This window comes from Lepidochelys kempii, chromosome 1 (genome assembly GCF_965140285.1).
Source record: "Lepidochelys kempii isolate rLepKem1 chromosome 1, rLepKem1.hap1, whole genome shotgun sequence".
Taxonomy (NCBI): domain Eukaryota; kingdom Metazoa; phylum Chordata; order Testudines; family Cheloniidae; genus Lepidochelys; species Lepidochelys kempii.
The window spans coordinates 159,384,897-159,445,844 of NC_136380.1; the positions used below are offsets into that span (position 1 = coordinate 159,384,897).

At 42.5% G+C, this 60,948-nt stretch overlaps 2 protein-coding genes across 6 annotated transcripts in view; both read left to right on the top strand.

Annotated features, from left to right (window-relative positions):
* LOC140917383 (histone H4 transcription factor) overlaps positions 1-4,393 on the top strand; it is a 21,487-nt gene extending 17,094 nt beyond the window's left edge. For 4 of the 5 annotated variants that reach the window (XM_078854495.1, XM_078854494.1, XM_073360114.2 and 1 more), the window contains 2 exons: positions 2,828-2,973; positions 3,333-4,393. In XM_078854495.1, the coding sequence (XP_078710621.1) occupies positions 2,828-2,973; positions 3,333-3,732 (546 nt within the window). In that variant the 3' untranslated portion in view covers positions 3,733-4,393. The remainder of the gene's footprint in view (positions 1-2,827; positions 2,974-3,332) is intronic. The other variant, XM_073360109.2, reaches the window with a different exon arrangement.
* A 17,851-nt stretch (positions 4,394-22,244) lies between these two features.
* On the top strand, positions 22,245-58,326 carry RIPK4 (receptor interacting serine/threonine kinase 4). The gene is made up of 8 exons (XM_073360057.2): positions 22,245-22,527; positions 39,343-39,634; positions 48,528-48,676; positions 50,064-50,113; positions 52,437-52,595; positions 53,864-53,970; positions 54,886-55,144; positions 55,924-58,326. Exons 1-8 carry the CDS (start codon positions 22,346-22,348, stop codon positions 57,099-57,101), a joined length of 2,376 nt encoding a protein of 791 aa, XP_073216158.1. The 5' UTR covers positions 22,245-22,345; the 3' UTR covers positions 57,102-58,326.
* The last annotated feature ends 2,622 nt before the right edge of the window (positions 58,327-60,948 follow it).

The following is a 60,948-nucleotide window of genomic DNA, read 5'->3' on the forward strand; positions in this document are numbered from 1 at the left end:
GGCTGGGCAAGGGCCAAGAGGAGCGAAACTTCCACATGAGTGAGGGGAGGGCGGTGGGGAGGATCTGGGCTGAGCTGGAGGGGAGGGGAGACTTAAAGTGACTGTACTCACTGGTTTCAGAGTGGTAGCCATGTTAGACTATCGGCAAAAAACAGGAGTACTTGTGGCACCTTAGAGACTAACAAATTTATTTGAGCATAAGCTTTCGTGGGCTAAAGCCCACTTCATCGGATGCTCACTCTCTCAAACTTCCCTAACGTGCACACACACAGAGACTGGCTCTCACATACACTCTGTCTCTCTCACACATACAGTTTCACACTCCCCAACACACACTCTGTCTCTCACACTATCCCCCAACACACAGTCACAGGGCCATCCTTAGGCATATGCAGAATACGTAGCTGCGCAGGGTACCACATAATTTAGGGCACCAAATTTTGTGGTGGCCTAGGTAGCCGTATGCGGCGCTGGCTCCAGTGGCCAGCCCCATCTCCCGGCCAGCCCCCCTGCTCCTCCCCTGCCCTGCCCCCATTTGACCCCTTCCCCCAAGCCTCCACCCCACCCCTTCGCCTAAGCCCCCACATCGAGTGATGCGGCCTGCAGGATTAGTGGGGGTACTGGAGCCGGCAGAAGGGGTCGGGTCCACTCCCGCACACACCAGCGGCAGCGTCGGCGGGAAGCAGAGTGACCCGGTCCCAGCCTGCTCCACTCTGCCAGCTCCCAGCTGCGTTGCTCTGTTTCCTGCTGCCGCTGCTGGTGAGTGCAAGGTGGGCCTGACCCCTTCCTCCGAGCCCCCTCACCCAAGCAACAGAGCTGGGAGCTGGGAGAGCGGAGTGGGCTGGGGCTGGCCTGCTCTGCTTCCTGCTGCCACCACGGGGGCGGGCGCAAGTCCTGCTGCCGGCGCCAGGCCCCCCACAAATCCCCCACGCTGCCCTGCTGCTGCCCCCCACAGCTCCTGCCCTCACGGCCCTGCAGCCCTTGAGCGTAACGGGCCCCCCCGCCATGTGGAGGGGGCTGGCCCCCCAGCAGGGTGGCTGCTTCCCCCGCAAGGGGGGTGCAGGTGCTCGGGCTGCGTAGGTCACCACCATAGGTAGGCACGACCCTGCACAGTCTCACACACACTCACTCTCTCTCTCTCTCACACAGACTAGCTCTCACACCCACATATACTCTGCCTCTCACAGTCCCCCAACACAGATTGTCTCACACACACAGAGTCTCACACTCCCCAACACACACTTGAACACGATCCCCCAATACACAGTCACACACACACACTGGCGCACTCTCTGTCTCTGTCACACACTGGCTCTCTCTCTCACACACACACACACACTTGTATTATTATTGTTGTTATTACTGCGTGGTACTTCTGTCAAAATGTTCGTGGTGAGCCAGGTGTGGCGAGGGGCTGCAGGAGGGCCGTGGGCTGTGGCAAGATGCAGCCCCTATGTGACAGCACGAAGCCTGGCTTGAGCCGCAGGCCAAGCGCCAGGCACCACAGGCCACTGCAGCAGAAAAGAAGTAAGTGTGGCAATACACCATATACCATGACACCTGCGCTTCTGCTGACAGTGGCCTAGAAATTTGCTAGTTGTAGCAGTTACTCATTGTGACGTTATCGGATTAAAACATGATTTATTTGAGCATAAGCTTTCGTGGGTAAAAACCCCACTTCTTCAGATGCATGGAGTGAAAATTATATATGCCATCATGTGCCAGCAATGCCCCTCTGTCATGTACATTGGTCAAACTAGATAGTCTCTACGTAAAAGAATAAATGGACACAAATAAGACGTCAAGAATTATAACATTCAAAAACCAGTTGGAGAACACTTCGATCTCTTTGGTCACTCAATTACAGACCTAAAATTTGCAATTCTTCAACAAAAAAACTTCAAAAACAGACTCCAAGGAGAGACTGCTGAATTGGAATTAATTTGCAAACTGGACACAATTAACTTAGGCTTGAATAGAGACTGGGAGTGGATGGGTCATTACACAAAGTAAAACTATGTTTATTCCCCCCCTCCACCCCCACTGTTCCTCAGACGTTCTTGTCAACTGCTGGAAATGGCCCACCTTGATTCTCACTACAGAAGGTCCCTCCCCCCCTTCCTGCTGGTAATAGCTCACCTTAAGTGATCACTCTCTTGTTACAGTGTGTATGGTAACGCCCATTGTTTCATGTTCTCTATGTATATAAATCTCCCCACTGTATTTTCCACTGAATGCATCCGATGAAGTGAGCTGTAGCCCACGAAAGCTTATGCTCAAATAAATTTGTTAGTCTCTAAGGTGCCACAAGTCCTCCTTTTCTTTTAGTCAAAGTAAGTGGCTCATCAAGGGACACTTAACTCACAATGGACCATGGGAGACGCCCATCTACATTGAATGGACTTTCCTGTGGACATTCCATATGAAGTATAGGTAATGGCTGGGGGGGGCGAGGGAGCCCATAGGAGCCAGGGGTGATGTGTGGAGAGTAGGTGCCAAAATACAAATACAAAATCCCCCAGGGCACCATTTTCACTAAGGCTGACCCTGGTTTATAATGGCTGATGTCTTGCAATCCAGTGCTGTCCAGCTGATGTTTGTTTAAGCTGCAGTTGCTTAAGGGGAAGCCATAGATCCTGCTACCAGTAAAGACTGAGGTATCTGCAGTATAGTTTTAGATCAGAGAACTGCAATATTCAGTGGAGGTTATCTATCAAAAATGTGTACTTAGAAAATAATGTAAAATGTATTACAGGAGTATAACATATAGTTAATATTAAATTTTTCTTACTTTAATTTTACTCTTTGTATTTATCATCAACCTCAGTTACTGATTTCCACACCATCTTTTCCTCAGAATAATGGCAATCTAAAATATAAATGTCACATCTGTCAGAAATGTTTTTCCTGGTGTTATACATTGACTCTGCATCTTCGCAAGGCGCACAAACTCAGCTGTCATTCTCGCTTCAGGTATGTTATCAGTTCTTACCCAAAGCAAAAAATGAAATCTTTTTTTCTTGGCGGGGGGGGGGTTATTACCATCTAATTCTCAGTTTTAGAGAATGAGGAGATCTTCTAATAAAACATATTATGAATAGCTATCTCTTCCATGTATGTTCACATTCACAAAGTAGTTAATGCCATTGTGTTTGTTTCTTTGCATAAATTTCATTTCCTTTAACTACCATTTTATAAGTTGCAATTAATGACCTGGGTTTTAAATGCTAGCCGTTTTGGTTTAGTATGCATTTTTGTAGCTTTTTATTTGTATGCATGTATATAAAGCTACATTAATTTTTATTTTCATTACTTCAATTTTATTCTATTAGATACAAAGAAGATGATGATGGGTACTTGAGGCTGAATGTAGCAGTTTATAATGCTGTCATGGGTTTAGATCAGGGTCTGGAAAACAAGATGGCACCAAAGAAGTCTTCAGTAGTTCAAAACAGTACTGGAAAAGAGAGCTATGCCTCTTGTGAAAGAAGCCATTCATTAGTGGAACTACATTCCACAAGATGTCAGAGATGGTCACAAACTACTTCAGAAAAGGTTATGGTAGAATCAGAGACCTCCATTAAGGAGCCAGTGTATTTTGAACTTCAAACTACACCACAGTCATTTGAAAGCTCTGCTGCTCCCTCTGAACTTGATGAAACAATGACATTGAATACAAAGGAAAAAATAATAGAAATTGCAATGGGCTTGGGAATTCAGATTGCTGTTTAAGAAAAATGCATTTTCTTGGATTTTACCTTGGTCCCTATTTAGTACTCCTGGAAGAGTTCATTATTTTAACTAAATATGACATTTACAAAGAGTCTGCATTGTTTTCACTTGTCACATTTTGTATGTAACATTGTGTATGTATTTGTTAAATATGCTAAATAAACTAAATTTATTTTATCTGAATATATGATAGTATACCAGAAAGGTTTTGCTGTATGTTCAATATGCAATACTAACTCATCAAACAAGAAGGTATTGGATTTCATTAATCTGTGTGCTCTTGTAGCCTGTATATACAAAGGAAATAAAGCTATCCCTCAGAGGCAAAATTGTGAGCCAGTACCTAGACCAGAGGTGGGCAAACTACGGCCCATGGGCCACATCCAGCCTGTGGGACCCTCCTGCCCAGCCCCTGAGCTCCTAACCCAGGAGGCTAGCCCCCGGCCCCTCCCCTGCTGTTCCCCCGCAGCCTCAGCTCACTGTGCCGCTGGCGCAATGCTCCGGGCAGCGGGGCAGCAAGCTCCTGGGGCAGCGCAGCTGCAGAGCCCGGCCTGATGGTGCTCTGTGCTGCGCAGTGGCGTGGCTGGCTCCAGCTGGGCAGCGCGGCTGTAGAACCGGCAGCCACCGGTGCTCCAGGCAGCGCGGTAAGGAGGCAGGGAAGTTCGGGGTGGTGGTCAGGGGGTGGGGGTGTGGAGAGGGGTCGAGGTGGTCAGAGGGCAGAGAATGGGGGGGTTGAATGGGGGCAGGAGTCCCGGGGGGGGCAGTCAGGAAGGAGAGTGGGGGTTGGATGGGGTTCCGGGGATGGTCAGGGAGAAGGGGTGCTTGGATGGGGCAGGGGTCCTGGGGGAGCAGTCAGGAATGAGAAGAGGGGGTTGGATGGGGTGGTGGGGGGCAGTCGGGTGGGGGTTCCAGGGTCGGTCAGGGGACAGGGACTGGGGTGTGTGTGGATGGGGCAGGGGTCCCGGGAGGGGGGCCATCAGGGAACAGGGGGTTGGATGGGGCAGGAGTCTGGGAGGGTGGCATCAGGGGGCAAGAAGCGGGGCGGGGGGGGAATAGGGGGCGGGGGCCAGGCCATGCCTGGCTGTTTGGGGAAGCACAGCCTCCCCTAACCGGCCCTCCATACAATTTCTGAAACCCAATGCGGCCGTCAGGAAAGTTTCCCTGCCCCTGACCTAGACAAAGGGTTTGATTTGGTAGATTGTGCATTGCTATTTTTTGATTAGATGAACATTTATTTTTCATAATGCATCTGGTCTACAATATTTCTAACAAGTGTCTTTGCCTTTAGTTAGTGATGTTAAGTATATATTAAATATATGCAAGAGTAATTTTAAAAGTATCTTTCAAGTAGTTTACTTTGGCTTTAAGCTATGATGTGTTTTGTAAATGAATATAATTTTAAAACCTTTTTCATTGTTTAAAGGTGATTACAATTCAAGAATTGTTTGCATTCATAGAATAGTGAAAAAGATGTTCAGAGAACCGATCTTGGTTTCAGCTAGCCCTAATTATAATTGAGAGATTACAAAGTATTTCAGAACAATCGTTTGGGCACTAGAAGTGCTGACTGTAGTTTTCAGAAATAATTCTCTGCAGCCATGGTTATTAGAACCTGTTAAATAAAAAATATTGGTCGTGGCTCCAGTATTATTTAGTTTTTTAATTCACTTATAAAAGTGCCAATAATGAGACAGCTACTGCCATGCAATAAAAAACAATACAAACCCTTTTTTAAACCTAAAAAAGAATAAGCTCTCCAACTAAAATGTACAGGGATATACAGTTTCAGAAAAACTGGGACAGGGTCATACCCATTACAACCTAGAACAAACCTAGTATCCATCAAATCACCCAACCTGCAGAGCGATCAGTTCCTGACCAATAAGAAGAGTGGAGAAACAAGAATAGCAGATATAAAAGCAAGGGGAGGGAGCCCAGACAGCCAAAAATAGGCCAGCTGAAATAAATGAAAACTTGATGTATTTAAAGGCTGCTAAGGAGGGGTTCTGGCAGACTTTTTTTGGGAGGGAATTCCACAATAAAGAACCCTCCTTGAGAAAAAGTTGTCCCCATTCTAGTCCTACCAAGGAATTAGCTACCAAGTTCAGACCTGCCCCTTATCACCTAATTGTTTCAGAAATTGTTATAGGATCTTTTACTTCTAACTAGATGCCTACCAGAGAAGAAACCTTTGAGGTATTTAACTAAACAAAAGCCAAAAAAGTTTTTCATTTTTTTGGTCAAAATAATGCACTTTTTGACCAGGTTCCAATCTATACATCTGAACCTCCACCATTGCAGCACAGACTTCTACCACTTGAGCTACAGTGCCTATGCATTATGGTTGGAGTCCAGCTTGGCTTGCTCTCTCCTGTCCTAAAAATTGGGGAACTACCTGCCCCATGTAGTGCCCCCAGAGGAGGTTTGATTTGATAGGGCCATATGCTGGATCAAAAGGGGATTTTTGTGGGAATCCCAGCTTGTCTCTCTCACACCCCACCCTCCAGGAGTTGGGGGAGCTTGTGATGCATAATGTGCCCCCTGAAGTGGGGTGAGTAGGAAATGGGATGCTGAGGTGAGATTGGAGGGATTGCTGGGGGGAAGCCCAGCCTGGCTCTCCCCCCTGCAGTTGCTCCGGCAGCCCCCAAATGTTCTCAGCATAGTGTTGGCTGCTGCAGCTGCTTTGGTGGCAGCAGGGACCAGGGTGTCTAGAATAGTGGTTGATTTTGGCAGGCTGCCAGTAGTTGTCTGTGGAATGCCAGTAAGAAAAAGAAAATTGGGATTGTAACACTTCACAACTAACCTAAATCTGAATGGAATTTCACTCGGCAAAAAAAAGGCACTTCTGTCGCCTGAGGGATTTCTCCCAGCTGACTATCAAAGGCCTGCTGCAAACAACAGAGCTATTAATGCTTCTGAAAGAAAAGAATCTTTTAAAATGGAAAGTGTTGGGCAACCTAAATCAACAGGTCATTACCAGTTCCCCTGCAAGAGCCACTAGAAAAATCTTAGGCCTCAACCCTGCCACTGATTCCCGCAGCAGACCCCCATACCTGCACTGAGCTCCACTGACATCACTGGGGACTCCATGCAGGTGCAGGCGTCCACTTGCATAAAGTCAGTTGCAGGATCAAAGACTTAACATCAGATCAAAAGTTCCTGTAGTGAATATCAATACATGAGAGGAGGATTTAGTCCCTACCCCACCCCCCGTTCAATGGTTGCATTATACTAAAATTCCAGTCTAATCTGTGGAGTTGCTGCCCTCCCTGTGGAGCAAGGGGGTCACAGCCCTCCCCATGGGGATGGGGGGCTCTGCCCTGTATGTGGCTGGGAGCCACTTTCAGCCCAGCTTTTTCCTGAGCTCCAGCAGTGCTGTTGGTGGGAGTGGTGTCCCAAACCCCACTCCTACCTCTGGGCTATTGGCTCAGTGGATTGCCTTGACCCGGTGTGGTGATGCCAGCAGCAACAACAATGGGATCAGGGCCCAGCTGGGACAGGCAAGTCACTCCCCACATTATCATGATGGAAAGGCAGCCAGACCAAACCTGAGACGGGTCCTGTGTAAGTGCACTGGTAGTGCACACTGGATAATCTGGGCCTGATTTCCGTGGGTGCAACTGAAACCATGCTACAGCTGGCTCTGCATGAGACAAATAATAGGAAGAATGCGTGTAGTGGAGTAGTCTACAAATTCACTGTATATTATAAGCCTGCAGGAATTGCTAATAGTTAATGTGATCCTATTAAATGTACTGTTGTAAGGTAAAACAATTCTGTTAAGAGTAGCAACAATGCAATGACAAGTTTTTTCAAAGGGAAATCATCCCTTTGAAAATCATACTTTTATTTCCTCCCTTAGTTACTTTATTAATCACACCATACTCCCCGCATCCTGCAAACAGTTATACATGTGTTTAGCTTTACTGTTATTCACGGTAGTAAAATTAATCATGTGCATGTTTGCGGGACTGGGGCTTCAGAAAGCTGACAGTGAAATTTGTTTTCAAATCAGATTTGTAATTCTCTCGGTTTATAATGTGTTCATATACGAATTCCTGTGCAGATCAAGAGGCTTTGTTTACACTGCTTATTCTTACTGCTCATGTTCACCAGTCCTCAGATCCAGTTGATAGGAAAGATGGATTTCAGGGTTTATTGTTTTTGTTTTCAGCTGTGTGTGTGCTTGTTTGCACTATGCAAAACAAAATACAATATAAAATGTGTATCTGGTATTTTTTTAAAAAGCTCTTTGGTGGAAAAAAAAGCTTTTATTTCAATTTCACTACGATGTTGTGATTCCAAACCGAAAAACCCCCTTTGTGTTAGTCATTCAGTCCGAAAACCCTGACAAGTAAAGTCACCAGGAATGCTCTGGTGTTTGTAATTAGTTTCTGTTTAGCCTTTACTTTCAAGTTGTTTTCTCCTCAGGTTGCGCAGCTGTGTTAGGTATAATTGGAGGATATAAAAGGCTGCCATTTCCTGGAGGGGCCTGTAGAGGGTGCAGGTGTACTGAATGCTCATGATTATAACCCAAATCTTGCCATTAGTTTGGTGTTATGCATTGTTCTGTACAGTGCGCATATCTATCTATCTATCTAAACAAGATAATTTAATAAATGTTTGAAGCAGCTATTTCTTAGTGAGAAAAAGCTTTGTAAGAAATGTAAAATCATGTGTTGTGCTGTGTGAGATCCCAGCTGAAAAACTACTGCTTTACTCCCACATATCAGTATGAGATGGCCATGATTCACTTAGGGCCCAATCCTGTTCTCCTGGAGCCAGATCATCAGTTAGTGTAAACTGGCATAGCACGATTGAAGTCGATGCATCTATGGAAATTTATACTACCTGAGGATCTGGCCTTTTAGCTTTAACGGACGTCAGTGCCACAGGACTGTGCCCTTGGCTTTGAGGAGATAAAGGGAAAGACAGCTGCAGTACTGACTGACAAACAGTACAAACCAAACTCATTAGATGCCCTCCTGCTCACCTTGCAGCAGGAGGAAATTGCACCATGAGACTGGTTACCCCTGCCAGAAAGCAGCAAGACTGAGTTAGTGGAGATGGTAGAAGAGCAGCAATCTGTGTTCAAGGGCTTGAGGAGCCCCACAGCTTTTCTTAATACGAGAGAAGCAACTTTCCTTTTCAGTTATTTATTTTAATAATAATAATTTGTTTTATTCATATTTTGCACTTGTATAGGCCCCCCCCTTCCTCCGAGGATCATGGTTATTGTAGGCGCAGCCGGTAGTGACACTCAGTTAAGGTTTCCTTACACTTTCCATTGTAAGGGTCCTGATTTGAGTTGTTCATATGTTTGCCAAATGTTAATAGTTCTGACTGAAATTTCGCATGCTGGAGATCTACCTTTGCCTGATTTTTTGGGAAAATATCAGCAAAAATAGTCCAGCTCTTTCTAAGAATGCAGTTAGGGAAAATACAATGCTTTCTTCATAGTTGTATTATTACAACTGTTTAATTGAAAAGCCTGGATTTGAAAATTGGCAGAGGGGTCTGCCTGGTGTCAGGGATGTGCGTTTTGCCATCCCCATGGAAATCTGCCCATTTGGCCAAATGATAAGCCTCTAAAAAAAATCACAATTCACACATGCTCAGTAGAGGCTTGTTAGAGTTTTGTAGCTAAATTCTCAGAAGATTCCGTCTGTACTGAGTATGCTCCATTCCCACAGAGTGATGGAACATGCTCCTTCCCAAGGCTGCAGGGCTGAGTAGAACTTTCCCTGAAATTGCTATTTCTGGCTGCAGATGCTATTGTGATGACTGGCACAAGTGTCTCTCCTGTGCTCTTGATACCTGGCTTTTTGGTGCCCGGGAGAAAGGAGCCTAAGTGGAATGCAGAGGGGTGAAGAAAGGTTTTTTGTGGGGGTGGGGGGAAAGAGTGGAGTGAGGCAGGAAAGGGAAAACCAAGACAGGAGCCTTGGGTGATGGTTGTGGGAAAAGGCAGAAAGGGGCTGGTTGGAGAGTGCTGGGACAGGGACAGGCTGGAGGGGAGAGAGAAAGAAAGGGTCGGTCTTGATGGAGGGGGTGGAGAAATGGGCGTAAGAAGGGTCTGTACCACTAGAGCATACTCACCTCCAAAACCAGAATTCTCCAGTCTTCTGTTGTCAACAAATGGTTATGAAACCGACTGATAAAATGTGCATCTCAGCCCTTCTCTAGTGATTGGTCCATGTAGAAAATGACAACACACTACTACACTACTATTAGTTGCTCCTTTAGCTCAAGTGGTAGAATCTGTGGTGTGGATCTAAAGGTTCCATATTCTGCTGATGACACATGCAGAGGTCAATATGTTTTCACATGATGGATTTTTGTTGTTGCTTTTAAAAAAAAATTAGGAAATAACATTTGAAGTTAAAAGAATGTAAGGTGGCAAAGTCAAGCACTCGAAAGTTAGGAAATGCCAGAATTAGGGTTGCTTGTGCAACCTTAATTTAGCCCCCTTGTGTGTATTCATTATGATAGTCATTAATTATGTGATCACCTATAATTTTGGTACAGAAGCTCTGCCTCATTCAGTGCACTATTTCTGGCATTCCTTAACTTTTGAGTGCTTGACTTTGCAACATTACTGTTCTTTTAACGTGGGATACTTAATATAATTACATAAAATTGAGGTGTATTAAATAAACTTCAAAGCATTCTTTGTATGCTAAAGCATAGAAACATTTACCCTCTGACTACAAAACATCAGTTGTTGCTAGGTCATCAATTATGTGATGACAATAGATTTTGGGGGGGGACCCAAGTGTGGTTGTTCATTCCCTTTTTTTATTCTGATCTTTCTCAGCGCTCTAGGTCACACTCCTTCTTCACATTGTCTTTATAGTGGTATAACTATGCCTTTTGCAGTCATTACTATGTTTTAACTAGCTTTCCCTTTTTTTGGTTCATTTTTGTTAGTGTTGTAACAGTCGTTTTAGTAGAAAACCAAACTATTGGGCGAGTCCATCTTTTCTGTGCTGGATTAAGTTAAGCAAATGAAGAGGAAGAATGGCCCACTGAGTCAGGCCTAGGAATGGAAACCTGGAGCGTTCTGTTCTAGCTCTGACCTAGGCTGCCTCTGTGATCTGGAGCAAATCATTCTGGGTGGGATCCATGAAGGGACGCAGGCATTGCAGTGCTGAGCATTGCAGACCCTAACTTTTAGTTGCCTAGAAAATCACAAAAACACCACAGCGATCCACAAAGCCTGAATGAGGCGCCTAGGCTCCCTATACAATGAATGGGGATAGGGGCCTCACACTCCGATGCACAAAGCCAGCACAATAAGTGGGGAGCTGCTTAAGGTAGCTGATGGGAGATGCTGATGAGAGGGGTGTGCACCAAGCTCTGCCCCTCTCAGAGGTGCATAAGTCCAGGCTGCCGGGAACTGGGGGAAGATAGGCCTTCAGCAGCTTATGTTCCATATGGGGCCTGAAACAAAATGGCTGGGAGAGAGGCAGACCTCCCTTATAGCCCTAGGGGATGGAATATTGACCCAAGATGTGGGAGCGTCCTCCCACAGTTCAAGTTCCCCCTCCTCCTGAGGGGGAGAAGGGATTTGAACAGTGCTCAGCTCTCTCTCAGGTGAACTTGCTGTTGTGTAAACTCACCTGAGACAGTCTATCTGGATGACCCACCCACATGACCTAGAGTGAAGCTGCAGTGAACATTTACAAAGGGAAAAACACAGACACCAAGTGAATTTAGTTGCCTACAGGGATAGGTGGCAACCAAGCAGGAGTTTTGTGGATTTCAGTGGTGTCTAAAAACAGGACTTAGGCACCTAAGTACCTTCGTGGATTGCCCCAATTGTGCCTCAGTTTCCCCACCTCTAACATATTTCCCTACTTTCAGGTTTTTTATTTGTTCAAATATTACAGTGAAAAGCACAATCAAAATGCCTATAAAGGTCCTCACATTTTCAAAACCAATTACTAATATCTTATGCCTCAGTTTTTGGGTGCTCAAGCTGAAACATATAGGACATGGTTTCAGGATGCTGAGCACAGACAGCTTCCATTAACTTACTCCCTGAACCTGCAAAGATAGATGCACTTGCTTTTCTTTACACAGGGTGAGCAGTCCAATTAAAATATTTAATTGACTTTAACTTAATGGGATTGTTAAGTATGCGGAAAGCTGAGCATGTGCATACATGTTTTCAGGCCTGGGGCCTTAACTTGGAGATGTGAGTACTCTGCATGTATGGGTGCCCAAGGTGTCACAAGTTGGGCACCCAAAATCTGTAGCTACTTTTGACCAAATTGTCTATAACAATATATTGGTTTGGACTATAAGGTCACATAGTTCCATACCTGCTATTCTGTTTTACAGTACAATATAGCAGTACAACATCACAGATCTTCGATGCATAGGACAGAGCTGAAATCATAGAAACTTCAGATTGTTTTATTCCATGAATATTGAGTAATATTTAAAGGAGAATCATCCTGAAAGAAAAGGTTGAAGTGTAGTACAAATCTTGTTCTCTGGCATGATTTGGAAATGTTGTCAGTTACAATGGAACACAAGTAAAGGAGTGAGATTTCCTTACAATAGCCACAGCAAATATTGGGTGAGGGGGAAGGTGGAGAAACCAGAGGGTGGAGAAACACACTGGAGAAACTTTTCAAAATCCATTTTTCCATCTGACAATAAATGAGTCCTGTCCGAGTTAGGGAAAGCTAACATACTGTGCTGAATAAGTACTGTTTGTGCAAGTTAAATGTACATCAAGTTCTAGCTGCCAGTCTGGCAAACTCATGCTCATGTATCATCCCCAGGAATAAAGTTTCTTTAATTGACACCTACAGTTATTACAGGGACATCAGCTTAAAAAAAAACACTTGTGTGAAAATACTGTATAGTTACGAGTAATCTTTGAGATGACTAGAGCTGAAAGAAATTAGGCTCCAGTCCTGCAAACACATAGACATGTGCTTAACTTAAATCACACTAGTAAAATTAAGCCCATTTAAAATTGCTTGCAAGATCAGGGACCTGTTGTAGTTGCTTTCTCTCTTTCTTTTTTCAATTTGTTTATTTTGGGTACTTAGCATTTTGTACACAGTCCTTTGCACTATTTCTCCATTGTAGTCAGACAATCAGTCAACTTATTTCTATACACTTCTGTATAGAAAAAGAACAATTAAAATAAATCAGGACACATTATCTAAGGGGTCTTGTGAGAGAGCTGCCTGTAGGAGACCTGGAGCAGGCTTGCTAAATGAGCCAATTTGAAACACCTGGCATGGGTAGGGCACCTCAAGCAGTTTATAAGAGAGCTGAAGACGGTTTTGTGGGGAGCTGACTCTGAGATGGTTCAAGGGAGTCAGTTCTGAGCAGCACAACTGCAAGCTGAACCTCAGAGTCACATCCTCTAAGAACTGATAATCAGGAGCCCTTTTATTCACCCAGGCTCTGAGGTAAGAGCTAAGGGGCTGGTCAACTCACTTATAGGCCTCTATCAGAAGCTGGCATTTTGCTACATGAGTGAATTTTAAATAAGTCGCTAGAGATGGCTGTGTGTCGGTAGCCCACGGTACTGCTTGGCAGCCTCCCTTACGGTGCGGCTGCCCCTGCTGTGCCTATTCTGTGGGTGGCAGCTCTTTTCTCCAGTGCTGTCAGTGGGGCATGTCTCAGAAGTACGAAATTCACTTCTGATGTAACTCTTGTGCTGTCACACAGGTGTAACTTGGCTGAGAATTTAACAGCTGAATGGTAACCAATTGTGAATCCCAGTGATTGAACCTGGAGGGATTCTAAATAAACAAAGAGCTCAACCATGTATGTAGCTGCTTCCATTGCTTCATCCCGACTCAACAGACAGGGTAGGCTTCAGAGTGATATTTGGGATTAGCATAAGTCTGTGTGTGTGCGCGCGTGGGCTGTGTTGTGTGGTGTGGATTTGGGTGGGTGGGTGGACAATGGGGTGTGTGCTGCAATGAGGGGCTATGTGTCTTTTGAATTATCGTGTGTTGCTGCTGTGTGGGTGGTTCTGAAGAACTGTGGCTGTTGGGCCAAGAAAATCACTTTGTTGCAGTCTCCCTCATGCAACCCATGAAACTAGTATCCACATAGCACATGGGTGGCGATTGGCTGAGTTATGTCTGATATCACAGTGGTCTAGGAGTGTTGGCATGGCACAGATACCTGCCTTACTGTAGCTGTACACTGCACAGGTGTAATTCATAAAGTGAAAATGGCTGAGAACTTAAAAACTGGATGTTAACGGACAGTGAAACACAGTGATGAATCAACCTGGTGATGTGCTGAACACAGAGCGCTCAACCCTGCTTGGAGCTGTTTCCATCACTTCGCACTGACTCGGCTGGCATTTTAGGCTTCAGAGTGACATTCCTGGAATGTTGTTAGAGATTCATTAACTTCTTTTCTTTTGAAGAAAAGCTTATGTAGAAAATTATTAAATGGCAGAAAGTGCCCAAATCAAGTTCCCAGGCTTTTCTTGCACCTTTGATTTCAAATGCATCTGTTCATTATCAGGCTGCTGTAAGGAGCTAGGGCTCTCAGTGAGTGGAAATTTCAACAGGTTACTTAGGAGATCCATACCCATGTGGAACTCTTGTCCTATCTCCCAGGGTCATTGCCAAAAAGGGACAATTTGGAGGTAGTAGCGTGTTGGACAGCATAAATGGTGGCTTTCGGAGCTCTAGAACCATGGCCAGACTGCAGTGAGGCAGTTAGACTGTCACTTTAGAGATAGTGAACATACCTTTCCCTCTCTCCCCACCCCCTCAAGAATTCACTTGTTTGGCATCCTGGAAAATTCCAGTGCTCTAAGGCCAAAGAGTTCCTGTGCATTACCTAGGCGTTAGGAAAGAGTACCTTTATCAGCAAAATGCCACGTGAAGTGTTTGTTAAACGATATCATTCTCCTCGAAGACATGCAAATATTTACATTGTACATATGAAATTGTCCAAAAGACTAAAATGCTCCCTTTTAGGTGGCAAAAAATAGAATCTCTGTGCTCTTATTTGAAACCTTACCTGGCACATACCATCATCTGTACACCACCCAAAAACCAGGATGAAGCTGCCTACTGTGGCTTTTATTTAGGAAGAAATTATATTGTACAACTAACTCACCCATCATGATGTTCAAGATAAAGCCAATATGGGAATATGTCAGTTGAGGCAGAAGAACAGTGTTAAATCACTTTATTTTTGGACACATTGCAATATGAATGTGTTGTAAAGAGTAAGGTGGAGGAATTTTCCTTGCTAATTATAATATAATTGCTTACTAGTAATGTTATGGAGTATGAATCTTGATTAAACAGGGTGTACAAAACTTGGAGCTCTAGGCTCCAGTCCTGCACGTGCTTAACTTTACACACTCTGAGGCTGTCACACTGCGTATGTCACAGTTCAGAGCAACTGCACCTCTATTAACCTCTGTGGTCCATCAAGGGCACCCACTCTAGGTTTCTGGCTCCTCTGGCATCGCCTCTCCGGGGACGGAGACCTGCATCTTTCTCCTTCTTGACTGGGGTATTTCAAGACTGCACAGTTTCCTGCCTATGCTGGCAGTCCCCCAGCAAGCCAGACTGCTTAAACAGGCCAGTGTCTGCGCTTTGCTCTCTCTTTGAAGGCTATGAACTGCTGTAATTGCCAGCGGTTATAAGTTATCACATAGGCCTTTCTAAGCAAGCACGCTTATTTTTAAGGTAAAAGCATTACAAAGAAAACATTTAAAACCGTACAAGAACCTACACACATGCTAAAGAGACCACCCCCTCACTCCAACCTCAGGTTCTGGCAAGTGTTCGTCCTTCCAACCCTTCACTAAGGATTCGGGCTCTGCCTTGGACAGAAGGTCCTTTCCATTTGCTGGATCAGAAAGAAGGTCCTGAGTCAATTTAAACTCTTTATCCAAAGTCCTTTCTTTGTGTGTTGGTACCTTGAGAAGCCACTTTAAACCAATATACATGAACCTCTCCAGGTGGTGGTACCTCTCTAGTGGTGTTACAACCTGAGTGAATTTGCCTAGTCACTCCCCAGTGAATAGGCAAATCACCCTCCCCCAAAATCACCCTGCGATCACCCTCCCCCATGGATTTACATATAATCTCTGGCCCACAAACTTAATGCAGTAAGATATTTCAGGAAATTGCTGTAAATGTCACACCATAAAGTTAAGCAGGTGCTTGTGCAGGATCATGGTCTTAGAGAGCTGTCGACTAACAATAAAGCAGCTTTGGTGCACAATAATCGCTTGTGTGTGTGGTTTTCTAGGGCGTTGGTTGCACTGGGTTCAGAGTCATGCGCACTGGGTTCTAATGGCATGATTTTATAACATGGCTCTTTGCGGATAAAGACTTTTATACTTTGATCAGACAAATGGTGATGGAACCTGGTTAGCAACACTCCTGTTTAAACATGATTGGAGCTGGCAGGCACCTGATCCCTGAATGGACAGGACCTGATTTCACGTGGCTGCTTTTTTAGGCCTTGATCTTTCACTACTTCAGTATGCCATTCTTTAGCTCTCAGTTAAGTACATCTGGATGGATTTTTTTCCCCCAGTTAACTCATATTTTTGTTAAAATATCATAACTAGCTTAGTTCTAACATCCAATTATTCCAGTGAGGCAAATGTTTATATTTTACTTTATTATTATTTATTGGCGTAGGGCCCACAGGCCCCATTGTACTAGGCGCTGTACATCCTGCCACAAAGAGTGTACAGTCTAAGGCCCTGATTCTGCAAATTGCTCTGACTTCACTGGGGCTCTATGAGGGCACAAACGTCTACCTGCACTGATCTGATTCCATGACTGTGGTCCAATTCAAGACAAGAAGCAACAAGTTAGCACCACAAACAATAGGAGGGAGGGCAAGAGTAACCTTAATAAGATAAGGTGGTTACATAGACTGGATGACAGCTTGTCTACACATGAAGTTGTTTCTGATTAACTCTTAATCCAAGCAGGACTAACCCAACTATTAAGACAAGCAGGAACTGTGGAGTATTGAGGATGGTTAGAATTGCAAGCTATCGGGTTAAGAGGGGAGGGGTTTCTGGGTCCTATTTGCAGGTTAGAGGCTTTGTAGCAAAGTTTGCCCAGCATGCAGTCTGGAAAGAGAGTTTAAAGCATGGTGACTGATGTTTCCCTGCATTGGAGAACAGGCTGTTTTTTTTCTCTCTCTGTTTTAGGGTTCTCAGATGTTGTTCTGAATTCTAAGTAATTAGTATTGTTATGTTGCAAGTGTCCAGCAAAAGTATTTGTTTTTATCCAACTTCTTTCTCTAGGTGCTGTGACTGTAATAGGATGTAATGCCTACTGGCCAAAGCAGGCTAGAGTCAATCTGAAGCCATGGTCATGTGGTGTGCACGTGGTCTGGAAACTGGGAAATCAATTAGTATTAAAGGCAGTCTGGGGCAATGGTTGGAATTCTCACAGGAGTCAGTGGCCAGACTGTAAGATAGGGAGGCAAGGTCAGTCAAGCTGGCAAGGCACGGTCAGGCGAGACAGCAGGTCAACAAGGTGGTCTGGGCAGCAATGGCCTGTTGCTCAGACAACTTCCTCTTCCTGTTGGGACTTTGTATAATCCAGGTATCCACTGGTAAAGCTTTCTGTCCAGCCAATCAGGGGCTTGGCTGCTGTGGTGCTGTAGACCTTTAGCATTAATGCTGCTGGTCAAGGGGAGTGGCGAAGTGTTCCTGCTCTGATGTGGAGGCTACGGATGCCATTTTGTGGGCCTGGGTTCAATATTAGGGTCCTGCCACGGAAATGAGGCACTGTCATTTCAGAATGAGCGTATCCACACATGGAGTTAATCAAGAATGGTCATTCAAGAACTATTCTGTGTATAGACAAGCCCTTAAATCCCAAACATGATGTTCCTGAATCATTTCAAGGCTGTTTTTTAAAATACCTTAAATAGTTGCCTTTTAAACACAGGTCTTTGCAAAGACAAAATGGAAAGAGGGCTTCATTCAGGTGACTACTGGGCTGCTATCCCTAATTAATAGATTTAGCACACACTTTCTGTTTGATATTTAATTTGCCAGATTAAATAGTTCAAACACTAGCTGCCAGAACAATAGGCTCAATAGTCTGGTATTCACTTTAAAAACCAGAGATTTGCTTTATGAGGTGACATTTGCATGTTGATTGTTGCCCTACATCATGTGACCTTCACACCTTTTATATTTTTCACGTGCAGAGCACCACAGTGAAGAGAATCTATAACAAAGGTTGCAGACTGCCTTCCTCCACCCCCAATATCTCAAATAATCCCTGCTTGGATGAAGGCTACTGCCTCATTTCTTTTCCTTCATCCCTTTGGGTCCAATCCCACAGTATTAGCCCTTCCTCCAGCAAAACACCCATACTCCCAGCGAGTTCACTGAGAGTGTTGCTTGAGTAGAGATGCAACCTGATTGGCAAAGGGCCAGATCTTGTCAAGATACTATCCGTGATGGAACTGGAGATTCCCCCTCCATGAGAGAGGGGTGCGTGTGTCACCGATGTAAAACCTGTGCTGCCACTTGAACAGACCTTTGCTTTATTTACAGTTAAAAAAGCAGGACATTTTGAAGAATAACCAAATCGGTAGCCAGTTTCTGAGGACTTTAGTTGGGCCTACTGGTAGTTTTTTGCCACAGCCCTGCACTGGGATGGTGTTGAGTTGAACAATATGAGTGAGAGAACTAGGACTAGATCTGCAAAGGCACTTAGGTGCTTAAGGCCCAGATTTAAGCACCACTGCGATCCACATAACTCCTGCTAGGCTGTCATCTAACTCTGTAGGTGTCTAAACTCCCTTGGCACCTAAATTTTTGCTATAACAGTTCTCTAGGCACCTACTTTTCTGCCTAAGGCAGTTGGAAGTCTGCCCAAGGTAGCAGTACATATGCTCAGTCTCCTTCCTAAGCCCCACTGCAATCATCAAACCAGGGGAAGATAGGTATGCCTCCACTTACCTCACTTGTGGGGCTCTATCCAGTAGATGTGCTCAGAGCATACCTAGCTCCACACAAAACAGCTGGGGGAAGGAGGCAAGACACCCCCCAGTGGGTGCTCAGCATCCAGTCACCCGCCAATCAGCTGTTCGGCGGCGAGTGGGGGCAGGCAGAGGTGGAACAAGGGTGGGGCCTTGGGGGGAGGGGCAGATTGGGGTGGGATTTCGGGGTGGAGATGGAGCACCCACCCAGAAAAATGAAAGTCAGTGCCTGTGGACCCCAGTTCAATTCCCCCTGGTGAGACAGGATTTGAACAGGGTTCCCTGCTTCTCAGGGGAGTGCCCCAATCACGGAGGTATGGGATACTCTGACTGGGCGGGGGGGGGGGTCTCTCAGGTCATGGCTACACTTACAAGCGTACAGTGGCACAGCTGGACTGATGCAGCTGTGCCGCAGTAAGAGCGCTCATGTACCCACATTATGCCAACAGGAGAGAGCTCTCCTGTCAACATAATATAGCCACCGCCACTCATTGAGATGGTTTTGTCGGTGGGAGAGCGTCTCCCGCCAGCATAGCTTTGTGCACAGGAGCGCTTATGCCAGCAAAACATATGTTGCTCAGGGGTGTATTTTTTTCACACCTTTGAGCAATAAAAGTTTTGCCGATGTAAGTGCTAGTGTAGACATGGTCTCAGCCTCTCTTGTTGAAGCCATTGCTCTTTAACTGAGGCAGAGCAAAACTCACTCTGGTAGTCCAGTGGTTAGGCACTCACCTGACAGTGGGAGATCCTTATTCAATTCCCTTCTCCTTATCAGGCAGCAGAAGAGACTCAACCAGGATCTCCTGCATCCTCAGTGAATACACCAACTATGGTGCTAAAGGTTATACGGGAGGCTCCTACCTTGTCCTCCCACGCAGTGTTGCAACACCACCTAAGTCCCTTTGAGGATCTAGACCTTTGTCTCCAGTGACTAAGCAAGCAATGAAAACCCGCCCTCTGCTATACTCCTCAGGGGGTGTATCATATTCTCCCTGGCTTGATGGAGCACGGCCCTGCCTCCTACCCCTTGTGACATGGTCATGAGAAAGATACAAGGAGCTGAGCTGTCTCTGCCCTCAGGAAAGCCCAGAGACTGACTGAGGGCAGTTCTACATTTAAAAGGCTGCCTTTGTATCATGGTAGCACTTTAGTGAAGATGCTCGTATGCTGACGGGAGAGCTTCTCCTGTTGCCATAGCACTGTCTACACAGCGGGTTAGGTTGGTATAACTGTCACTCAGGGAGGTGGATTTGTCGTACCCCGAGTGACATAGTTATACTGGTGTAAGTTTGTGGTGTAGACCTGGCCTGAGTGATTGGCTCCACCATGGGGGCTGTTGGGGCACCTAGCACCCCACTCCCTTGACCACACTCCGAGGAGACAGCTACTGTCTGGTTCCCAGTTTTACTACTCAGGCAAAACTTCCATTGATGTCAATTAATATCAGAAAAGGGCTTAACTTTATGCCTGTTGAAGTCAATGGTGCTGCTCAGAGTCTTTTCAGGATCAGGTTATGAGCAACAACTTCAGGATTGGTCCCATTATGATTAAAACGTTATATTTTTGTGTGTGTCTACATTTATTTTTGTCAGAACTCAGCTGAACCAAACCCACAATTTTATTAAAATGACTGTTCATCATAGGAAATGTATACGCAGACATACCAACGACCACTGTTTTGTTTTGGTAAGTGATAGATGAGCTATCTTATGAATGGTAGAGTATCTACAATATAATTTGGCTAAATTGTACTTGGCAATAAGAGGTTTAAAACATTAAACATTCTCACCTGACATTGGCAGGTCAAATTTGGCCAAAATTGACACTTTGTAAAAATAAGCTTTAATGAAACCTAAAACCAGTTAAATAAGATTAAAAAATCTATCAGGCTGAACAATGTTAAAACACCTAATCCAACAAATTATTGTTCATGGATGGATACCTCACGGAGAGCTTTGCAGAATCAGGGCTGAACAAAATTTCCTGGGTGACATTGTATGGCCTCTGTTACCATACTACCAACCTGAATGATTAAAAAATAATGTGTCAGACTCCCCAAATAATGAGAGACTTAAAAATAAGGGGATTTAAAAATATTGGGTTCTTTTTATTTCCTTCTGGTTTTTGAGTGTTTAGGGGTCACATTTACAAACATTTCTCCAGGACCAGGAGATTTACAAACTAACTTATTTTAAAAAATGAAGCCTGAGGTTCTCATGTAACCATCTGAGGACAGGAGCTGTGTCTTTAAGATAAGATAAACAGCAAATATTGTGTGATTTCCAATAACATCACTAAAGTTGGCAACAGTGAGTGTGTTATGCAGTAGGTCAGACTAGATGACCACAATGGTCCTTTCTGGCCATAAAATCTGTAGGGAGAAAATCTATTCCTTGCAATATCTGCAAATCAAACACTTCAGCATTGTACTAGTGCCTGAGTCCTGGTAAGTGAAATTTTCTAGAACATGGCTATCAAAAAACCCCACAAAATTGACTAGTACATTTTCATTGAAACATGCAGCATAAAGAGTGAATATTAAACTAGTTTTATTAAGTTTTAATAGCGTAAGATGTGCAATTTAGGCAAGGAAATCTGTTTTGTTTAATATACCTGGCCCTGATGCTGCAAAGACTAACACAGCTGCTTACCTTTAAACATGAGTAATCCTATTTAAATCAATGGGATTACTCAAGTGCATAAAGTTAAGCAAATATGTAAGACTCTGAAGGATCAGAACCTTCTTTTTAACTGATCTTGCTATTGGGGGATAAGGAGTTTCGAAATCTAAGGAGAAAAAAGTTACATTTTTCATATTTAAGTTACTCTGTTGGTTTCAGGTTTCAGAGTAGCAGCCCTGTTAGTCTGTATCTGCAAAAAGAAAAGGAGGACTTGTGGCATCTTAGAGACTAACCAATTTATTTGAGCATCTTGTTACAGTGTATATGGTAACACCCATTGTTTCATGTTCTCTGTGTATATAAAATCTCCCCACTGTATTTTCCACTGCATGCATCCGATGAAGTGAGCTGTAGCTCAGGAAAGCTTATGCTCAAATAAATTTGTTAGTCTCTAAGGTGCCACAAGTCCTCCTTTTCTATTTCAGATGATGGCACACATGCATACTGCGTGCAGTTTTCCATTAAGTGAGGGGGGTAATAATATAACAGTTATAAATTGCCCTTGTAACTATGCTGATGAGTTAGGAATGAGGTGAATATTCAGTATTTTATTTTTAGGGATGCAATGAAAAAAACGCTGCATAGTGCTCCAGGGAAATGTAGGGATGTCCGCCTGCGAATAAGACGGATAAAGCAAATACAAAACGATAGCTGTGAATTCACTTTTCCCAGCACAGTTTTACAACCTTTGTCCCGTAAAAACTCCGATCTACACCCACATTTGGAATGGCTTGTCTGATTGGAACTGTTGTCTGCTCAGATTGCATAGATCGCACAGCGGCAAGAAGTGAACTCAGGAAGTGATGTAATGGTTTGGTTAATGACTACACCTTAGTCACCTGGGTAGGGAAAGGCAGATCAGCAAACAAGTGGGGACTGGGAGAGAGGGAAGCAGTCTGTCAGAAATTCCCAAGTGGCTGGAGAAATCACCCTGGGAGGAATAAGAGGACACCATGGAAAAGGAAAGCAGTTCCCATTGGGAAATGGGGCTGCTGAAAACATTCGATTCCAGTGAATTTGTTAGTTGGGAGAAGATTGGTTCGGGTGGATTTGGGCAGGTTTACAAAGTGCGACATATACACTGGAAAACATGGCTAGCAATCAAGTGCTCCCCAAGCCTTCATGTGGATGAAAAGTAAGTGCCTGTCCCAATTCCAGCGTGTACTGTTCATGCTTTCCTATTGAATGTGTGTGCACGAGTGCCCGGGATGAGGCGTCTATGTGAAATTGGCATATGTAGAGTTCTAGCTGAGAGCAGAAAAGCCCTAAACGTTCTCTCTTAAATAAAAGGTTTACGTGTTGGAAGTGACCATTTGCGATGACTAACGAAAAAGGGCTGGCTTTATTTTAGCCAAAACCAAGGTAGAATAACCTATTCTTCTGCCGGTCTTTTAACTGTGACTTTTTTAAAAAAAATTATGCGTAGAATTTCATTTTTCCTGTTAGCTTCTGTAGAGACTATACTGCCAAGAGTTACAGGCGTTGCAATTCATCGTATGGCCGTTGAACTATGCAAAAATCCCGAGGGGCTTTTTAATTACAATTTGGGGGCTTGTGGCGCTCTGAAGAGCGTGCTCTTCATTCCACCAATGCACTTAAAAACTGAAATGCTTTTTGATTGAGACTATTGCACCTGGAGCTCTCAGCTGAAGATGGTAAGGGAGTAGAATACGATTGGGTTTCTTTCCCCCCCGTTTTGCTTTGGAAGCAAATGAAGTCAGTTTATCAGTGCGGCTCTTTTGCACGGACACACGCAAAGTAACTCGTCTGCTGAAATGTGTAGTTTGAGATTTTTGACATGCAAGTCTACAAAAAGGTGTGTGCGCAATTACTTCTACTTAAAGGGGACAGCCAACTTCCAATTCACACTTCTGTCTAAATCTTTCTGCTGTTGTTAAAAGTAACACCCAAGACTGCTGGGACTGAAAGAGAAATATTTTCCCTCTAATCTCTCTTGAGTTTGTTTGCTCTGTGTATTTGTAAAGCCCTTCATACATAGTTCAATTCCGCTGTTTCCTCTGTCTCTGGTCAGTTTCTCCTGTTTGTGTGTGTGACTTCGACGCAGCAAGAGTGGAGAGAAAAACGGCGTAAAACAGAAAAATGACTAAAATCACAAATTGCCAGGGATTGTAGGAGCAAGTGGAGTACCCGAAGCTATCTAACTCTTTTCTGTTAACTGATAAGATTTCCGTTTTACGATCTCGGATGAAATGTCTGGTTATTAGCAACGGAAAGTGATTTGCAAGAGAATTCCACACCTTCCTGTTACCTGCGGATTTTTTATTTTTTTGTTGCATTAAGTTCTTGGTATAGTACTTCTGTAGTGCATGTTTACAGTGATCATAGGTTAACAGCTTTACAGAGTCGTCAGGGCGAGGCACGAGTGCAAATACTGTAGTTAAATTGCAACAGTACTCTCTCATAGGTAAGTCCAATTTGCTTTAATAAGCAAAATGTTTTGAGGAGAACAACAGATGCTAAAACGAAAAAGCTTGTTAGCCTGCACTGCTGTACGGTACTTGCCTGTCCTTCAGCAGGGCACTTGAGAGCTGTAAGGAGAGAGCTGGGGAAAGGGATTTCCCAACCCCCCAGTTTTGTGAACTAGTTAGGTGCAGTGCTGCCAATTTAGTGATTGTTTGGAAATTTGAATTGAAACATTAATACATACTTTAAAAGCATATACAGTGTATGATAAAATACGTGTATCTGAAAGTATAATAGATTTGAAAGGTATAAACATAAACTAATTATCCTTGTACAGCTGTTTGACAATGTCAGTGTATTCATTTTGGTGATGTTTGCTTACAAATCATAAATTTGAAATTATTAGGTTGGCCAAGTCTAAACGAGCTCTCCCTGCAGCTAGTGATGAGCTGGGGGCTGGGGAGGAAGGCTTCAGGACCAGATTATATTTACATTCACACCTAATCTACCTAGGTATCCAGCAAACAGCGCTGTGTTGCCCAAGTGATAGATTTTGGCTGGGGTTGGGTTACAAATCACTTGAATGGGGGTGGGAGGGGAGGTGTAATGAAATGTTCTTATTGTAGGAATAAAGGGCAGTAGAACTGTACTTAGCCTGTGCTGATTGAGAGCATCCAGACAGAGAGAGAGAGGGTGGGGACAGGAGTTTTGCTTGATGGTCTGCCTGCATCACAAGTACTATTGGACCTGCCCCTCTCCACTGTTTAAAGACAGAGCAGATTAGGATCCATAGATAGTCTTTGTTTTGTTAAGTGACCGCTATAGCTGAAATCACTGATAACCGGGTCTAAGTGCTTAGACCTGCTGTGGGACAGTGTTTCTGTGGACCAGACGGCCCAATCTGCTCTAGCAGCGAGGTTCCCCCACTGAGAGCTCAGCTGAAATCACTGAGAGCCGGTGGAACCTCAAGAGACCAGAGGTCACAGTGGCAGGTGGCAGCAGAAGGTGATGGCGCAGGGCCATTGGCAACAGAGCGATGGAGTAAATGGTGGCACAACGAACGGTGGCCAGAGCAGACAGTGAGCAGCTGGAGGAACGAGCAAGGTGCCTTCTTGCACCCAGCATGGGAGATGAGCTCATGTGAAAGCACCTCTGAACTCTGAGTCTCCACTGACCAAGGACAACACCGGTGAGTGTTAATGAGGCTGTTAAGAATGCTGGAGACACAACACAGTTCATGCGAACAAACATGGCTGTGGCATCATACTTTCTATTTAAGCAAGAGACACCGCACACTACAAACGGGAGGCCAACGTTAAGTGCATTGTCCCTTGTTCATCCTGAAGTTGAACACTGGTTCCGAACAAGACCAGCAAATGCTCACTATCTTTCTGCAACAAACTCAGCTGACTGGCTAGAAGCACGTTGTGCAACAGTGAAAGACTCAACAGTTGAAAAAGTGAAGAACTCTCTCACCACATTCAAAAAATGTGCATACATGGCGGATGAATGCACCAATGCAAATGGTCATCAAGTATTAAGTCATTGTGTATGTTATCTTGATGTCCATGGTAGGCCAGTAAATGCATTTCTAGATGTTCCAGTTATAGAGGGCAGATTGGCTGCATCTGTGACAACCCACATCTTAGAAGAGTTAAATACTTGCCAATGGGACCCTGAACAGATGGCTGCCTGTGCATTTGATGGAGCTGTAAATGTCTCTGGAAGACATAGTGGAGCACAAGCTTTGCTCAGAGAAAAGTGTAACCCTAGTCTCTCCTATACACACTGCAGAGGCCATCTACTCCAACTAGCACCATACAGCCCACCTTCACCCTCATGGTTTCACCCCTCATCGCCCCCCCCCCCCCGCCCAATTTCAATTCCTGGGGAAAACACTGGGTGGGGATGGGGTGGCTTTGGCAGGAAGGAGTTGTCTGTGCTGGAGGAAAAGGCCTGGGATTTAGAAAGAGGTCCCATTTGGACAGCTGTGTGTGGGGAATGGGGATTTATGAGTCCATATCCTGTAGGCGCTTCTCTGCCCAGAAGCGTTTGCAGGATTTTAGCCTTACACTCAAGGGGCATTTGGTAGCCGTTCATATTAATTATTCACATTCTGCTGGTGAAGGATGTGCAGGTTTTAAAAATTGCTTCAAAATCTACCCTGGCCTATCTTGTTACAAAAAAAGTTCTATATATCAGTTGGTAATTTTCGTACGATTTAGTAGTACAGTACTAAAGGGTTGGTGTGTAGTTACTGATAAAATGTAAGTATGAACTACCACAGTTATGTTGATTGCTTTTGTAGATAGATGGGCAAAAATCTTAGGTGCCCAACTTTCAGTATTTTAACAGGACCACATTTTCGGCCATTGGTGCTTGGAGTTGTCTGAAAATCATGGTCCTTAAAGTCACAAGTTAAGCCCTCCAAAATCACCAGTCACTTTTGGAAATCTTCCCTGCTCTCTTTGAGAACACTGTTGCAGGGGAGGGGAAAGGCAGTAGAAGAACTTTACTGTTGAGTGAGGTGTCAATTAGTAGAGTGCTGTAGTATGAAGACTCTTCATTACTCTGAAAATGTACTGCAGAAAACCTCCTAGTAACTGTTGCATTATTGTCACCCTCAAACGTTCAGAAATCCTAAGACAAAGTGGGTGAGGTAATCTCTTTTATTGGACCAACTTCTGTGGTGAGGGAGACACCGTCGGAAATTGGTCCAATAAAAGATATTTCCTCACCCACATTGTCTCACTAATATCCCGGGACTAACACAGCTACAACTGTAGTGCATTCCTGAGTCAGACACCAAAATATCATGTGATTAGCTTAAAAATCATGAGATTGTGGGGGGGGGGGGAGAGGGGTTAGGTGTGCTTTGTTTTGGTCATGGACCCCTTAAATTCTATTCATGTCATGTCACTCAAGCTTTTCCTCATAATTATGAGGTTTCAAAACTTTTTTTTAAATGAAGTGGGGATTTTCATATAATCACTAGGGCTGTCAAGCAATTAAAAAAATTGTGTGATTGCACTGTGAATACTAGAATATCATTTATTTAAATATTTTTGGATGTTTTCTTTTTCAAATATATTGATTTCAATTACAACACAGAATACAAAGCATATACTGCTCACTTTATATTTTTGATTACAAGTATTTGCACTGTAATAAAACAAAAGAAATAATATTTTTCAATTCACCAAATACAAGTACTGTAGTGCAATCTCTTTATCATGAAAGTTGAACTTACAAATTTAGAATTATGCACAAAAAAACCCTGCATTCAAAAATAAATAAAACAAACAATCTAAAATTTTAGAACATGCAAGTCCACTCAGTCCTACTTCTTGTTTAGCCAATCGCTCAGACAAACAAGTTGGTTTATGTTTGCAGGAGATAATGCTCCCTGCTTCTGGTTTACAATGTCACCTGAAACTGAGAACAGGTGTTCTCATGGTACTGTTGTAGCCAGCGTAGCAAGATATTTACATGCCAGATATGCTAAAGATTCATATGTCCCTTCATGCTTAAACCACCATTCCAGGGGACATGCGTCCATGCTGGTGACAGGTTCTGCTCAATAACAATCCAAAGCAGTGCGGACTGATGCATGCTCATTTTTCATTATCTGAGTCAGATGCCACCAGCAGAAGGTTGATTTTCTTTTTTGGTGGTTCAAGTTCTGTAGTCTCAGCATAGGAGTGCTGCTCTTTTAAGACTTCTGAAAGCATGCTCCACACCTTGTCCCTCTCAGATTTTGGAAGGCACTTCAGATTCTTAAATCTTGGGTCGAGTGCTGTAGCTGTCTTTAGAAATCTCTCATGCTTTGCATTTTGTCAAATCTGCAATGACAGTGTCCTTAAAATGAACAGCATGTGCTGGGTCATCATCTGAGACTCATATAATATGAAATATATGGCAGAATGTGGGTAAAACAGAACAGGAGACATACAATTCTCCTCCCAGGAGTTCAATCACAAATTTTATTAATGAGCGTCATCCACATGGAATCACATACTCTGGAATGGTGGCTGAAGCATGAAGGGGCATACGAATGTTTAGCATATCTGGCGTGTAAATGTCTAGCAATGCCGGCTACAAAAGTGCCATGCAAATGCCTGTTCTCACTTTCTGGTGATATTGTAAATAAGAAGAGGGCAGCATTATCTCCTGTAAATGTATACAAATTTGTTTGTCTTAACAATTGGCTGAACAAGAAGCAGGACTGAGTGGACTTGTAGGCTCTGAAGTTTTACATTTTTGTTTTTTTGAGTGCAGTTATATAACACACACAAATCTACATTTGTAAGTTACACTTTCACGACAGATTGCACTACAGTACTTGTATGAAGTGAACTGAAATAGTATTTTATCATTTTTACAGTGCAGATATTTGTAATAAAAATATACTTTGATTTCAATTACAACACAATATATGAAAATGTAGAAAAACATTCAAAATATTTAACAATAGAATACCAACTGAAATTTATTACAGTGCGATTAATTGCGATTAATTTTTTGAGCTAATCATGTGAATTAACTGCGATTAATCAACAGCCCTAATAATCACATGACTGCAGGAGCTAGGACTTTCAGAAGAAACAAATCATGAGATGCAATTAAAATCCTGAGTTGGCAGCATTGCTATTTAGTAATGCTTAGTTGGTCTATTGCTCACTTGCAAGGTTCAAGTGTGCTTATCAGAAATAAAGGCATTTGTTTCAAAAATACTCATCCCACAATAGATATTGTAGAACAGGGAAGCTGACTGATCTTGACTGGTAATGTCCACTCCTGTGGCTCAGCATTTTAGATGCTCTAACTCAGTGACTCTCAACCTTTCCAGACTACTGTGCCCCTTTTAGGAGTCTGATTTGTCTTGCGTACCCCCAAGTTTCACCTCACTTAAAAACTACTTGTTTACAAAATCAGACTAAAAATACAAAATTGTCACAGAACACTATTACTGACAAATTGCTTACTTTCTCATTCTGTCTGTATTAAATTTTAGTTTGTACTGACTTTGCTAGTGCTTTTCATGTTGCCTATTGTAAACCTAGGCAAATATCTAGATGAGTTGATGGACCCCCTGGAAGATCTCTGTATAGCCTCAGGGGTATGCAGACCCCTGGCTGAGAACCACTGGTCTAACTCTTCAACATCCAGAGCAGGCTTCTTATCTTCACTTCCTCCCCTCTATTTCTATGAGACACTTCAACTATCCCTCCTTTTGTAAAGGTATTTTAAGTATGTTGCTAGGAAGGTGGGGGTCCTTGTGGAATGCTTGTATACTAACTCATTGCATGTTAAAGATCCAGCCCTGGTCTTGGGGGGGAACTCCCATAGGGAGAAGTCCATTACTTTGACTTCAGAGTAAGGGACGCAGTTTGGATCTTTAAAAGCGTAGAGCAATTTCAGTAGGGCTGAGAGCTTCTCCCCTGCCCGCTTGAGGCTGACTGCCATAGCTCTTACAGAATTCCTTTGGTACAGGCATCAGGCTTATTATAATCAATATCAAGGACTCTTATTCTCCAGTATATAAAAAATATTGCTGTGGGTGAGAGCATAACTTGTGACTTTACAGGTACAGTATGTAACATAGTGGTGAAACATAAGAGGAATTAGCAAGACCCTCTTGGACTCTCTGTATCCCCTAATAGCTTAAATTTTTGACCTGGGCTACCCAGGATAAACAACCATGCTTGCATTTAAGCACAGTTTCAATGCTGCTGTGGTCAGACTGGATTTATCACACAGTTTGCTCTACCCCGGTAAACTGGTTTTAAACAAAAAGCAATTTAGGCCAGAGCTATGGGCCAGAACACTGACTTTTTAAAAACTTGGCTTTAATATAGTTAGTGTGGCCAACAAATGTGAATGGAGCCTATGTTATAACCTGGTGTGCAAACGGTGTACGTAGAGACTGTGATTAAACACAAGGAAGACATACCCCCAGCTGCTAAACTTTCCCCGTCTATACGTGGCCGTTGTCCTACTTAAATGAGGACAAGGCCAACAGCTTTTGTCTTGTGTGCACTGTGCTGGGCTGGCCTCCTTCAGGCACTGGCTATGGTGCTTTGCCACTTGAGGCAGGCTAAGAATATTGCGTTAGGTCCATTTCAGTATGGCTTTTGCCTATTAGCTGGGAGCCATTGCCAAAGTATTCTGCCCTGCCTTAATCGGGCAGGAGTTGGCTTGTGCTGCTAATGGGCTCCACCCACTGCTGCTCAAGAGGTCAACAAAAGGCAGCGTTGAACGGGAAGTGCTCTGGCGCTTTCCATTCAAAGTGCAAATGAGGAAGGAGCAGGATGTGAGCTGGAGCTGCTTTTGTCCCATTGTGCTGGGGGACCTGATTGTGACATGAGTCGGGTTAGGGTGTGGCTACTGCAGAATCTGTTCCCATCCAGCTTCAAGTCCAAGCCATATTTTAACTAGGTCAGATTTATCATGTTGTAACTGGGTTAGTTTGCATGGTTGACTTCCCAGTCTGGATGGGACCACAGGTGCTGTTTTGTTATAGCTGTAAACTGTGCTAGCTACAGCCACTTCTGAGAGCTGCTGTTAAGCATTAAATCGGCTTAACGTGGCTCTGCTTCACTGGACTAGTATGCACAAGTCTGCAGGATTGGGGTCTGTGCGTGGCTAGGGGCCACATCCCCTGGGAAAGAGGACAGTGGATTCCTTGGCAATAGAAGAAGACAGACCCCCATCTCCCAGGTAGGGTCAGCTGTCTCTTGTGCTCCTGGTGGCTCTCTTTAGGGAACAAATTTGTTCAATTAAAAATTATTCTTCTGTAGACAAGGCCCTAGCTTAGTTGTAACACGGTATAGGGCACTTAGGTGGAGTGTTGCAACTGTTCTAGGCCAGATTTTGCCCCCAGGATCAGTGTATGGTGTGGACCCTCCATGCAAGGAGCTCCCCTCTCTTGTGAGAAGGGTCACCAGCCACCTCTATGGCGCACTCTCTCCCTTCCTAGGAATCCCAGAAGATTCTGCAGGCTCAGGATCTGCATAGAAGGAGGGGACAAGAAGTGGGTTGCCCTGTTTTGGGTGGATGCCCATGGTTTCCCCCACCAAGTGGTGTTCTGAGGTGGTAATTGTTAGGTCAGGATAAAAGAATTAAGATTAAAATATGCCAAAAAGTTGCAGATGATTCAATAAAAGAGAACACCAAAAAATTTAAAGGGTAAATTTGATTAGATATACTCAAACAATTGCTTAGGCTTTTTTATTCTGTGTTCCATTGAAGTAAAAATAACTCTTAAAATTAGCAAATTTCCTAGACCTGTTTTGTTTTCAATATTGGATTAGGCTAAAGGACTGTCACTTTAATTTACTCAACTTGCTGCTGCTTTTATTCTCTCCAGGCGCTCAGGAATTTGGAGAGAAGCAGTATTCAAATATTAGATTTAAGGAATCTGAAACAAATAAAATTGTCTCCAGGTTTGACATGAGGAAATTTCTTAACCTTCTGTGAGTTTTCACTAAGTTGGTCTTCATGTTTAATATTCTACTTTGCAATTGGAGAACCTCTCTCATCCATTGATTTCAAAGTAATTAAACAATTAAATGGATGCTCTTAACTTGAAAAATGTGTTTGTAAATTAAAGTTGTATGTGTATTGGTTAAGACTTTCGAAGCTGATGCATTTCCTAGCTAGATCTTAAAACCTCCGCTATTAGTATTAACGTCTTTTTAGATTATTACGTTGGGTATTCATTTCTATTCCTTGCTGTTCCTTTGCATATTGTAAGGTGAAAATATGTGAAGTCAGTTTCGCTGTTGCTGTGTTTGGGTTTCCAACATTTTGCTGCAATGCCTACAAAAATATTTGACAAGCATTAGGCTGCTGGTGTGCTGAGATCACAGCCTCTAATGCTGATCAATACTGTCTCATTGTAGCTCACGAAAGCTTATGCTCAAATAAATTGGTTAGTCTCTAAGGTGCCACAAGTACTCCTTTTCATTGTTTACTTGTAATCCTCTGTTTGTCCATCACTTAAGCCAGGTCTACGCTACAGCCCTGTATTGATATAACTGCTGTTGCTTAGGGGTGTGAAAAATCTACATCCCTGAGCACTGTAGTTGTACAGACTTCCCCCCCCGCGCCGTGTAGACACTGCTATGTCAATGGGAGAAGCTCTCCCATAGCTACCAGCTTTTGGGGAAGTGGATTAACTATGCCAAAGGGAGAAGCTCTCGCGTCAGCGTAAGAGCATCTTCGCTGAAGTGCTGCATTGATACAGCTGCGCCACTGTAGTGCTGTAGGTGAAGACAAGTCCTTATGCTTGAATTGTAAGCCTGTTGGGACGGGGAATGTCATTTGTTCGCTGTTTGTATGGTTCTTAGCACAATGGGGCCGTGGGCCCTGACTAGGGCTCCTAGGTGTTAAAATACTATTAAAAAATTGCAGAGGAATGTCCTTATTTTAGAACCACTTCTTGCATTGTAAGTTTTCTACAATAAATTGTGGAAATGTTTATGGTGGCCTAGGGTATTGAAAACTTGATTTTGTTTTGTGTTTTAAGGTTGAATTTAATTTGACTGTTCCTATGAGTCTCCCAGCGTGCCACCAGTTTCCTTCAGGAGCTTGTAGAAGTAACGCTGCCAATAAATGAGTGGGTTTTCCTTTCTGAGGCTTTCCTAAGCTGCTGTTATTGCTGAGAAGTTTTTGGGGTGGGATTGGGGAGAGGCAATACAAAATATAACACTAACTCTTTGATTATAGATTTTAAGGCTAGCTCAAACTAGCCTGAGTAATTCATGGATTAACTGTTGTTGTTTGGTCTAGTCCTCTTCTGGGAATCTTAAAAATAAACTTGGAAAAGCTCCAGGAAATATCTGTAATATAGAATTATTTTAACTGGCTTGGTACCAAATTTAAAATATGGGTCTGTAGTAATGGCATGTGGTCTTATTAGGAACATCTTTGTCTCCGCTGCATTTCTGTAGACAAATTCTGGTGGTGGTAGTTGGCAATTCTCTGATTAATGAGCTAGGTCTGCACCAGAAAGAAGTAGAGCAAGCTAATCTGAAGGAGTAGTGGTGGACGAAGCAAGTTGTATTAGCCCTGTGGCTAGAATGGCTTTTATAGGCGGATATCAGAGGCAAAGGGGAATAAACTCTCTAGGAGAAATCCAGAGGTTCTTATATGCACTTGTTTGTTGAGGATCTCTCATTCCCATTATAGGTTGTGTATGTAAAGGTCATGAAAGGAGACTCTTTGACTGGACATATTGGTATCTGACTCTTTGTGGTGGGTTCTGGGGGAAAAGGAAGCTTCTCAGTTAAACCACAGACACACACAGAGATAGAGAGAGAGATATACACACACACACACAGAGTCTACAGTGGGATCTGGGCTTATAGTACTAGGAAACATCATACTGGTAGAGAATGCTGCATTGTTGCTTGGATGTAAAAGTGAACAAAGCTCCTTTGTCAATCTCTGGTGAATGTGTGGGTAGAAGTTCAATGTTCACGTAACACTCCTTGAGAAGAGCTGAGAGAACTTAAATGGCCTAGCTAATGTTCTCTCTCTGCCTATGAAAGGTTCAGTCTCCCGTCTTTAGCTACCACTAAGTTGGGGGGTTTAGTTACAATGCCATAGTGAGCCAGTATGGCAAACAGTGTTTGAGTCTGCCAGCGTAGAATGGATTGAGAACTATGTTAGCATGAATGAAGGAATCTTTTTGGCTGCAAATATGTGGTAGCCCAATAAAAAACATTGTATTATCTGCCTTGTCCACATTCTATTTTGAGGGTCAATTAGATGTTAGTAATATGATATATTCCATTCTATGCAATCAATGAAGTGGGCTGTAGCCCATGAACGCTTATATATGAAAGCTTATGCTCAAATACATTTGTTAGTCTCTAAGGTGCCACAAGTCCTCTTTTTCTTTTTGCAGACACAGACTAACATGGCTGCTACTCTGAAATCAACCATAAGTGTCTTTCAAAGCATTGTGCTGCTGAAAATTGGAGAAGCTTGAAATGAGCAGTGGAAGTCAGATGTGTCAGAAATGGGTATTGTGGCATGACACAGTTGAAAGGATTAGTACGTAAAACCCAGATTTGAAAAGCTGCTAGGTAATTGTTCTGCTTCTGGATCACTGCTCAGCCAGTGACAGTTTGTTCTGATGATATTACTGGTATTCCTTGCTAGAGAGTTGTGTGGTGTAATTCTTTGTAAATGGGATGGGTCTCTCCTTGCCTGGGAGCATTCCAGCTGTTTTGCTCATGTAGGTTGTCTGGAGATTAATACTCCTGATTCTTTCTGACTTCCCTCTGGGTCACTATCTGTGTCTGGAGTAATAGTTAACTTTGTTTAGATTCTTCTCAGAAAATGCATAACTGCTAGGATTACTTGGTCAATGTTAAAATTGTATTCCTCATCACAGAGTGCAATCCTTAGGGCATAACAAAAGGAGATAAATGCCAATATAGAGGTTCTCAAATGGCTTTCATTCTGACTGTAATACAAGGGAAATAATCAAGGTTGTCTTTATAAGAAGACTGGGAGGGGGACTTACAAAACTGAACAATGCGTTATCAAGTTTCTTCAAATCACTGAAGCTCACTTCTGTTTTTGATCAGCCCTTGTGCGCATATGTCAGTTAACATCTGGTTCTGTCTCTTGTGTGTTTTGAGGGAGGGTCTCTATTGTGATAGAGGAGGCATTTGACACAGCCTCATTCCTTTTGGAGTGGGTTGCAAAAAAATAAAATTCAAAGAATGAAGTGACGTCAGATTGATATCTTGAAAAAGACCTTTAGGCAAATCAGAAACAACCCTTTTAGGTATGCCGAAGGTCCAAGTTGTTAGAGTAGCCCTTCAGCTGATTAGATAACTATACATATTGCTTGAAGCTAGCCCATCTGCTAGTATATTCTTCTGATACAGTGCATTCTGCTGGGGTAGTCCTAGTTACAGAATGCTGAATTAAAAAAAAAAAATTTGAGCAGTACTATAAAATATATATTAATTGGAATTATGTGAGATAATCATAGATGGAAGCTCATTTCTTAGTCATTTCTTCTCCACTAGTGACCAGCACGTGGGGAGACAAAGCAACACCGAGTAGAGAAGATCACTGTAGTAGGAGGATAATTGATCTCTTGGGTTGTAATGTAGGATATTGAAGCTGATGGGGTAATAATAAATTGGGAATAGTTTTGTGCCCTTTGATTAAATAACATCAATTAGAAAGAACATTCCGTTTCTTTATGTAGGTGCATTTAAAAGTGGTGGTGTTCCCCAGCACCAGCAACTTGTACTGAATGTCTAGCTGAATAACTAAAAGCATGTATTAAACTCTTGATCTCTTTAATTGGATTTAATTTTTTTTTTATATATACAGTGTTCTGTGTGGTAGCATTAGCACCTACATATCCAGGTGATAAGCACTTTAAAATCATTGAGGATTGTATTCTGAATGCCCGGCAAATTTTGCACTATCAGAAAGAAGGGCCAGTTACAGATCTCTCACCTTGACTGCTGTTATTGAAAAGAACTTGTTTGGATCAATGGGCTAACGATAAACACTGTCTAAGATTTTCAAACTGACTAATGATTTTGGGTACACTGAGACCCCCTTTTAGGCACTTTACTTTCAGAAAGTGCTGAGCACCTGCCCTCTGAAAATCCTTTAGGGCTTCTCAAGGTGGGCACTCAAATCCACTGGTCACTTTCTAAAAACTCTTTGAGCACTAACTATACAGGGAGGTTACTCTCACGTAGGGGAGGTGGTGGAAGGCAGAATCTTTGCTCTTGCTGTAACTTCAGACCCCTTCATAACCAAGAAACCCCATATTTGTGAATGTGGCTCCATTTACATGGTTAAGTGGTTGCTGGGTGATTCTTGCTAACTCCACCATGGAGTGTTCAGACAAATTTTACACCTCTTAGACTCCAAAGCTAGCTCAAGCCTGATGAATTATGCTGGCTATGTATGTGGCTTGAGGGCAAGGAGTTGGTTGTTCTGTTCATGGGAGCTCCCTTCCAGCATGCCAAAGAGCAGCCTCCGTGCTTGTCTACAAAGGCAATTATTTCAAAGGAAAATTGCTGAAGGCAGCAACAAGAGCCAACATGGATAATAGAGGAGAGGTTCCTTCCCCATACTCCAGCTTTTCCTTCCTTCCTCTCCAAAAAAAAACCACTTATTTTCTTCTCCTCCTCCTCAAAAATTCACATAGTATTCCAATTCTAAAAACTTGGCTGTTAGGTTAGTGTCTTCTTCCTGCTAACTGCAAGTCACTCATCACTCAACAGTACCACACCAGATTGTTATGTCTGCTAGACAGGATTTTTAGTTACCAGTTGCATTTTTAATTTTAATGACTGATGTTGATTCACTTATATTTCCCATGAATGACCCAATGGAATTTTTTCCTGCCCCAGAGTGTGGAGAAATAGTTCAAGATAAAATGTTAAGATCTTCAATTGAAAAGAGCTAAAGCCTCAAGGCTTAGGTTGATGGCCAGCACCTGAAATCTCTTAATAAGAAGCATTGTTGATATTTAATTTTGTAGCGAATGTTTATCTTGCTTGGGTCCAGAGGTGGATTTACCATGAAACAAATGGGGGTGGGGGGTGTGCGTGTCACCAAAATGCAGGACAAATCTCATCTGACAACCTGCCCCTGAGTCCCTGCCAGTGGCACGGCCAGGCGCAGGCAGGCTACCTGCATGCCATGGCCAGTGGTTCCACGCTGCTCCTGGAAGTGGTTGGTTGCTGGCACATCTCTGTGCAACCCTGGCCGGGGGGGAGGCAGCTCCGTGCACTGCTCCTGTCCTAGGCAGCATGCAGAGATGTGGCAGCAGCAGGGCTAAGGTGGCTCCCTGCCCATGCTGTCTCCCTCACTCTGCCACGCCGCTCCCATAAGCAGCCGGCATGTCCCTGCGGCCCCTGGGGGGGGGGTCTCTGCACATTGCTCCCATCCCGAGCGCTGACTCCGCAGCTCCTGTTGGCCTGCACCCAAACTTCCTCCCAGAGCCTCCATCCTGCACCCCAAACCCCTGCCCCAATCAAGGTACCTCACTTTATTTTCATTTACTTCCTATTACTTACAATGTAGGAGGAGGATGAAGAAAAAAGAATGGAAAAACGGGGGGAGATAAGAGAGAATGTTCTTTTTCTTGGCTGGGTTGGGGGGGGGGCAGCAAAAATAAAACTGCGCGCAGGGCCCCACTAACTCTAAATCTGCCACTGCTTGGGTCGCCCGTTCTGTGAGCAGTGTAATTTGAATTTCAAATCTCTGATCTGGAGCCCCGATCTGCACTGAGAATGGTGGGGAAGAGAGTCACATGGCTCACTTAGCTGAATGCTTTGTTCAGCACAGCCTTATGCTGTGATATGCTGGACAGTGTAAAACTCTAACTTTTTTACATTTATTTATTTTTGTTACAAAGTTGATTCCTAAAATCAGTCGGTAAATACTTGGAGCACTGTTAAGTGTTCGGCATATCATCTTGATTTTGTTAAACTGGTTTCATAGCATAACTGTCCTTTCTCTAGCAGAATAATGATCCTCTTCTAGAGTAGGAATTTAAATTCCTCTAGCACAGAAGAGTAGTGGGCTAGATCTTGCTCTACTCAGTACCTCCTTTTCAAATTTTACAAGGTTGCATTAGCAACTTTGGCATTTGCTGTGGAATTCCATGGATCTTTCCATTCCTTGCACTTCAGATCATAGCATAAGTAGTAGCAAAGTTTCTTTAAGTAATTTTCTTTATAAGCTCTATCAGCACTTAACTTTTCTGAGTAGTAGGTGAATCACGTGTGATTAAAAAGCCAGGTTCTATATAATAGCTTCATAAGGTGTGCAACACACTTAGGACCAAATCATCGGATCATATAAATTGATATTGTTCAATTGAAGTCAACAGAGCTTTAATGACTTCCACCAGCTTGAGATCTGGCCCTGGGCATTTATCAGAACTGCTGGTTCTAATTGACTGAAGTGACGAACCACACAAGTATTACAGTATGTCTACACTGCCCATGTTACAGCGCTGCCGTGCTGTGACATGGGCAGTGTAGTCACACTTCATCGCTAGGGGAGAACGAGTGCAGCTTCCAGCAATAAAGCGCTGTCTATGCTGGTGCTTTCCAGTGCAAAAACTTTTGTTGCTCAGGGTTTTCTGTTTTTTGGTCCCCCCCCTCCCCCCCCGAACGACTAAACTTTTAGCGCTGAAAGTGGCAGTATAGACACAGCCTTAGTAGAGGTGGTAGGAGTTTTCTGCATTTTAACATTTTCAGCATTTTTAGTGAAAAGTTGTATGTGTTTTCAAACAACTTTTAAGTCCAGATTTTCATTGCATTTTAAGGGGAAACTAGTGCTTCAAATCCACCATGCTGAAGAACCAAAATGCAGAAGTTTTATCTATTCTTGCATAATTGATTTTATAGCCCATCTTCCAAAATGCTTCACAAAGGTTTTAAGAACATAAGATGTTTCATTTTAGAAATTACTGAACTCAAACTTTCACTCCCTAGTGCAGCTAAGGTCCTCCCAACTTGGATAGCTCGTGTGTCTTGCAAGGGCTTGCATGGAACAAGAGCTTCTGATGATACATGACTTCTATACCTCTTTTTGTTGCTTGGAGAACAGAAGCAACCTGGTTTTATTGTTACCCGTGAGCCAAAGTTGCACAGTATGTTGTCCTATTGTTAATTTTTGGTCGTATTCCTCCCTAACAGGTGACCCTCTCTCTTTCTAGTTCTCTCTCCTTTATATAAACTTAGAACAGGGTCCCTTGTATTGTCAGATTTGGTCTTAACTTCAGGTAAACAAATACCAATGACTAGATTGTGAAATCAGCACTAAGTCTTCTGCCTTATTGCTTGCAGTGTGGGATCTTGTTCTGGGAGGTAGTGAATGGCCTCAACTCCCATTGACTTTAAAAGGAGCAACTCATGGGGTCAGACCGCACATGGTTTGTAAATAATTCTTGTGTTGCACAGTGTAGTGACAAGTCCGGATACATTAGATACTTACCCAACTGGGCCTGCTAACTTAAAATGAAGGTCAACATTTTCAGTGCTAGCTAGAGCTGGAAGACTGTAGTAACAAACTGGACTTGGCCCATGTTGGAAAGGGGACTTTCATGGTACTGTGTTCATCTAATTGGAAAAACTCCCCTCTCTAAGGCTTTTGTCCCCAGACCTAATATAACTTTGGTTACTTTTGTGTAGCAAGGCAATCTGAGCAATACTGTCCTATCACAATTAGAAATGAGCTTGTCTTATAATTCACAAAAGGCTAATGATTTTAATAGCCAAGGGAGTTTAAGATTATGGTATATCTAAGCATTAAATGTGCTCTGTTCAAAAGCGAGTGCTGTGCATGTAATCAGTGGATGAATGGATTTAACACTAATTGTGGATACTGGACATCATCTGAGGCTCAACCAAGTAAGGATTATTAAATGCATTATTCAGTCCTGTGAGCTAATGCGTGTGTATGTGTTTGTTTTGTGAATGACTATTGAACCCTGTATGGTATGTTCCATTTCATCTAGGGAGCGTATGGAGCTATTGGAAGAAGCCAAGAAGATGGAAATGGCAAAGTTTCGTTACATTCTTCCTGTGTATGGCATCTGTAAAGAACCTGTTGGCTTGGTCATGGAATACATGGAGACGGGATCACTGGAAAAGCTCCTGGCCTCAGAACCGCTGCCGTGGGAGCTACGCTTCCGAATTATCCATGAGACAGCTGTGGGTATGAACTTCCTGCACTGCATGTCCCCGCCACTACTCCACCTGGACCTCAAGCCTGCCAACATCCTGCTGGATGCTCATTATCATGTGAAGGTAATGCCTGGGGTGTACTCCTATTTGAGTGTGCTTTTAGGTCTCACTTCTGTCCGACGGTATCTTTGCATGACTTTTGCTGATTTCAAAGGGAGTTGTACAGGTATGTGAGAGCAAAACTGTGCCCAGAGGGTTCAAAATAAATACTTGTAAGCCTGATTTGTACCATGTGAAACCTGCTTTTTGGGTTTAGTTAGTAATCCTCTCTTTCCCCCACCCGATTCTGAAGTGTTGCACAACTGCCTTGGTACAGGCTATAAGGTCTCCCTCTGAAGAAGAGACAAGTAGTAGATCTAGGGCTAGATTAGTTGTAAAAAAAAAAAATAGCAGGGTCAAAGTTTAGCAGAAAACTCTGGCTTCTAGGCCTCTATCAAATAGCTCGCCCTTGTGATGGGGGATAAGGCAGTAAACAGGGAGGGGAAAAGAGATGTGGCCCTTGGAGGGATAACTTCTAAGCCATTTGTGTCTGTTCCAAGATCTTCCACAGCACCCACTTAGCAACCCTATTCCATCTGGGGCCTCTGCAGGCATGCCCGAGTCCAGTCAGTATTAGCAGGCTTCAAGCTGGAATCCGCAGGAATGACTGAATTCCTGGAGGTGTTATGTATGTTCCCCCCGCCCTCCCCCGACTGGTTTCACAGTATCAACTCTGAGCAAAAGTGGACCTCCCCTAGCCAGCCACACCCATCATAACATTCACTCAGAGATTTTCATGGGCTTAGTGTTAAGAAATTCTTCTTTCGCTTAATTTCCCACTCATCAGCCAGGTCGTGACCATTTGAGGTGGATTTTTCTAGTCCTGTCATTCACTCTGTTAAAAATGTGGGCTTTCCTTGTGTCTGGAATTTGAGCTCGGTGCTTGTTTTCTAGGTTTGGGCCTGATCCTGCCCCTGCTGAAGTTGGTGGCAAAACTTTTATCTTCAAGGGTGCAGGATTTAGCCCCTTGTTGGCTGATGTTTGGTGATCACGTGTATCAAAGTGGTGACCTGCCCCCCAAATGGATAAACAGCTTGTTCTAGTCTGTCAGCTCCTTTTTGAGTTCTTTACCCTAGAATGAACCCAACTCTTAAATGGTAAATCAATAATTTTAGTAGAAAGTCATTTAAAAGACACCCTCATGCACCGTGCCTTACTGTTCCTGACCCAAGCAGATCTTTGTGTATATGCTGCAAATATGAGTGGTGCGGTGGGCCAGCTCTGTACACGTTCTAGGTATGGAACACTATCCACTCCCAATAACTTCAGTGGTGGTTGTGATTGTACTTCTCCTCTGAAAATCATTTGGCAGACTTACAAAAGTCAGGCTTTGATTTTGTTTGTTAGCAACATTTAACAACTATCCAATTTTAAAAAACAAAACAAAACCACAAATCTCCTTACTGGTGGGGTGGAGGTTCAGAGCTATAGTAAACATGTTTTTTAGGTAAGTCAGGCCGTGTCTACCCTACAGACTTCTGGCAGCACAGCTACATTGGTCGGGGTGTGAAGAGATGTGAATCCTGACCAGCACAACTGTGCCAGCAAAAGCCCCTAGCGTAGATGCAGTGATATCCACAAACTGTGCTCTGGCCAGTAAAGATCGCCTAGCTCCAGTGTGGTGGAATAAGCTATGCTGATGAAAGTGAATTTTGCCCATATAAACGGAGACTACACTAGTAGCCTCTTGCCTGCAAAGCACCATGACACACAAGTTTAGACCTTGCTTCAAGTCTGAGGCCATCTCACTGGTGGCTAAGCCTTCTGGTGGCCTACTTCTTGGGTGGTCCCTTCCCAAGAAATAGATCACAATATAGTGGCTTAATGGTTCTTGGACAGTATCATAAAGGACTATATACATGGCTGTTCAAAGCATGCTCTGCATATGTATTAAATGCTTGGAGGTTAAGTATAAAGTCCTCCATTGCCTATGTTTATTGAATCCCAAATTCTTGGCTCATCTGTAATCAGTCTGAAAGTTGTTTTTTTTTTGCATTTTTCTTTTAGGATTACTAAAAGCTGCATAGTAAGCGGGTACTAGTTGGCATATATTTGGATGATGATAGAATGGGAAGGGGGCAATGTGTAAAGTGCTAAAAGCACCAACAAATGAGGATGGTGCTGATGTCTGTAACATGCTATGCTCGGAGGATGCAGTACAGTTTAGCAACCTGAGAGCCAAATCTGGCTCCCACTGGTTTCGGTGGGAGTTGGATTCCACCCTGAGCAAGCAGACATGCAAGGTTAAAGCCATACTCTTCAGGCACATGCAAATGCCAGTGTGGTACATGCATACCTACAGACAAACTGGAGAGACTGAAGATGCCTTTAATTCATGAGTATGTAAGTTGGGTTTCTGCACTCAAGAAAATGTGGCCTCAAAGCTCCTTTTTGTGTAGGGTGAATCTCAGGGCTGGTCTACACTGAAAACTTACACTCCAGAGCAATGTAGCTATGCCATGCCAGCCTCCCCACTGCATAGACAGAAGTCTTCTGTTGACCTAGCTACTGCGTCTCAGGGAGGTGGATTAACTACAGCAAAGGAAAAACCCTTCCCTTCACTGTAGTGAGCATCCACACTTAAGGCTTGGCTTCACTTGCGAGTTAGAGTGCATTAAAGCAGCCCCGGGTGCTTTAACTCACAATGCGTCCACACTGGCAAGGCACGTAGAGCGCCCGGACTCCGCAGCTGGAGTGGTCCTGGTAATCCACCTCGACAAGAGGCATAAGGCTTGCTGTGCCCTGGCTGGAGCACCACGGAGCCATTGTGGACGCCCTGGTCTATTAATGTGCTCTGATCCGCCTCCAGAAGTGTCCCACAATGCCTGTTCTAGCCACTCTGGTCATCACTTTGAACTCTACTGCCCTGTCCTCAGGTGATGAACCGTCAGACCGGCCCTTTTGAAAATCCCCTTCCTGTTTGCTCAGCCGGGCATGGAGTGCTCTCAGCGAATCTTTCCAGGTGACCATGCCTCCACGCGCCAGGCGATCCCCAATATGGAGCAGTGGCGAGGTGCTGGACCTCATCAGTGTTCTGTGGGAGGAAGCTGTCCAGTCTCAGCTACATTTAGCATTTTAGGTGTAGACATAGCCACACACCTTGCAGCCTGACTTAATATGCATTTTTCTTCCTGACAGGCTAATAGAGCCTGTGATTCAGGTACTTTTCCTTTTAAATGGCAGCATAATTAGCAGGTGATTGTTCACTCATTTTAGGAACCAGCAGTTGCAGGCTGCAAAAGAAGAGTGGATTCATGTTCTAGGGGAAAAGGTTCTTTACAAAGTGTGTGTCCTTAAGCCAGGAAACCAACAAACCAGCTCCCAAATGCAGTAAACAGGAAATATTCCTGTATGTCTTTCCACTTTTTAAAATAAAAACCGCACCCATCTCTTTTTACAAGCACAATATTTATTTTAAAAATTCCATGTGGGGATGATATTAGTTTCTGTGCAGCCCTATTGCATTAGTCATCAAGTGGATGCCCTTGTACCATAAAGTTGTCTCTGGGGTGTTGCACAGTATTTTTGTTTAATTTTATTATTGAGGAATAATTAGCAGGGTGGTGTAAACCACAGCCGGAAACAAATGAATAGAAAAAATCTATTTCAAAGAGTTCAAGGTGATGTCTTGTCATCTGTAAATGATATATTTACGGTAAGGCTTTGCTAAGCTTTTTTTTTTTTTTTTTTTTTTTTTAAGTTCATGCAGCTGGTGTACAAGTATTCTAGAAGTTAAAGATGGAAAAGACCCAGTAGATCATCTAGTCCAGTTCTCTGCTCATGCAGGACTGTTTTCCTACACTACTTTTTCTAGTGTCTCGTTCAGTTCCAAGCAATGGGTCTTTCCAATACTTCCATTGGGAAGATGATTCCACATATTAATAAGCGTCACTATCCGGAATCTTTTCCTGATATTCAGCCTGTATTTTCACTTTCTTAATTCTGACCCATTACTCCTTATTGTTCCCACTTGTACCAACCTAAATAATTCCTCTCCCTGCTTAGTGTTTGCCCCCTTCAAATATAGACTATAGACTCTTTGTCTCCACTTCTCACTTAGCCAAGCGAGACATAATTGGCTCTGGCAATCTTTCTTGATAATATTATGATTTGGATGGCTTGAAATAACTCTCTTCTCTGCATTCCCTGTGATTTGTCAATATCTGTCTAGTAATTGGGTGCCCAGGAACAAATGCAGTATCTCAGATGCTGCCATAAAGAGCCATTAGAGTATTAATTCCTTGATCTGATGCCTCTTCATCAGAGGTGAAAGTAAGCTGGTACACCCCGGTACGCCGTACTGGTAAGAGCCGGTGCGCCATACTGGGACTGGCTTTCCCAGACGGCAATTTAAAGCCCTAGGGTAGCAGCAGCAGGGCTCCGGCGGGGATTTAAAGGGCCAGGGCGGTAGCGGCGGCTGGAGCCCCAGGGCCCTTTAAATCCCCGATGGAGCCCGGCGGCCGCTACCCCAGGGCTCGGGCAGCAGGGCTCAGGCGGGGACTTAAAGGGCTCAGGGCTCTGGCAGCCGCTACCACAGCAGAGCTTTAAAGGGCCTGGGACTCTGCCAGAGCCCTGGGGTAGCGGTGGCAGCTGGAAGCCCCCAGGGCTCCTCAGTGATTTAAAGGGCTCGGGGCTCTGCTGTGGTAGCGGCAGCTGGAGCCCTGGGCCCTTTAAATAACCCCCGAGCCCCTCTGCAGCTGGTAGCTCAGGGGTGATTTAAAGGGCTGCTACCACAGCTGGAGCCCAGGGCCCTTCTTAAATCAAGATTTAATGATTTCCTTTGTATCATTAGTGTTCCTAGCTAAACAAACGTTAAGAGTGAGACTTTTGTGAAACGTACCAAATGTTATTGCATCTACCACTTATCACTGGCTAATTCTGTTTTATTAAAGAAGTGAATGGGAACTTTAAAGGGGCACAGTCAAGTTGAAAGATGTATTTCTGTCTGGCAAGGTCCTATGTACCTACTGTAGTAACAAGTAATGTCCAAAATTACTAGAACTGAAAAGTTAGACTAGCTTTTCCTGTTCTGCAGTTTACTTTCTGTATAGTTTCAGTGTTTTCCTTTTGTCGGCTTCTCCTTTGCTGAAAAGATTGTTGTTAATATTCAGAGGAACAGAAAAACCCTTTGAGAATATAATATAAAAATTTATTTTAACATTTCAGGGTATTGTTTAAAGGATGCCCTACCAGAAACTCTATGAATCTGACTAATTTAAAAAGAATCCCAATTAAGAAATATTTCTGTTAACAAAGGCTTTAAATAAATTGGGGACAATTCAGGGAAATGGAGACAAAACTAGAAGTTAAATGCAAGCTGTATGGATAGATTGCATTAGTTAATGTAGCAATTTGCTTTGACTCCATCATATGTGAAATGTTAAGAACTAAAGTTCAATTTTTTGAAGCTAAAACACGCAGATCGCTGCACCCATTCAGTGCAAGCTTAAACACCCGTCTGTTTCGAAAAGTCGTCAAAGAAAAACATAGCATCTCCGTAGCTCTCCAGGAGTGTTCTTGTATCTGAGAATGAAATAAACATCAGGCACACCAACAGAGATGATAATTAATCTTGTTTTATATTACCTAACCTGTTTATGAACTCTGTCACTGAGTGTGATGCAATGAACCCCAGGTGATGACTAAATGCTTTTGGTTTTATTCACAGAAAAATAACACACATGAGATTAAAGGCTAAAAGCACCAAGTGCCTTCCACGGTTCTGGCTTGTATAACATACAGAAAATTGTGTGCAAAAGCACAATTTAATCTCACTGTTTAATTCCCAGAATTCAGACCCCCCAGTACTGTTATGAAAGAGCTGACAGCTCAGAGGGCATTATGGATAATCTGCAAATATAATGAGTAATAGCTGGTATGCCAATGTACTATGTCTCTTTGAGAATCAGTTTCTCCAGAGTGGCCATTAAAAGTAGCTTTTTGAAATCCATGTTTGGCCAGACCAGGATTCTGAAAGTTATTCTGAGCACATTCTACTGATGATCAGAATAGAAGTGTGTGTGAGCTGAACAAGCTAAAAATGCTGCATCAAAGCTCCATGAACAAACTGAAACCTGTGCGGGAGACATGATTTGATGTCCTCAAGTTCAGTACCAAATGCTATTCTGAGATGTGCGGAAACACGTGTAAATACTTTCGCTACTCTTTCCTCCTCATTGTCCGTATGACATTCGAAGGGAGAGGCCCTATAAAGGCTCTGGATGTGAAAGATCCCGTGGGAGCAGGAAAATGTTTCTCAATCTCTCCTTACCGCCATACCCATGCTGTGTAGAACGCTGTCCTCCACCCCAGAAGTGGCAGCAATTTTTAACTGTGCTTTTATTATGTAAGCTCATGAATCACATTGAAATGAAAGGCTGCAGATGAACGTAAATTACTATTCTAAGGAATAAGGTTAAGGTTTCCTCTAACAATGATGTCACCCACAAACGCCTTTTGGGAGTTTCCAGATGCTGGTAGTGGTGTGTATACTAGTTAGAAAAGATATCCATTCCAAGAACACACACATGCCAAACTCTGAATCACTACATTTAACATTGTGCCATTTTGCATAACTTAATAGGTGTGTTTGGGGGACAACTCTAACAAGCTAATTAAAGGGGAAAACCTACATTAAATGGTTACATTTTCCACCTGTGGTATGCTTCTTACTGATGTTAATAAGAGCTGTGTGACTAAATACCACACACACTGTTGAAAACTTACTTCAAAGGACCTAATTTAATCCCACAAAAGCTCCCTCCAGAAAATGCCTGTTTGACTTAGGTGTTGCAGCCCTCAGGTACAGTACTTTAATTTTCAGTGCCCTTTGCAGTATGTTGGCACATTCAGGGTAGAAATTTTTGCTGTTTGGATTTTCCTTTTATCTATATATATTTGACCCTTTTGTACATTCAGACTAGTGTGTTTACAAAACAAAAACCCAACAGACCTACAGAGATGCACTGTACAGTTCCAATGTTACCGTTGTTAGTTCTAAGACCTTTAATCTATATTGTAGTTTTGGGAATCACTGCTTTGGATCTATAAAGAAAAGGTGAGCGAGGAGCTGTTCTGAACTTGGAAACTTTTACATATGTGCTGTTTTATATTACACTTCAACAGAACACCACTAAAGCCTACATTGTTTATATTAGGATGGTACATTACTTCCAATATGAGCAAACACTCACATGCCCTGTAAATCTCGTGGGAAGTGCACAATCCACTACCTTGCACTGTGTTAGTCATATCATACAGGTACCAGGACTCTTCCAAGTTGGATCTGTTTAGACTTGCATAGTCAGTTCACTGATTAAACAGACATTTGAGGGCTGTATTTTTCAGAAGCACTGAGCACCCAGAACTCCTGTTGCAGTTAATAGGAGCTGCATGTTCTCAGCTCCTCTGAAATGCAACACGATTTTGAGCATTCGCCTGTCTGGGTATCTCTTCCCTATTCTTCCTGTTCTGCATCTTTCTAGGTACCGAGCTTGATTCCACTGTTGTATTGGATCTCTAAGTGCATTAGGGTTATACTTGTCTATTATTACACCATTATGAATATTAGAAATTACCCTTCCAGACAATTCTGCAGTAAGAATGTCTGTCTGATTCCTTGCTCCCAGAGGGGAGTTTTTCTTAACCCTGATAGTAAGGGAATGTTTCGAAATTTGTTGAAAATTAACAGGGAGATCAAATGTTCTTTGAGACTGGAGTCTGAGTTCTAACACCATAAAACTGGTTATAATGTGTAGGGGTGGGGGAACGAATCCCCAAAGTATAAGTCAGAATCTCCCACAAACTTCTTATTTTAATAATTTTTAACATTGCCTCAAATCAATAGGTGATAAATGTATAGAATTTTCTCAAGGGAGATGCTGTAAAGAGCAAAAAGATGTTACATGAATGAGTTAATAGAAGATCTGTCCCTTGATACGCACAAGGGGACATTTGAACCCTGTTGTATACAATGGGTGAGATTTTATTTTTTTCCCCAAAGCATAAAAGTTACTTAGGAGCACGTTTTTCATTGAAAATCAATGGGACTTGTGCTCATAAATCACTTAATCTCTTTTGAAATTCTCACCTATTATTCTAGAATCGTCCCTAAAATAGCTGGGAAAATATCAAGTAGTACAACAAGAGAGAATTCTTTATCTAGCTGTGTTTTTGATTTATGACTGTGATGTACCTTGGAGGACAAATTAATGCATATTTGTTTGATCCTTCAGATTAAATCGGAGGTGTTTCCTTTCGAAAAGAACTTGCTGTCACTTGTTCTTTTCTCTTCAGCTGGCTTCATTGCTTCACTCCAACTTGCTATGTGCTGCTTGCCAGAAAAATCCCTACTGCTTTTTTACATTGGGTCTTCCTCTGCACATGTCACTTGTTAGTCTACATAGACATAATCACTGCAACATAGATGAATTTGATAACCATTCTCTAATGGTAATTCTTCTGGGCTTTGAGCAAGCTACAGAGTTTCTCTGAAACGTACATGATCAGAACTCTTTCTAGCTTGATGTTGCTTGGAAGGGAAAAAGTGATAGTTGTATTAATTTGTGGACTACATTAGCCAAACTTTCAGTCTGAATCATGTGAAGTAGCCCTACTGAGGTAATAGAAGCGCAAATGTTTGTAATGGGCTAACTGGAAAAAGAAGTGTCTCATTTTAGTTTATGGGCTGCTAATATCTTCTTCACAGAAACTTTTTTCAGTTATTTCTTGTTAAGCCAATAAAAAAGCAAGCCTACCGTATCTTAGTATTTTCAGAATTTATTAGCTTGATATTTCCACATGACAATTCGCTGTAATGTAGGGATATAACTACATTAAAGAAAAGTTTGTAGGTGAAATCATCTGAAGTGTAATTGTTTTTATGGGTATTTTTTTCCCCTCTTTCCTACTCTTGCAGATTTCTGATTTTGGATTAGCAAAGTGCAATGGACTTTCACATTCCCATGATCTCAGCATAGATGGTCTGTGTGGTACTATTGCATATCTGCCTCCAGAACGTATAAGAGAGAAGAACCGATACTTTGACACTAAGCATGATGTGTACAGGTCAGTGCATACTTCTCAGTAGGTATCAGTAGAGCTATCAAAAACCCTTGGTTAAAAGATACAACATTGTAATTGTAAAAATGAGCCTAGTTTCTCTCAAGTTCTGGAAGTCTGTCTCTAAAATATCAGACCAAGCACAATTTAAAAAATAAATAATCCCAGATTAGGCCCTGATCCTGCAAAGATGTATATGCTTCACTTTAAGAGGAAGAGTAGACCCACTGAAGTCTTTGCAGGATTGAGGCCTTGGTGATTAATTGCTTGTTTTGGTCTTATTTTATTTTGTGTTTAATCCTTTCTCAAGTGAAGCACTGTTAAATTGTACAGTGTGGTATCTCTCTCTCTCACACACACACACACACACACACGCGCGTAATCTAAATTTATCCTAAAGTTTATAATTATGTCATAAACTGATGGGTTGATCCTATGACTTCAGTATTCTGGAAACTAATTTAGAACGCTCATTAACTATGTAAACCTTATGCTGATTTGGTAGTGACTAGTTTGGCATGCATTTCTACATGCAGCATAGATGTACCCTAAGAGTGTAAGTGCAATCTCCTTCTCTCTCCCCTCCTCCCCCCCCCCCCAAAAAAAAACCCCCAACAAACCAACACAAAAAAAACCCTTGCAACAGTGAGACTCTCAGTCCAGGTCTACAGACTCGCCCTTATGATACAGTAGACATACCTATTGGGCTGGAGCTCTGGCTCTGAGACTCCCTCTCCCCACATCACTGGGTTTTAGAGCCCAAACTCCAGTTTGAGCAGTAATGTCCCCACTGCTATTTTTAGCACTGAGGCTTGAGCTCCAGTCTGTAGGAGACTCATTGCGGCAGGGTGTCTTATCGGTGTAGGTGTACCCTTTGATTTCTGACCCTATTAAAGTGAGTGAGTTTCACCACTGACTTCGGTGGGGACAGAGTACACAAGGGGTGAAATCATCTTCGCTGCCAACGCACTCCTAGCACACTGAATACTCTGTTTTTCGAATCAAATAATGCATGTGCTAAGCGAATGGAAGGCAAACTGTGGGCTGGCTTCACTTAAATCTTTAAGTTTACTTAGCAATGTGGTGACTTGGTGTAAACTAGTAGTGAATGTAACCATGATTCTGACTCTCTCTAGTCACTCATTAATGCCTGGACACTGTTAGTTAGTCCTCTCCATAAGATCCATAATTTCATTTTAACGGCCATTCGGGCATGGTTCTTGGCCTAGCCTATAAACACACCTAAGCACATGTGGGTCATCTGTACACTAGTTGAGGTACGCCTCAAAGACTCAAAAGCACTGGATTGACACGAATGAAAATAAACTATTTTTATGAGGTGAACTTCTAATTTTTCTTCCATAGGATTAACAGACCTAATATCTATTTACAGTTTTTCTATAGTGATTTGGGGAGTCCTCACACAGAAAAAGCCGTTTGCAGGTAAGCCAATGCTACTTTGTTCATGCGCTTCATATTTTGGATGTACATAATAGGATCAGGATTCTTTGCTCCCTCTGTGCATATCCCAAATTTTCTGGTGTCTTGACTGACCAACCTCAATTACTGCAGCATATCAATGTGCTGATCCCTAACTAAGGTTCTGAGCTCACACATTTCAAGTATGGTTATATTTAAAAAAAAAAAAAAATAGTAGTCCAACTTCCCCTTTGTATTCTGAAAGCATAACCTGTAAGGCTGCCCTCAATCTGTGACCCAGTGGGAATTTGAATACAGTTCTAGAGGAGCATGTGGTCCAGTGTATTCTAAACAGATCCTTGGCTTTGCTATGGGTAGTTTGTAGAAGGCAATTGTCAAGAAATCAGGGTGGACTGATTTTAAAATCGGTGATTTAAAACAAAACAGATTTTAATAAACTTTTCCACTTGTACTTCAGTTACTTTCTAAAGAGAGATGCATTTTCGTTGGTTGATATAACCATTAAAACATGTTGTTGATTTACAGCTAAACAGAGCCTTTACACTAGATTTCTTTTTTGTACATCTGTGCTCCCTAAGGGGGTACACTATATGAATATACATTCATGTAAGCAATTATGTTGCCGAATATTTTGCAATTCTTCTTATACTTTTTTAAATGTTATGTATGTTAGAACATGGTGAATGACTAGGGTGTTTTTTTTTTTTTTTTTCTCATGACTATGTCAAACTGCATTAGGATGGTAACCAGAAATTACACACACACACCAGCATATACAGTTTATTTTTATTTAAAGCAACCTTAAATGTGTTGAATATATAAACTTCTCATCAAAACATATTTCACATTTATAGCTATTTGACTAATTAAACATAGGGATTAACTGTAGTCAATGAATTAAACTGACTATTTCACATCGACCTGGGGAAAATTTTCACATGTACCTAAGTGAAAGTGACTGGAGCACAAATTCCTACTCGCCTAAATCTCCTGAAAAATGAGAAGTCTTCTAAGTTTTACAGGTTGACCTGTTATACCATATTTGTAAAGCTTGACCTCAAAAGTTGTTTTTCCCTCTTTTTTTTTTTTTTATGTAGGAAAGCAGCCTTTAATTGAGAGTTTCTGATAGAGGCTCATGAATTCAGCATATTTATTTATTTAAATGTGTTAAGAGATTATAATTTTTGGCTTTAACATAACTAGTTACATTTAGCTTTACTTTTAAGAATGGTTTATTTTAAAAAAGAAAATCTAATTTAAATAAAAATCAGATGTATACCTTTTTTTAATTCATATGTATCCATCCGGCAAGAAATGTTGTCTTCAGAGACTGACTAACTATAAACCCAAAGGGCCCTGAGGAAGAGTTTGTTCTGATGTAGATCAATTTTTATTATTTATTTTTTTATTTAATTTTATTTTAGTATTACCTCCCCATAATAAATGCACTGAAATGCAAACTATGCTATCTTAACCTTTGGTTAGCTTCTCAAATCTATAACAAACTTGTTTGGGAAGGTTAGTCTCTCCACCCTACCGTCCATTTTCTGGAGAACAAGATCTTGTTTGTTCCTGCCCCCTTCTCTGTCCCTATTTGTTTAACTTTAACATACAGTAAAACCTCAGAGTTACTAGAACTGGAATATTGGGTATCAGGAATCCTGGGTTTTATTCCTGGGATCAGCATATGTTACAGTGGTTAGACCGAGCATACTTGTGTTGAATGAAACCCCTGTTTGGATCATCTGCAGGGACTCCGCTTTGGATCACTGGATCTAAAAGTGCAAGCTTTCATCACTTGACCTCCATGATAATGCACGTTAGCATGGAGACAGTGGTAGATTCACCAACTGATAGAAACAGCATGTCTGAAGCCTGAATTGCTGTAGAGATTGCTGTGTGGGCCTATTAGCTTATATGAAAATCTGAGGCACACGAATAAGAGAACAAGTCCCTTCTTCTTTTATTACTGCAAATAGGCAAGTGCAAAATATTGTACCACAGACCAGTATTTCGCTCCAACCTGCGGTTTTGTAGAGTGGCCTGACATAGGTGGTAGAAACACAGCACTGTCCTTCAGGGACATCAGTATCCCCAGTTGGTCTGAAAGCAAATAAGGTTGGCTGCTTCAACTTATTCTCTAGCAATTAAGTTTCAAATTGAAAGCCATTGTTTTTATACCCTAATAAAAATATGTCCCAACCCTGGAAAAAGGGCAGAGAACCCAAGTTCCAGCTGAAGCAGCTGAACTTCCATGTAACCGTTAAGGAAAAGAGTCTCCTTGTTTTGCTAAAGCTGCTCCTGTTTGTGTGCCCTTACTTTTCAGCGGAAAACAACATTTTGCATATTATGGTAAAAGTGGTTAAAGGCCACCGCCCAGAGCTACCTGCCATATCCAAATCCAGACCTCGCTCGTGTAATAACTTAATCAAACTGATGCAAAAGTGCTGGCAAGACGATCCTAGTGAACGGCCAACGTTTCAAGGTACCTTTCCTGATAAGGCAGCTACCCATCTCTCCCCTTGAATCATTTCAGTGTTGAGGACTAAATCCTATATAAACTGATGGTAACAGAATGCATTGAGCATAGTGTGTTGTGAAGACAAGCATACAGGAAGCTTATTCACTTGGGGAAGGGATTACATGAAGACAAGTCTGACCATGAAGAAATGTTGTATAAACGTCCTAGAAGTAAGACCTGTATTGAACTGGGTAATCCCTGTAGCCATTGCCTGGGGAGTGAGTGCGTAGGTTGACTTCCTAAAGCACATATCCTTTTGGTGTGGTGAGGGACAGCATTGGACGCCCTGGGCCATGATGCCTAACATTATAAACCAGTGAATGGGATTGGTCTTTCTACAACTGACAAGTTTCTGGCAGTTTAATTTTAAATAAAAAAAAAAAAAGCCTTCAGCATATCCAAAACCAGACACAAGTGCTCCAACTGTAAACACATAAGAGAATGCAGTAATCCTCTCCAGGTTTTGTTAATGTTAATTGCTAAAGTGTGATTGATTTTATTTTCCCCCCCTCCCCTCTTCCTCCCACCCTGGATGATGACTGAGGCCTGGCCAACACCTTAAAAGTTAGGTCAACCCAGCTACAATGCTCAGGGGTGTGAAAAATCCACACCCCTGAGCAATGTCGTTAAGCTGACCTAACACCCGGTGTAGACAGTGCTAGGTCAATGGAAGAGTTAGTCCGTTGACTGAGATACCAACTCTCATGGAGGTGGATTTACCTAGGCTGATGGGAGGAGAACTCCTGTTGGCATAGATAGTGGCTATACTGACACGCTGCAGCTGTAGCGTTTCAAACGTAGACCAGCCCTGAGGATGAGGTGACTGCCGCGTCTCCGTCACATATCTGAATCTGGACCAGGCGGGTACTGACAGATTGGTTATCTCACAGCTGATCATTAGCTTGTATAATGAGTTGTTGTTGTTGGGCTCTGTTCAGTTTTTAGTGGCTCGTTGGCCATTGGCATTTGGATAAAGCCATAATTCAGTGTCCAGGAAGACTGAGCTACTCTCATGTCTAGAGATAAGGTGAAAATAGTACACTCATAGTGGGCAGTGTGGGAGGGGGAACCTACATTGCTGCCCTCGATGATGTGTGTTCTGTGAGGTGAAAGGGGAAGAAAAAGTAAATTTTTCCAGTACTGTTGACCCAAGCACCTTTCACTAGCATTAAATACCTCTCAGACAAATAATCACTGGTTTGGCTATTAAATCTTTCTTGCCTCTTTCAAAGAAATCACCTCAGAAACAGAGGACCTCTGTGAAAAACCAGAAGATGAAACAAAGGAAATGATCGCTCAGGACCTGACCGCCAAAAGATCTCAGGAACCACATTCAGAGGTAGTTCTTGTTCCCACATTTAATGCAAAGTTAGTATCAAACGCTCTCTAAAGAAATCTTAAATTGTTGCCAGAAGTGAAATAATGTACAAGAGTCCAACACTGCCCTGACCTAACCCCCCTATAGTACCACTGTAATACTCCCAGTACCCCTCCACTAGTGGTTTAGTTGGGCAACTTTGTGTTGGCATTGTGGTAGAAGTGGATCTCCATGAGGGATTTGAATGCAAACCAGAATAGCAGACTTGCGGATCAGAAAGGACCTTCCATGCATTGGGATGGACTTGGAAGGAAGCACAAAAACTGCTATGGGAGAAGAGGATAATGAGGGTGAGGTTGGGACCATTAGTGAAACAGTGGGAGAGATAAGAAACAAGGCAGGTGTGGTTGGGAGAGCAGTATTATGAAGGGCAATGAAGTCTAAGAATTTTTTTGTTTTTTTTTTTGGGGGGGGGGAGTGAGGGAGTCAGTGGAAAGGTTTCAAAGGGGGATAAGGGCAGATTGAGCAAAAAAAAAAAAAAATCCGTGAGTGCTTCTTGTGTAGACTAAAGTGTGTGTGGTGGTGGTGGCTGGGGGTTGGGGAGTGGCTGATGGATGAGGAGACAGTGTAAGGAAAGCCAGAGAGGAAATAGCTAGAGTAACTGAGATGATGAGGGCCTGACTGAGAGTGTTAACTATCTGGGCCGGGAGAAAGGTTTGATCTTCAAAATGCTATGGAGGAACATTGTATATACTGATTTAAACCCTGTTGTTATTTCCTAGTATGTGAAGTCTTCCAGACACCTTTTCATTTGGCTTTAACAGCATTTAAAGATACCTGCAAATGAACATGTTTTGACTTCTTGCTGTTAATTTTCCCCACTACCAAGTGAAATTCAGACACTTTTTAAAACATGTGTGTTCCTTTCTTTTGAAGGGAATGCCTGTGTTATCCCAGCCAAAACGTGAGTCCACTCCAGTATCTGCTAAGGATTATAGCCTCTCTGAGTTGTTGTCCCAGCTGGATTCAGGGATCTCACAGACGATGGAAGGCCCTGAAGAACTCAGTCGTAGCTCTTCTGAGTCCAAACTTGCTTCCAGTGACAAGAGGCTTTCAGGGGTTTCATCTGTGGATTCAGCCTTTTCCTCTAGAGGTTCTCTGTCACTGTCCTTTGAGAGAGAGAACTCTGGAAGTGGTAAGTGTTGGTGATTTGACCGGAATGAGCCGAGGGAGAGGGGTATTTTATAAACATCACTGTTCCATAAATCAGAGCATTGACTGTTTTGCTCTTAGCACTATTAATTTGTTCACCTAAATGCTGGATAAACCTTCAGCCTGAAATGGAAAAGCATTATGCGATTTGAAACTAGGGCAAAGATTTTTTTTTTTTATTTTTTAATTGTTTGTTTTTTCCAAAAGTGGGTGCCTAAACTTAAGCTCCAGGGTGCCTAAATATGGGTTTAGTGGGAGATATCTGGTCACTTATTTTACTACGGAAAATCAAGTAACTTGTTTAATTGCCTAAATACAGATTTTAGGTGCCTATAATTGGGCTTCTTTTTTTGAATATCTTATCCTAGTGTCACACAGTTGGTTCAATACAGACATGATGAGAACTATAATAGATTTTTCCACTTCCAAGGTGGTGCTCCTAAAGACCCTATTTTAGTCCTGGATTAAACTGAGATAATTGCAGGGGTGGGGACAGATCACCTGCAGAATGTCTTTCCCATCCCACCATGCTCTCCTGCCTACTTTGCATGAGAGAAGACAAGAACAGAGTTAGCACACATTCCAAATCTGATTTTAAAACTGTTCTAACTATACTGCAAGGAGGTGTGGATTAAACTAGCTTAATTCCTAGGCAAGGAAAGGTAATATTGACTTTATTCACTGTTAGCCTATTTCAGTGTTTCAGTCATGAAAATGAAGTTCTTGGTTGTAATAGAATTTTGATGCTCTTTCCCCACCCAGATATTGGCACAACCGATATTCAGAAGAGAAAACTGGCTGAGGCAATTATATCTGGAGACACGAACAAATTGATGAAGATTCTCCAGCCCCAGGATGTTGATCTTGTCTTAGATGGAAGCTCCAGTCTTTTACACTTGGCTGTTGAAGCAGGTCAAGAAGAATGTGTCAAGTGGCTCCTTCTGTATAATGCCAACCCCAACCTGACCAACAAGAAAGGGTCCACTCCTCTCCATGTGGCCATAGAGAAGAAAATGAAAAGCATTGTGGAGCTTATTCTGGCACGGAAAATCAATGTGAATGCCAAAGACGAGGATCAGTGGACTGCACTTCACTTTGCTGCACAGAATGGGGATGAGTTCAGTACCCGAATGCTGCTTGATAAGAATGCATCACTGAACGAAGTTGATTTTGAAGGAAGAGCCCCCATACACATAGCCTGCCAGCATGGACAAGAGCACATAGTGCGGATACTGTTGAGAAGAGGTGTCAACGTGGATATCAAAGGCAAGGATGGCTGGGTGCCACTACACTATGCTGCCTGGCAAGGTCATCTCTCCATTGTAAAGCTTCTGGCAAAACAGCCGGGTGTGAATGTGAATGCACAGACGGTGGATGGAAGGACCCCGCTGCACCTGGCAGCACAAAGAGGGCATTACAGAGTTGCCCGCATTCTTATAGAACTACAGTCTGATGTCAACATACGGAACGTGCTTCTGCAGACGGCTCTCCACATAGCTGCTGAAACTGGCCATACCAGCACTTCGAGGCTGCTTCTCAATCGTGGCGCAGAAATAGAGGTAGCAACAGCGGAGGGATACACCGCACTTCATTTAGCCGCTCGCAATGGACATCTAGCAACTACCAAACTATTGCTAGATGAAATGGCTAATGTTCTGGCTAGAGGCCCTTTGAAAAGGACAGCGCTCCACCTCGCTGCTGAAAATGGACATGCCGAAGTAGTCGAGGAACTCGTCAATTCAGAAAATGTGAATGATTCTGATGAGGAAGGGCTGACCACTCTTCATCTGGCAGCGAGAGGCGGGCATGCAAAAACAGTTGAGATTCTATTAAAACATGGGGCCCTTGCTGACTTGCAAAGCCTCAAGTTTCAGACTCCACTGCAGCTGGCTAAGCAAAGTGGGAACAGCTCTGTTGTCATGCTGCTAAGTGAGACTTAGATGAACATATTCTGAATCTTGAGATCTTTACTGGAGCTTGACTCTCTTTGGGAGTTCTCCTGGAATTGCACAGTGACCTGCATTTCTATTAACTCTGCAGACAAGTCTGAATTCTAGCCAATCAGAACCTGCATTTTAGAGAGGTCGCATGGCCTAAGGAACTCCTGAGTACTGATTCTAGGTCTATCATTTGCATGGTCTTGGGCAAGGCATTTTGTTTCCTTCCCAACCTGTACAGTGGAGATGAAAATACTTATATAACTAACCTCACAGGACTGTTGTGAGGGTTAATTAGATGGGGTTTAAATAGTGCCTTAATTTTTCAATGTGCCATGCCTGCATTTAAGTATTATCATCCTGCCTTCTGATTTCTTCAGACACATGGTGGGACAAGCATATTATTTCAGATGACTGGATTATTACATAATCCATCTTTTGTGTTGGTGTGCGTGTGTGTTTTTAATATAACTTGTTACCATGGAGGCATTGACAGCACACAAATCAATTTGAAATGAGCAATGTTGGAAAGACACAAGCTATTTATTTAAAATGTGTTTTAGGATAGACCTGTTTCAACCTGGATCATGTGGCTAAGTGTGATAATTTCATTTTCAGAAGGTACAAAATGGATAATATGGAAATGCTCCACTTCTTTTATTGTAATAGAGATGTTGATTATAAAGCCACACATTTCTGTTTACTCAGAATGGTCAAGAGACTACCTTCAGTCAATGCATCTGGTAGAAGAATTCTCAGACTGGCTGGTGGAGTGAAGCACAGAAGTTCACTTTTGATATGCAATAGTAACTTGTATATAATGGAAGATCAGTAAAATATAAGATTATTTTTTGTTACCAGTCAGTTGTGTAATAAGGATCTGTTAGTGTGTTTAATGTGAAACTAGAAACAACTAAGGTTTTTGGGGTTTTTTTTTGGCTGAAATTAATTCCTGGTAAACTCTAGTTAATGTTATATTCTAATAACATTTATAGAACTCTTCACAAGCAGTTTGTTTAGATTAGGTATATAATAGAACCACATGTACAGTGGCACAGTATGTGTCCTAAATGAACGAACTGTGTGATGAATAGCCTAATATAAATATACTGTGTATATAGTATTTCTACCAGTTGTATACATTTTCTGCCGTAGAAAATATTAAGACTGTTTAGGCCTGGGTATGTTTTAATACGCCTCTTAAAGTTCACTCTTTTCAAAGTTCAAATGTGATCTGTTTATCAATAAATGTAATTATGTTCTATATTTATTGTATGTGAATTCTTCTACTTAGGCAAAGTTTGCTGTAGTTATTAGGAAAAAGAAAGGTAGAGTACATAATGCAGTTAAAGCAAACTGAACATCTAAACCTTACTGGTGTGTGTGTATGGGGGGCAGGGAGGGGGGGAATACTATCCTTCCATTATTAAAGGAGTAGGGCTTTGTTCTGTTTTGGGGCAATAAACCGAATTGCAAGCCGATCAATGGGGACAGGTTAAGTAGCTCTTATTGACTGAGGAAAACAGCAGTTTATTATGCTATTATATACATGATTTAATGCTGACTGTCTTTAATTTAAAAGCATTAATCAAAGGCTAGACAGTCTTATCAGCTTTCTTCACTTACATTTTTAGATTGAATTTGTTGCTCATAAAAGGTGCCATATGACAGTCCTGGAGAATGAAGTTCTGTGTGAATGTGCGTGTATTAGTGCTGTATAGCAAAGCACTTTACAGAGTAATCGGATGAAAAAATCTAAACCATTCCAAATACATATTCAACTGTTTCAAACTGTTAGCTACACTGTGGAATGTACCAGTGTGAAGAATTCTGTTAAAGAGAAACTAACACCAAGATTAAAAAAAAAAAAACCAAAAAAAAAAACCAGGAGCCTGAAGTTAGGCTCTTAAATCCATACATAGCACTTACATTTGGAACTGAGGGCTGCTTAGCACTTTTGAAAGTCACCTATTTGGATGGGATACTTCACCGACTGCCTATGCTGGTTATTATTAGAGGGTAGCTATTTACTCCATGCCAATGATAGCATTTATTAGCCAGTACACTGGGTTACATACAAAATGCAGCCTTTAAATCTCTGCCACCTTTAAGAGCATGGAGTCCTCAGAATGCACTTTCTAAAGCAGAGGCCAGAAAGAAACTGACTTGAAAATAAACCTAGTTCTAACTTTGTTCTGTTCTGAATTTCTCCTGAGACAGACGCACCTATCAATAACTTCATTATTCTGAATCCCTTCAAGGTGTTCCCTGTAAAACATACATCCTTGTGGAAAATGCAAAAGCATGAAAATTCTTTTATCAGAAAAGTTTCTGGGTCCCTTGTAATTTGCCTCAATCCTAATCACCAACACCCTACTCAAATTGTCATCCTTTTGAACAGTGTTGATGGTGATCATCCTACATTTTGTGATTGGTAATAGTTGCTAATGTCCACTAGAAATGGGGGTGATCTCAAACTTGCTTTTACCTGAAATCTGAACTAGATTTCAAGTTAGACTTGAAAAGCTTGGTATAACCTACTAGCAATCTACATCCCATCAGCAGTGACCCTGAGGGTTGATGTTACTTAATCTGTCTTTTGGGAATAGTCTTCCTGACTGTTTGGACAACATCCTATATTTTGCAATATGTCCCCAAACTATTTATTCTTTTTTTTTTCTCTCCACTACACACAAAAGGAATTCTGTAACCTACTGCATCTGAACCACTTAGCGCAGAGTGTGGAAGGTGCCTAGAAGGCTGCTATCCACAAACACCAGAAGTTGCAGCAGAGGGAAAGGCTCACTCATGTAACTCCTTATAACAAGTTGTCAGCCACCACCTTGCCAGTACATTCCTTCCAAACAGATTAATAATCATGCATCAGCTTCTAATTGAACCCAAGGCCATATGCTCATGAACATTTTCCATGCAGCCTTTTGCAATAAGAGGCATCGGCTACACCTTGCAAAAGAGTAGGTGAGGCTGGCACTGAAGCCATTCCTGAGGGACAAAATTAACTCTTCAGCAAAGGCTTAAAAATTATGGGGGGAAAAAATTAAGGGTGATGTACTGTCACACAGATGCTGCTCTGCGTCCACTAATGAAATACGAGGGAAAGGTTGAGCTCAAATGAGCGGGAACTTCTTTGATCTTTCAGCTAGTACAATGTGCATATCCAAAGCTCTGAGTGTGTTTGCACTATTGATTTTTGGATACCAAATATGATGCCTTGAGGGGACCTGATTTTCAGAAATTGCCAACTACCTGCCCTCTGAAAATCAGGCCCTTGAAAGGTGTCATGTTGGGCACCTACATAGTGGCACACAAAATCACTAGCATCTCTTTTTAAAATCATTGTGTCTTTGGATTGATGGTCCCAATCTTTAGATTGTCCAATATCAATATTATGCTATGTCTACACAAGAAAGTTGTATTGGTTTAATACACCAGTGCTAAAAGTTGTGTGAATGCTCTCATCTTGGCTTAATTAAGAAGGCGTGGGTTTTGGCTTAGCTTAAATGAATTCCTAATCAAGTCAATAAAACTGTTGAAAAAATGAAAATAGGTATCCACACAGTGTTTTGCACCACTTTAAATGACCTCTGTTTAAAATCAGACCAGAAGTTAAACAAGTGCAACTTTACCACACACAGTCTTTCAAAGTGGAGGCTCTGCCCACTCAACCCTCTGACTCCCAAAAAACCTGGAGAAATAGGTAGTTTGAAAGTCAATTAAGTTGGACTCTGTAGAATCAAACACTGCTTGAGGGCCTCTGCTGAGAACCTCTATCCTCCTCCAACTAAATAATCTCTGGAGGATCACAGATCTGTCAAAAGAGTTCAGGCTT

Coding starts and splice junctions, on each gene's coding strand:
- RIPK4 (XM_073360057.2), top strand. CDS start 22,346: ATGGAAAAGGAAAGCAGTTCCCATTGGGAAATGGGGCTGCTGAAAACA. Junction 22,528..39,342: donor AGCCTTCATGTGGATGAAAA/GTAAGTGCCTGT, acceptor CATTTCATCTAG/GGAGCGTATGGAGCTATTGG. Junction 39,635..48,527: donor ATGCTCATTATCATGTGAAG/GTAATGCCTGGG, acceptor CTACTCTTGCAG/ATTTCTGATTTTGGATTAGC.